Below are 60980 nucleotides of genomic sequence, written 5' to 3' on the forward strand. Positions count from 1 at the left end.
TGCATGAGGAGATACATGTACAAGGGAGTCATATGCTCCAAGTGTTAAGTGATGATAGCTTTGCCAAGCAGCCATATGAGCTGGCAGAGCAACGCCATTCAGCCAGTCCAGAACACAAAACATGGTGAGAAAAAATTGTTATTATTTTTTTGCTACTGTTTTACTGAATTATCAACTTTCCTCGTTTGCGGCTATCTTCGGACTTTAGATCACTGACAATAATACAACAGAAAATAGAAGGTTCATATGGTTAATATGAGAATGAAATATAAATGATTGTGTAACATCCCCATCTCTAGCCGGTTCAATTAACATGCATATGATATAAACAGAAACAACGAAAGACTTAACTTATGAAAATACGAGCTAACTTTTTCTTTTTCTAGTTATAATTCCCATTCGATAGAGAAGAAAATCAGACAGAGTAACCTCTGTAAATCGGACAACTGAGAATTTTCCAATCCCACTCTCACGAGTTCCCGAAAGTCAGTTTATACAGCATATACTTCCAGAAGTACCAGACATCCATATAAAATCATATACCCATCCATGGGCGTATACATAACTTGGCTCCGTGCCACTATATCTATCAGCATGCAATCCATCAAGTAAACATAATTGAATACTACATCGCCATATCAACATGCCTGAATACCCAAATGTACATGCATCAAACTGACAGACATGTACAAAACATATACAGGCCATATACAAAATAAAGGATCAAACATCATGATCCACAAAATATTGAAATGCTAAATAACATCACTATAATCCAAAATAGCAGTAGCCTACAGCTACTCAAAATCTAGTCCGTCGAAACGCCTCAACCACGGGTCACGTCCCTGCCTAGGCTCACCGGGGATCTGAGAACCTGAAATGACGTCCCCAAAGAGGGGTGAGATAACAAATCTCAATAAGCTCCAGGTTTATAGAGAATTCTCCATACCCCTGGGCTCACTCCTGCATGAAAGTCAGATACATAGTATACCAATGCAACATATAACAGATATCATAATAGAACAAAGCACATATACATATCTTATCAGAGGCGTACGCAGTCATTCTCAAGGGAGGACCCCAAGCGGAAGCAGAACATATCAGAGGCGTATACCGTCAGTCCCGAGGGAGGACCCCGAGCAGACATCAGTGTACCATATAATCATTGGCCAAAGATCAATACATAAACCAAATCAAAAAAAATCATATCATGTTATCAAATAGCTCTATATGAATGCATCTATACAAAGCATCAAAATAGTCATACAATTCAACCATAGTTCACTAACCATGGTGGAGCACTCAAGCAGGAAAAGACTCCTTAAACATAGAGCTTACCTCTTGAAGCTTTTCTAATTCGCTTACTTGTCGCACAAGTTACTTATATAGCTCCAATGGAATTTCAACCCTCTCAGTCCCTAGGAACACCTAGAGAAGGAATCACGACAAAAATCAATAAAATGTTACAATGCCATGAAATTTACACAAAGCATACATCTTATTGCTCACTTTCGTTCCCTCACATTATGCCAATCCTATGCCAATTTACAAGTCAAGACCATGCCTTTACAAATTTCCTTTCATTTACCATTTCATAATCATTAACGTTCCCTAAATTTATTAAGTATCCACTTGAGAATTTTCAACATAATTCATGTCATTTTTCTTCATAAGGTCGTGGGTACTCATAAAGGGGACCAAGGTTTCTTTCAACAATTTTCAAGTCATTTCCCTTCTCCAACCAAACAACTTTTTTTACATTTTCCTATCAAACTCACATTCCAACCATTTCCCCAGTAATCACATTTCTCTATTACTCATAAAATCTTCTCCTCAACCAAACGCCCCCTTAAGATTTTTAAGCACATATGGCTTTTTACTGGATGATTTTCTTTCACGTATTTTCACTTAAACTGACCCGGAACTAACTTCAAGCTACGAACATATTTTTATTTTTCTGAACTCATTTACATTAATTTTTATTTACTAAGGAACAATATTCATAATTCACAGTATGATTTCTGCACCGTTTTCGACGAAATGCATTGTGAATTACTAACTGTACGTCGTTTGCTTACGAATCTTAAAACTTATAAACTTATCATTCTTGGGCCTATTTTTACTTTCTTGGCATATATTGAACTTTCTTATTCTTATTTCATCAATTATTTGTTTCTGGACTCTACCGGTTGCTTTGACAACAGTACGAAATACCCGGTAAAAAACACTATTCACGAGATTTTCACGAAAAGTGCTAGACTATAAAAATTTTCGTTCTGAACTCATATTTGGCGTCAGAATTGTCAAATTATGTCTCTAAAATCATTTTGTTCATTTAAGCTCTACCGGTTAATTCATAAGAATGCAGATTATCCGGCAGAACGCACTGTTCATGACCTAGTCATGGTTACAGTCAATATACTCGAAATCACGCTCTGAATCTAATTATGGCATTTAAATCCTTAAATTAAACCTCTAATTGAGATTTACCAGTTAGGGTCATTATAAATTGTCTATAAATATCTTCTAGTTTGACGTAAGAGCCAAGAAGCTTTGCATTCTACACAAAAAATAAATCCATGTCTTGAGTTATTACATGATAATTAAGCTACCTTCTATCCTTTAGCTCTGTGAAGAACCAATTTAATCCAAAATCTTAAGTTGTTGGGTGAGGCTACATTAATGGTTTTATATTTCTCTATCATGACCCCTCACACGAGAGCCCATTGGGCTTGAAGGGTGGATGACGCATCAGACTCAGCCCACCTATGCTAAGAAACTCCATAATATTTTTTTTATTAATAGAATGGAGGGCGGTGACTCGTGACCACTTGGTCACTGAGGCTCTTATACCATGTAAAGAGTCAATTCAATCCAAAAGCTTAAGTTATTGGGTGAGGCTACATTAATGATTTTATATTTCTCTAACAAGCTCTACCTTTAAATGAACTCCGTTAATCATTTTTTCTTCTCAACTAAGTTCATTTTTTGCATTACATGCTTGTAGAAGTCTCACGAACCTTTCATTTAACTTTATTCACTCCATCGTTAGCTATGGACAACCTCTGGAAAGAAAATATTTTTAGTACTACGAATATATCACTTACTCGGTACATCTTTTACCAAATATAGAAATAAGTAACATATTTATACTACCCCTACCTTTATGATTATTTCTTTTCATATTCTTATTTTCCCTTTTTTGGTAAGAAAATATCTACTCCCGTTGTGCTAAAAATACACTCGGAAGGAAGGTAGAAAGTTTAAATTTGATTCACTATCACTACTAGAAAAAATCTTTATAGCGACGGAATTGTTATGAAAATTTTGTCGCTAATTTCATCCTCTATACTACTTTCCGTCGCAAATTTCCTCGCAAAATCGTTTGCGAGGGAATTTGTGACGGAAAGTAGTAGCGAGGATGAAATTAGCGACGGAATTTCCATAGCAATTTCGTCGCTATACAAGTTTTTTCTAGTAGTGTATTTTATAATCATTGAATAATATATGTTTAGCCCACTGGCTATTGGACACTAACACTCTTAAGCAATGTTATCATACCTGACCCGGTCGTTGACTCGGCTAGGGTATTGGATCACTGGTTCAACTGGTAGGTCACCGGTTGAACCGCATGACCTTGGTTAGTATATGAAAAATTATATTTTATACATAAAAATGCATAGAAATACTCAAATGCATGTAAAAATTATTATGTAGGCTGCAAACATATATGTTTTTGTAAGGATAGAAAAAGTCATATATGGTAACCACATATTGTAAAAGAAATAAAACAAAGAAAAAAAATTCTAGTATCAGGTAACCACATATAATTCCTCTATTAGATATCCTCAACTAACCATGTTTAATAATTATAAGGTATTTACGAACAAATCTTCCCATAATAATAGATTTGAAAGGAATCAATTGTCACCTTCTCTTAATCTACTTTTCTGCTAATTTCTTCAATTTTTTAGTTGAAATTTGAGGTCATTGTAGGAAAGTATACTACTAGCAAACAAAACTACAAAAATTTCTGAGAGGAGTTCCATATTTTTTTAAGACAAGACGAGACAACTTTGGTTTTTGGTTTTTTTTTTATATATAAAAATGCATGATCCATCAATTTTAATGACCAGACCGGGTCACCAATTTTGATAAAACTCGGCCGGTTCAAATCTGTTTTCACCGGGTCTGATACAATGACCGGTCCGATACTTGACTCGAACTGGTCAGATGACCGGTTCATCTGGTTTTGGGTCGACACAACTGGTTCGAACCGGGTCTGATAACACTACTCTCAAGTCAATCTATGTGAAAAGGTGTTTAAGAGTATTTAGACCAAAAGAAAAACATAACCTAAAAAAATTGCTAAGGTCACTCATATATGGGGATTCAAGGTGAAACAATCGTAAGGCCGGAACAGTGACTAATTTGCCACTTTTTTTAAAAAAAAAATTACTCAACTGTCACGCGAACAATAAAATTTCCCAATGTGTCACGTGTACAAGTTCGTTATAGCAGGTAGCGAACTTAGTTTCCTGACGTGGCCACCTAGTTCGCTACTATCAGTAGCGAACTAGATGGTCAAAATATGCTCTAAGCAAAAGCAAGACACGTGTCAGTCTCTCCCAAGTTTGCTATACATGCCAGCAAACTAGGTGTAATAAAATCTTTTATATTTTCCACGCACGTTCTTTTTTTTTCTTTGTGGTCTATTCTTTCATTGGTAACAGTAGTTTTTTTAATTTCAGTTGCAAGCACTGTTTCCTTACCCTTTCTCTCTCTTCCTTGTCAAAAGTCCAGTATTTACTCACTGTGATCTCCACTCACTCCTTCGTCTCTTCCATAACCTTCAAAACCCTCACCAGATAAAAGATGAATTTTTATTTTTTATTTTAATTATTTGTCTCTTTATATCGTGTAAAAGGGTCTATTATGATCAGGAAGTTTGAAAATTTATGCCTAGTCATAATTAGAGGTGGCAAACCGGGCTGCCCGCCCCGCCCCTACCCGCCAAAAGCCCGCCAAAAAGCGGGCTGGCCCGCCCCGCCCCGCCATTGAAGGTGGGCTAGATATCTCTGCCCGCCCCGCCCCGTTTGGGCGGGCGAGGCGGGCTGCCCGCCAAACCCGTCACATTTTACACTAAAAATTAAAATAAAAAAAATCAGCCCAGACGGGCTGGCGGGCTTAGCGGGGCGGGTTTAGAAAACTCAGCCCGCCCGCCCCGTTTGGCGGGAGGGGCAGGCCGGCCCGGCGGGCTCGGCCCATTTTGCCAGCTCTAGTCATAATAAGGATTTCTCATCACTGGAACTGTTGACTTGGTTTTTTAAAAATTGAATCTTTTGTCTCTCGTTTTTGCATTATAGCCTTATTTTTTTTGGTTTCATATATGTGAATGCGATTTTTATGTGGTGTGGTCAATTTTCATTTTCATTTTGAAACTGAATAATTCTATGCGTTTTTGTTGAGGTAAGAGTGGAACTTTGAAGCTGGGAATTTGTTTAAAGAAGCGGATGATAAGCTTCAAAGGAAGAGAGAGAAAATGTAAGGAAACAACACATGTAGCTAAAATTAAAAAAGTTATTGTTACCATTGAAAGAATAGACCACAAAGGAAAAATGTAAGGAAACAACACATGTAGCTAAAATTAAAAAAGTTATTGTTACCATTGAAAGAATAGACCACAAAGGAAAGAAGGGACGTGAATGGGAAATATAAAAGCTTTTATTACACCTAGTTCACTGGCATGTATAGCAAATTTGGGAGAGGTTGACACATGTCCTGCTTTTGCTCAAAGCATATTTTGACCACCTAGTTCGTTATTGGTAGTAGCAAATTAGGTGGCAATGTCAGCAAACTAAGTTCGCTATATGTTATAGCAAACTTATACGGGTAACACTTTGGAAAATTTTACTGTTCTTGTGACCTGTTGAGTAATTTTTTTTAAAAAATAGTGGCAAATGAGTTACTGTTCCCCGTAAGGCCACTTTATTTGAAGGTTTTACTAAAACAATAAGGGAGAACATTGCCAAAATAAAAAGAACTTTATTTGATTGTTCAAATTATATAAGTAAAGCGTTGCATTTTTATCCAATAAATAAGGAACTTCCGGAGCATAAAAGATTAATAACCCGTAGCACAAAAGATTAATAACCCGTAGCACTTCATTATCACATCTCATAACACAGAATATTAGTCATTAAATAACTAACAGCACAAAAATTCAGTGTGCGTCAACCAAATGAAACAGTGCATAGTGTATTGCCAACGATGAGATAGGATATCCTGCTATTGAATCAACTATCCCAACACAACAACTACAAAACATTCAGTTTAATTATTGATTTCGAGTTTGAATTCTAGTTACAAAATTGTATTAAAAATTTGATAAGAAAAGTTTTATCGTTTTTGTGGTCTTGCATTCCTCGATTGAATTAGTTGAATAATCAATCAATCATTGAAAAAAAAATACTATCCCAAAATAACATGTGTCTATTCCATTAAGGAGTAAATTTTCAGTACTTCTATAATACATACTTAAATTAAAAAACGGGATTTGACATTAAAAATAAAAAAGTAAAAAGTTGGTAGAATAAATGGAGTTATGTGAAGTTTTTGTTATAAATTTCAGTAAGGGTAACATGTGAATCATTCGTTTCTAATTTTAGCAAGTATAGCAATGGTACACTACTATGAAAATTTATTCTACGTCAGGAAGGCACATTTTAGGACTGGATATTGATGCCTGAATTCGGATATGAGTTAACCAATCGGGTATGGGCTGTAATTTGCCTTTATTTGTCAGGTCATGCTTTCCTTGGAATAAATTTTTGATACAATAGTTATACTAAGATTCAGTGCAACTGATTAATGATAGCATCACACATCAACCAAAATACATCAAAAGAGAATATTGGCTGATCCTTGATCACGCATGTTGGTTCCAGCTTGCTTCGTGGCATGGGTTAGATGATATTAAAAATATAATAAAATTATTCATATGTCATTTTTTTTTAATAATTGAAGTTTTTGAAATAATCAATTACGTGATATGGTATTAAAACTTCAAAAAATTTATGATCAAATAATTTACAGTTCGATCCTTATTGTTTGTAACTTAAATTTATGGGAGGATTGATTGATGATGCTTAACTAATCAATCAACATAAAACTTTAGAAAGTATTTTTCTAGGGAAACTGAATTGTCATTAGGCCATGTAAGTTAAATTGATCTTGGTAAACACTTGTGTATAAAAAAAAATTGATCTTCGCATCTTCAGGCGGGTCGGAAGTCATGGCTTAGGGATGGGCTACATGATATTCAAGGCACGATCCAATGGCCCATAGAATTATACCCACATGGCCAAGTACAGGTTTTAGACTTCGTTACAATTTTGCTCCTTTTAACTTCATGGAAGTTCGATGTTGGTCCCAAAAAATTTTGATTGCCAAATGTTGAAGGCAGCCTTTTTTTTTAATTTATTTCAGCTATCTTATTTGAGAGTTGTTATATTGACAAATTTTTTTTCTTACAAACTATACTAAGTCTGACTTGTCAGACTTCAATCAAGAGTGTATAACTAGTCAAACTTAGTGTAATTTGTAAATTTGTAAGAAAAAGAGTTTGTAATATAACCTTTCTCATCTTATTTATCCCTTTGGAGTGAGTTTAGCTTTTGGATATTTCATCACCAGGCAAAGAAAGGGGCTCGATAAGTGTAAGACTAGTTCCAAATCAAACGACATGATAATTATTATGATCTGACCATAAAAGTTCTCTATGGAATTTGAACTGGCAATTTGTTTGTCATGTGGTTTATATTGTTATTTGAGTCAACTCTAGAAAAAAAATATTTCTTCTTTAAAGAATGTAATCGTGTAAAAGATTAGAGACTAATCTTCAATCCCTATTACATAATCTGACTACAAAATATTGTTAATAAGTTTATTTAATGCTCTGCATTGCAAGATAATATTTTTTATTACATATATAAAGCATTATATCGCGTCATTTGTACATTAACAAAGTCTAAAAAAAAAAATCCATAGGTATGTGGATCAATTGACAGGGAATGTTCCAACTCTGAATATGCAATTGTGTTGAAAATTTTATAAGAAAGATCATATGACCTCATCAAAAGTGATGAAGTGCATCTAATTATAATAATATAAAATTTAAGAATAACGTTGAAATTTAATCGAATAGAACAATGTTATTAAGCCTTATAGTTGGAAATGGATCATGTCATATTAAATAAAACATAATATGATGATATGGAGAAATCATAACTATGAAAAGGTAAATCAACGGTGATAATTTTATAAGTGAATTATTGAATAATAGTAAGTGAATTTTTATATTGGTCCTACATGATGCTCAAGGTTAGAGTAGAGGCATATTCGGTTTTTATTATTTAGAATAAAAAGTTGAGTAGGTTTTTTTTTAACAAAACTTCTGACTATAAATTTTGAAATTATAAAATAAATCCATCCTAACATATATTAATAAAGGGTAGAGTGTAAGCTATTAGAGTTGATCTAGTGGTGATGGATTTGGATAGGTTATATTAAGTTATGTGTTCAATTTCCACTTGTATTAAAAAAAAAAAAAGTAGAGTGACTCCCTAGGATTTATATCTATTTTAAAAAATGACTTGTATATTATAAAGTTAAAAATTAATTTGAGGGTTTTTATTTTCATATATCGAATTAATGTTTAAAGATATGTTGGTTGACAAAAACTTAATAATAAGAGTTGTATTCACTCTCAGTTACTCATAAAAAAATGGTTAAAAAAATAAAATAAAAAATAAAAAACATACATCACTTATATAAGTAATTGAGATTTTTTTTAATATATCTATTGATTCATTAATTATCTGACTAGTCTGATTCAAATTTTATCAGATCTATTATAAGAGACAATTCTCTCAATTTTTTTTTTCCATTTTCAGGTTTCGAACTCTATTCTTCAATCAGTCCTTCGCGGGGTATCTTATTTAGCTTTACCAAGCAATTTCATAAGCCACTATCACACTTCATGCCTGATGAAAAAAAAAAAAGAATAGCAAAGAGAAAGGGCTAATCAAATGTGTAATGATAAATAAGATCAAACTCAAGGATACCCTAAATCAATCTTTGGTGATACCCCAAATGGGCAAATAATGATGAAGCTTTCATGTCCAGTTAGCAATACTGGAAAACCATGTGTTGGAAGACCCCATTATGATACACAGCTTAATAGAAATGTTTGATATGTGTAGTATCAAGGTATGGTTCCATAGTGGACCTGAATAATGATTCCTAGTGTTGTGAGGGGTTGAAGCAAAAACAGCAAAGACTTGTGCTATTCTCTCAATTATTTATTACCAAAATAGCTGCCTTTTCCAACTCTCAACCTTTTTTCATTATTGCCTTTTGGGTAAAGCAAAAAATAGATAGAAAATTTTATGTGAACAAACAAAACACTGCACACCACCCACTTGGATTTGCCCCACCGCATGCTCCTGGCCCCATAAATTGAGAGAGTATCTTTTTTCCCAAATAAATAAATGTGGACAAGTTGTTTTATAATCAAGGCATGGTTTATTATAATTAGTACATATAATTTTAAAAAGATTAAAGGTTGAAATATTTGTATGCAATTTACTTTAAAATCACTTATTCTTAGAAAAAATTTATCATTTAGCATCTTGTGGTTTTTATATCACCTATTTTTTGGGATGATACGACATAATATAAATAATTTATCAACATCAAAATATATTTTTTATTAAGTGGATTGACATAATAACATGACACAATGACAAACCTTTTAACTTTAAAGTGTGTCATTTATTATGAGATTGACATGGCACAAGATAACACGAATAACATAAGAGAAGATTGATGTGGATCAATTTCGTGGTTGCGAGTTGACACACAACATTATATGAAATTTTTTGTATTACTTTTATCAATATGAACATAATACGAATTTGAAAACGGATCAACTAGAATACAAATTTATCATGTTGTGTTTGTGTCGTGTCAGGTTTTCAGCGGATTGTATTAAAAATTGTCACTTCTAAAACCTTCAAATCATTGAAATTGGAAAAAAAATAGATTATATGATGCAATGATGCTTTTTAAGAGATTCTCATTTATGAATTAGAATTTAAATGCACTTGATAAAAAAAATGGCACAAGGAAAACAAATGATAAAAAATAAATAGAAGATAAATAAATGATATAAAATGTATTCCAACTTTATCCCCTCTAAAAACATCGCAAATACTAATCAAACTCGAGATTTATACGTGACGCAAATTGACCATACCTATTAAACTATCCCTGAATAATAAATTGATTTATCTCTAGGTCATGCTTTGGGGGATTTTCTTTTCAACGAGATTACAGGTTACACCTTCTTTGCCTTTTGTTATTGGTAGGATGGCAAAACACCCCAAATTAGAAAAAAGTTGAGTAGCTCACGTGAGCACTTTTTTTTAACTTAGTGCATCGCAACTATGCGTGTATGTATGGTTAATAAGTTACTTTCAGTCCATCTCTCAAAAATAATCATGCAGAAACAATTGTCATGGGCACAAATTTAGTTAAAGATAGCTAAGAGAATTTAAGGAATATATCACGCAACACCAAGTTATTAAATGATGTGTGTTTAATAATTTTATGGGAGAAACTATTTTCCAGCAACATAGACACATATTTTAATTGTGAAGCCTACCCTTTAATAAATAAAAAAGATGAATTTTTTTTAGTAGCAATAGGAGAAATGTTCCCCCTAATTTTATATAATATTTCTCTAATACATCATCTTATTTAAGAGTTCTTTGGACTTAAAATATGAATATTACATTAGGAGTGATAGGAATCAAACTCGTAACCGATGATCATGGAGGCTCTAATACCATATTAAACAAGACTTAAATGTTTCTACAGTGAATGTTGATAAGTTATCTATCTACATTTGCTCCCAAAATGACGTCGTTTTGGGTTGAAAAATTAAAAAATTATAATGAAAAAGATTATTATAATTCTGAAATACATTATAATTACAAAAATAACGTAATTTTCGTCTCAAAATGACGTCGTTTTGATCTCAATATAGATAAGTTATTTACATTGACAGTAGAAAAAATAAATTCATTAAACAATTATGTCACCTAACAATTCTAGCTATTAAATGATGAATCTTTAATGATTTTATATTATATCTTTAATGAAAATAAAAATTTTTAGAGGTACAAAATTAGGGGTTTGTTTGCTTTGTGCTCTTCCTTTTTTTCAATGCTTTATTAAGGTAAAAAAAAGGGGGCATACATTCGATTAAAATACCACCAAATACAGTAACTTGAAAGGTGAAAATTGAGTAAAAGATTCAATTATAGTAGAGGTAAGCTACTTGAAATTTGAGGCGTGCTAAATTGAAACCCTTTAGTTTGGAAAGAAAAGTATTTTATGTGTTTTTTTTTTTTGGGAAATTGAGAGAAAAGTATTAACTTCAGAAGAAATTGACTTTATTTTTTCTTAAAAAAATGAAAGAGCGCAAGAAAACGAAGTTTTAATAAAACAAACACAATGTCTATGGTTTACATCTTTCTTGGCATGCTCCAAGCTGTGCTAAAGAATTCACACAATTGTTTCCTTTCCAGAACGTGTGAAGAATATTCCACATGTAATTAGTGGCGATTGTCCTTGAGAACACAAGCATAATAATGAAGATATTGATATGAAATTATTTTTTTGGGCACCGCTCCTTTCTTACTTTTTTTATTTATTATTATTTTAAACTTTGGTCCTCTCTCAAAAAATGCAATTCGTTTTCCATTATATACTCATTACTCAATCTTTATTAAGTTTTGAGCCACTAGATTATTAAATACATAAAAGTAATAATAAAACTCTAAAAAAATTCATGATTTTACCGAAATAAATTCTATGTTGAATAAGACACATAGATTTGTGTATCCCCTAAATTACAAAGGACATATATCACTTCTTACAAAGGTGTGCTTTAAAAAATGTTCAATGCATAAAAGTTGTTAGATAACATCAATTACAGTGTCCATTAAATCTGTGCTTTAGAGGTGACTGGTCAATTGTTAAGATCATATGGATGTGATATCTTGTCACTAACAACTAAAAGAAAATCATAATTGAATATAAACCGCTTGTAATTGGAACGATTACTAGTTTGAATCGTTTAACTTCTTAGACAAAGTTAAAAAGTAATCTCTTTGCAACAAGTATTTGACATATAATAGTGGTTTGACACCTTGTTTTATCTCAAAATTTTAAGGCTACAAAATTTTCATCACTTAGGGAACTAGATCATACTTGAGTTCCTAATATATAAGATTACCAAAAATAAAAGACATATATATACAAAAGTCTCTGTCATATACTAATCAAAAGAGACTAATATATATAAATGTCCAAGAGATATATTAATCAAAAGAGGCATACATATACAAATGCTTTTGCGTTATTAATAAAAAATTTATTATTAAATCATTCAAAAAATTTAACTATCACAAACATTAGGGATATTATATTTACCACTTCTTACAACTAAATCTTAATGTTGATTTTCACAATCTTACATTATAATATATTGGATCAAACTTTTTAATTATTAATTCCCACAAAATAATAACCATCAGATTGGCGAAATTATAAGAGGTTGAGCAAATATATATATATATATATATATATATATATATATATATATAAATATAACCTTCCTCCATAACCATTATTTAAAACTGATTTCAGTCAAAAAATGCATAAATATAATTTCTTTTTAATTTATCTTTTATAAGGATTTTTGTCGAAAAATTTATAAATATAATTTACTTTTTGATTTATTTTTTTATAAGATTTTCGACGGAACTCATTTTTCGTTGAAAATTTTCGACGAAATACGATTTTCGTTAAAAAATTCATAAATATAATTTATTTTTTATTTTTTTATAATATTTTTGACGAAATTTGTTTTCGTCTAAAAGATTCGACGGAATACGCTTTTTGTCGAAAAATTCATAAATATAATTTACTTTTTGATATATTTTTTTATAAGGTTTTCAACAGAATTTGTTTTTTGTAAAAAACTTTTGACGGAATACGATTTTAGTCGAAAAATTCATAAATAGATTTCTTTATAAATTTATTTTTAATATTTTCGATGGAATTTATTTTCCTTCGAAAACTTTGGACAAAATTTGATTTTCGTCGAAAAATTTATAAATATAATTTATTTTTGATTTTTTTAATAATTTTTTCAACGGAATTCGTTTTGCGTTGAAAACTTTTGACGGAATACGATTTTCGTAGAAAAATTCAAAAAAATAATTTCTTTTTATTTTTGTTATAAGGTTTTTGTCGAAATTCATTTTGGATCAAAAACTTTCAACGTAATACGATTTTCGTCGAAAAATTCACAATTATAATTTACTTTTTGATTTTTTATAAGGTTTTCGATGAAATTCATTTTGTCAAAAACTTTCGACAGAATAAGATTTTCATTGAAAAGTTCATAAATATAATTTACTTTTTCATTTATATTTTTATTATATTTTCGATGAAATTCGTTTTTCGTCGAAAACTTTCGATAGAGTACGATTTTTGTCGAAAAATTCATAACTATAATTTATTTTTGGGCAAATTATTTGTCTTTTTAAATGACACAATTGAGTCATTTCAGTATTACAAAGAGGTGGGACCCACATCTTTATTTTTTTGGGTCCACTTTCTCTCCCACATTATTTATCTCTTTCTCTCACTTAAAATAACATAATTTTACATCATTTAAAATGACACACATTTTTCTCTTTATTTTTGATTTATTTTTTTATAATATTTTCGATGGAATTCATTTTCCGTCGAAAACTTTTGACGAAATACGATTTTCGTCGAAAATTTCATAAATATAATTTCTTTTTTATTTCTTTTTTTATAAGGTTTTTGACGGAAAACGTATTTCGTCGAAAACTTTCAAAGGAATCTGAAATTCGTCAAAAAATTCATAAAAATAATTTCTTTTACCATATAGTTTTTTTACATTTTTCGACGAAATTCATTTTGTGTCGAAAAATATCAACAAAAAATGATTTTGTTCGAAAAGTTTCAACAGAATAACATTTTCATCGAAAACTTCGATAGAATAAGTTTTCCTTCGAAATTTTTGTCTCTAATGTGGACGGAATATTTTCCGTCGAAAAATTTCGTCAAAAATTTCGACTTTGTTAGTAGTCTCTCCCTACATCCTTGGCTTCCCTGAAGCTTTACATTAACTCCTCTAACCCCTTCATACCATTGCCCCTTCAGTTATATCAATATACTTTCATCCGCTTGGGATACATATCAGCAGTTTCATGTTGTGACAATTTCATTATCTAATATGCAAATGCCATCTGTACGGTTGTTTATAATTTTGAAATCACGTTGAGGAGATAATACCCCCAATATTCATCGCAAAAGCATCGTCTACAATACAACCAGCCATTTGGAATTTCTTGAGAAAACTGTGTTTGTTGTTACAATGATGCGTTTACCTCTTTAATAAAAATTTTCTAAACAAATATAACTTCTCGCTAATAATAATTTCAGCAACTTTAGTATTAATTTTTTTTATATTTAAGCTATAATATAAAGAGTTGCAACAGAACAAAAAAGTATATATTACTATAATAATAATATAAATAAGATATTTATTTCTCCATAAATCATCTTTCAAATTCAAAGTGATTGATAATTACATAAATTGTAAAATAACTTATTTAATTTTAATCAGTCTAATACCAAATAGGCTGGGCCCAATCACATACAGTTGAATACAGAGGATGTTGATGAAGAGATGGAAAAGATTAGGTTATCCGCAAGATGCTTGGAGCCTGGAAGTTAGGCGAGATGTGTTGCGAGATGCTTGGGCATCACTTGGGTTCCACTGGGTTGTATAAGAGCGACTGAGGGGGTACCTGCAAAGACAAGCTGGAGAAGAGTGGCCTCTCTTAGGCTATTCTTTAATGTGTAAGTCTATGTCTAAAGTAGACTCTGTGGTTCATGGCGGCAAGCTGGAGCTGCCAACCTTTCACTGGTTTCTGATATGGCCAACTTGTCTAAGCTACTAATTTTGACAATAATGATTTCTTTCAGGTTAAGTTATGTATGCTTGGTGGCCAAGTATGCAGCGAGATTCATGCTCCTACTACGAGATGATTTTGTCTGCCACACAATGTTGTGTAGGCATGATGGGCCTTTTGGCCTATGTTTAGAACGAGCCTCTACAATAGGTTTGGATCAAATTTATTTTTTATTAAAATCATATTTTGAAAATCATTAAAGAACTTAAATTATTTCATCATTCAACTTTATAAAGTTTGACATATACGTGCAAGCTTAAAATATAATATCAATATAAAAAAACTTAAACTAATTCATCATTCAACTTTAAAGAGTCGTGTTAATAAATTTAGAACATTAAAAAAAAAATTCTTTACATGATGTGTTGTTGGAAGGGTTCATCGCATTTTGTCCAAATAATTTTATACTAATAAAAGATTGTAAATATTTTTTGTTGATAGGTGTCATACTAATAATCATATTTAACCTGTGCCAATTAAAAAAATACAAGTCTTAATATGACAGTTATTAATAAACTTAATTATTTTTCAATTAATTACATGATAAATAGAAGTTTCCATTTAAGAAAAAAAAGCATATCATCATAAAATAAACATAAAACTCGCATTAAAAAGTGCAAGTATTAAGTCCTGAAATATATATATATATATATATATATATATATATATATATATATATATATATATATCATGATAGGAAAAAAGTGACAAAAGTTTAACAACATAATTAAATATTTTTGAAAAACTTTAATAAGAAGAAGCTCAAATACTAAAATTAGCATCCACTTGTGCATAATTTAGTGAGAAGTATCAATCAACCATATCATTAGATATTAAAAAACAACACTTTATAGTTGAGATTATAACAACTTTAATAAATGTAACTAAACAAAGAGGATGCAAAAAGCTTGTGTTTGAACTTGGAAGTAAAAATTCGAAATGTCTTTAACGGGTAACAAAGGGTCCCACCTCAAACGTTAGGAACTTCAAACTTAGTACATAATTTAATAATTTGAATTTTTCATTTTCTCTTTCACTCTCGTAGAACAACTTTGAACTCTGACAGCTATGAACTGTCCCATAGTGTTGGAAACCTTTCTTCCAACTCTCTCTCTCTCACTTCACACCACACTTTGAAGCTTTTTGAAAACTAAAAGAGAGAGAAATATAGAGAGAGAAAACAACTGTTAGATAGATCACATACATAGTTACAAACTCATTTTCCCACATTGTTTCATTTTGTAGCTGAACAAAACATGTCTAGTCACTGGGGGATTCTTGTTTCAGATCCATGGCTTCAGAACCAGTTCACCCAAGTGGAGCTTAGAAGCTTAAAAACCCATGTAAGTTCTCATCTTTGTTACAATCCAAATATTGGGTTTGCAAGGAAATGTTGAGCAACAACCTGTTGAATCTTATATTTAGATTTCCTTGCTATTTTTTTTTTCTTGGAAAGATTGTGTTTTTGATGATGTTCTTGCAATTGGGATTCTGGGTCATGATCATTATCTATGGTTGGTGTAGTTCATGAGCATGAGGAGGGAAAGTGGGAGGCTTGTGATTGGTGATTTGGCTTCTAAGATGTCAAGGTTGAAGGTTGTGGGAGAAAATCTGAATGAGGAAGAGAGATCTTCTTATATCCAGGAATCGAATCAGAACACAGATGAAGAGGTTGATTTTGAATTGTTTCTTAAGGTGAGTTTTTTCATCTTGATTTTGATTTCATTCATCTGTTCAAGAATCAACTTTTTGAGAGTAGTGAATCTTTTTGCTTTTTGGAAATTCTATATCCACTACGTATCATCTTTTTCCATTTTTGTTTTTTTTTCCCCGATCCCCTTACTGTTTTCTTTTCTGCCAATCTTAAATCTATTAAATCTATTCAATATCTTTGAAACGGGTAGCAGAATATGTAAGAAAGAAATAAAAATAGTATTTTGAAACTGGTTGATTTAGGAATAAAAATATATAAAAAAGAGGAACACATGAAAAGTATATATTTTTTTCATTTTTCTTGTTTGAATACTTGACTTAATATATATATATATATATATATATATATATATATATATATGGTTTTAATGTTTCCACAGGAAATGTATATAAATTATCTATATTTTTTCCTAAAACGACGTTGTTTTGGGTTGGAAGATTAAAAAATATAATGATAAAGACTATTATAACTTTAGAATAAATTATAATTACAAGAACACCTTGATTTTAATCCCAAAACGACGTCGTTTTAAGCTCAATATAGATAACTTATCTACATTAATTGCATAATATATATATATAGAGATATGTTATATTTATCACCTCTTACAACCAATATTATTTTCGTTGGATCAAAATCAAATCAAGACTTTTAGTTGATGCCATTTTGTAATAGTTGATTTGATTTTAATCTAATGATAACAAAACTGGTTCTAAGAGGTGGTAAGAAAAATAAAAGTAGTAAATATAACTTTCTCCATATATATATATATATATATTATATGTGTGTGTGAATTTTTTTTTTTCTTCCAATTTCCTTATTTTTCCCTCAACTCATAAGCATATTTTAACCCCTCATTTTGCAGAAATTAGCATTGAAGTATGTTATTTTACTAGCTACATCATACGTTGATGTGTAACCATATTGGAGTATTTCAATTGTTTGTCTTAGTAACAAACTGCATAAGAGAACTGGTTCATGTTGAATAATATCAGTTGCTGTGGACAAGTCAAATTCTGATCTAAGAAATAACTAGTAATTGTGCTATAATGATGATGACAGGTTTACTTGAAACTACAAACATTTGCAAGTTCTAGAACCGGAAGTAGTAGTCCAAAGAACTCCTCAGCATTTCTCAAGACAGCTACAACCACTTTGCTTCACACAATAAGTGAATCTGAGAAAGCATCATATGTTGCACATATAAATAATTATCTTGCACAAGATGAGTTCCTCAATAAATACCTTCCTATTGATCCTTCAACCAATGAGCTCTTTGAAATTGCAAAAGATGGTGTTCTTCTTTGGTACTGTACATTTTCACTTGGTTTACTATTTTTAACTAATCATGACAATTTTATTTTAAAAAGAGTTGCATGTTGTTGCAGCAAGCTTATCAATGTGGCAGTTCCGGGGAACATTGATGAACGGGCAATCAATACAAAAAGATTACTCAACCCATGGGAAAGGAATGAAAATCACACACTTTGCCTCAACTCTGCTAAAGCAATTGGATGTACAGTAGTCAACATTGGCACTCAAGACTTCATTGAAGGAAGGGTATGTTTTTACTTTGTAGTAGGCCTTTTAGTTTTCATACATAAAAGCAGCGTTATTATTGTTGGGATATTCTAGTGTGATGGAATCCCACGTTAGTTGGTAATGGGTTAAGTAAAATCCATATAGGTGGAAGGATCCATAAATCCAATGCCTTAAGGTTTTAGGTTAAGATATGATGTTGAATCCACTTTCTACAGTTGGTGTAACTTAATTCATTAATGGTGCGATGATGCGATGCGATGATCCTAACCTGTATAGAACTGGTAGATAGTGACCAATTGTGTGTGATGTTTGCCAACTAAAACACATAATGCATATAAAACAAAGGGGGTCAAAATTTATCTATTTGGTAAGTGATTTAACCAAATATCTTTTGAGATTTTTCTTTCCCTTTTCCATTTTTTGTGCTTTTAGTATCTAAATTTTTTCGTTCTCATTTCAGCGTCATCTGGTGCTTGGGTTGATTTCACAGATTATTAAGGTAAACAATCATTGATTAATCAGAAGTTTATAATCTTTTGGTTTAGATTTGTAAAAACATTTGTCATGTCCTACAATAAATCTGGAATGTTGTTACTTAATTATGCATTCTAATTTTGGGATTAATGAGAACTGCACACTGCATATTAAATTTTGTGGGGCATACTTTTGACATTCCTAATGGTGGTGATAAATTAGATACAATTATTGGCGGACCTCAATCTAAAGAAAACTCCTCAGTTGCTTGAGTTGCTTGATGATAGTAAGGTACATACTTTCTTTCATTATCTTTTCATATTTTCATCATTTTTTTTGTATATGTTGCCTTCATATTTCTTAAACTGGCAGGATATGGAAGAGTTTATGAATCTTCCACCAGAAAAGATCTTGTTAAGGTGGATGAATTTCCATTTGAAGAAAGCAGGCTACAAGAAAATTGTCACTAACTTCTCCTCTGATGTGAAGGTAACTAAGTTTTTCTTTTCTTTTGGTGAGAAATAAATAAATGAGGACGAGCCTTCAAGTAGGGTAAGGTTACTACTTGTGATTTTACAAGGTCACAGGTTTGAGTCTGGGAAATAACTTCTTTATAAAATTTCAAGGGTAAGGCTGCGTATATCGACCCTCACCCCTTGCAAATCGGGGAGCCATATGCACAGGGGTGTGAGAAATAAATGTACTGGTATTTTATCTTTTGCTTTGGACAATTAGAACCGCTGTGTTTTTTTCATTCAGTAGTATTTCATTGTAAAAATTGTTTTTTGTCCTCTTCCTCTGGAATAATAATTTGATCATTTGATTGACAGTTTTTAAAGCTCACTTTACAGCATGCTTGGAAATTCTAATGTTAGTGTAGTGAAGTGGTTTGATACCTTATTCATATGTTGGTAAGCAGTCAGTAACAATTTGAAGTGTTGTACATCAATGGAAATGAAAAATGTTAGGTGAAAGTTTTTCAAGGATTAAGCACATTTCTTGTAGGAATATTTATTTAGTTATCTATTTTTTCTAATTGAAAAATAGATATAAGTTGAGTCAGTATTATGAGGTATAAATTATAACAGAAGCTTCTTAATGCATTTTCATGTAAATAGTTGCTGATTGAACTTGTATGGTTCTGACCCTGCAGGATGCTGAGGCTTATGCACACCTTCTTAATGTTCTTGCACCTGAATACACTAATCCCTCCACACTGGCAGTTAAAAACCCCTTTGAAAGAGCAAAGTTAGTTCTTGAACATTCTGATAAGATGGGTTGCAAACGATACTTAACTGCAAGAGACATAGTGGAAGGATCCCCAAATCTTAATCTTGCATTTGTTGCTCATATTTTCCAGCACAGGTGAGAATAATCTTCCTCTTGAGAAATATTATAATGTATTTAGAGCCATTTGGATGAGCTTTTTTTTCTTCAAAAGCTACTTTTTTTAAGAAAAAAAAGCTCTTCTCGAAAAAAGTCTGTTTGGATGCCTGCTCTTAAAAAAAGCAGAAGTCATAAAAAAAGCCAAAAACTTACTTTTTCCGGAAGCTAAAAATTTTAGCTTTTAAAAAAAGCAGAAGTCAAAAGCCAAATATTTTTTCAAAAATCAAATATTTTTTTAAAAATCTAAATAGTTGTAACTTTTATAAAAAGTACTTTTTAAATAAGGAAGATAAAAAGGACTTTCTTAAAAAGCCAATACAAACGAGCTCTTAAAACATCTCGTTAAAGCAGTAAAGAAAGGAACTTAATTTTAGGCTTTCATAAACTATTGATTTATTTTAATCAGTGATCATTTGTTATTGACTTCTGTGTATTAGGCCCTTACTGTAAAGTTATTACTCTTATTCACATCTTGGAGGGAATGAAAAGATAATAAATAAAGGTCATTTGAAGATTAAGTTAATACACTAAATGTTAACATATTTGTTAATCACATTTTGACATTGAATGTTGTTACTAAAGATTCCTCAGCTCATATGTGTAAAGCGCCAATTCAACTAAAAGCTTAATCTGTCTAGTGATAACAATATTGTCCCCACTATACATCTGGTTCTTTTATTTTCTTTTCCGATTTTGGATATGAATTGAGATTACCTATTTATGTTATCCTTTCTCCACATTATAGGTTTGTCAAAAAGTTGGACTATTATCATTTTTTTTTCTTTTTGGTTTTTGAGAAATATATGGTATCTAACTCAATTTAACTCTTGTAGGAATGGACTTTCAACCGAGACAAAGCAGATTTCTCTCCTTGAAACATTGCCAGATGACACTCAAGACTCAAGAGAAGAGAGAGCATTTCGCCTTTGGATTAATAGTCTTGGAAATTCAACATATATCAACAATGTCTTTGAGGATCTTAGAAATGGGTGGAATATCTCTCTTATATATATTATGCTTGAACTGGTTTTGTTACAAGCTTTTGGTTTGGAATTGAAACTACTTTTAGATTTCAATTAATTGAAATTTTTTATTTAAGAGGACAAGGGCAAGTCTGGAGCAGTGGTAAAGCTGCTCCTTTGTGACTGAAAGGTCACGATCTCGAATCCGAGTAACAACCTCTTTGTAAATATGTTAGGGTATGGCTGTGTACAAAAGTTGTCTTCACCCTTACCCTCGCTAGTCGGGGTTTAATGTGGGGGTTCCGGGTGGTTTTTTTTATTCTCTTAAGAGTTCATATTTTAGTTGAACAATGTAATTTCTTTTAGTTCCATTTTCTATGTTGAAATTATTCTGGCATTTAGAAAAGACAGTGACACACTTCTTGTTTTCAAGATAATCAGCTTTATTTTCTTATCCATTGAGTTGTGATAATGTTGCTTCTTCACAGGTGGGTTCTTTTAGAGACTCTTGACAAGGTGTCACCTGGGATTGTCAATTGGAAGATTGCTAACAAGCCTCCAATTAAGATGCCATTTAAAAAAGTAGAGAACTGCAACCAAGTTGTGAAAATAGGGAAACAGATTAAATTTTCCCTGGTAAATGTTGCTGGAAATGACATTGTGCAGGGAAATAAGAAATTAATACTAGGTAAGTTTACCTCCAAATTATATGCCCGTAGTAGTATATCAATTAATAGAGGGTGAGTCTTGGAGCAGCAATAAGATTGCTCCTTGTGACCAGAAGGTCATGGGTTCAAGTATGCAAGGGTAAGGCTGCGTGTAATCGACCCTCAGTCCTACCCTCGTGAGTTAGGGCCTTATGCATCGAGGTTGGCCCTTTTTTTTTTAGTAGTCAATCAATTAGTCCATTGAGCATACTCCAATTCTATCACACTTCTATTTAGATGTTAATGGGTGTAGACAGAGTCTAAGTCAAATACTATTGATTTTTTTTTTTAGCTTATTTGTGGCAATTGATGCGATACAACATCCTACAACTTCTAAAGAACTTGAGGTTTCACTCTCATGGGAAGGAAATAACTGATGCTGATATTTTAGAATGGGCCAGTAGCAAAGTTAGCAGCTCAGGAAGTCAAAGCCGCATGGATAGTTTCAAGGTATTGAATATTTCTAGTCCTTTCATTTAAGCATCTGCTGCAAAGGACTGATTTTTTCTTGTTCGTTAGTTTAACTTTTTGGCCTTATTTTCTTTATTAATAATAATAAATTTAATTGGTAAGTATCATAAAAAAGTTATTTAGTGGCACATTTTGTTTGTAATATTTGTGGCTTTTTTCTTGTTTTATGTCTAATGCTGGCTGATTAAAGTAATATAAGGAACCGGATACCAAAAATAAAAAGTAATATAAGGAACCAATGATTTGTACTTTTTGTATGACAAACTATTTCTTGTTCTGCTCTTCTTGTTTGCATGAACTAAATATATCTTCTTGTTTACGTTATCACATGTCACGCATGTTGGAAATCGACAATCACACAGAATCGAGAAAACAAAAAAGGAGATAAGAGTAGAGAGATTGACACAATGATTTACCCTGGTTCACCCAATATAGGCTACGTCCAGCTTGTCTGTACTATATTCACCTTACCGCCACTCGTTACAAGTCTCTCGGTTTACAAGGCAAATATAAATAGGATTACAAGAAACCCTAACAGCAGCTATTCATGGGCCCAAGCCCAAACTGCTAAGAAAATTACAATTGAAACAGAGGCCTAAACATTACCTAGCCTCTACGGGCCTGGGGGCGCTGCCCCCCCGGACCCCCGCCCGCTCACCTGGGAGCGGGACCCCAGTTGCCTTTCTGCTGACCCCGACAATTAGGGCCAACATCATCATGTGAAGTATGAGCCATACCCAACAACGCATTCCCCCTTGCAGTTTATCTTTCAAGCGTGTCAATTGGTAAAGTTCAAGTTAATCCCAATAGGTCATGAGTTTTGGGCTGGAAAAAGCTTATATATTTGCAAAAGGAAATATGGATTGAAAAGATGCTTTGAGATTATTCTCTTCCAATGTTTTATTTATTTATCTTTTTTTGCTCTTATAAGGAGAATTGTAAATTAATTTAGGAAGCCAACCATGGATAGGATTTTGGATATTCATATTCCTGTTATATAAGGGGCTTACATATTGACTAATTATGATATGGCATTTCAAAAATAGCTTGACTGTCAAGGCAAGATACTTTTTCTGGTGATAATGGGTCTAAGGGGCAGCAAAACGACCAATATCTAGCCATAATCATGGCATTTTGTTGATGCTCAATGTGAAAGTTCTATGTTTGCTTTGTGAGGGAGCACTCCGTATGCAAATTATGTTGGAAATTCAAGTGCGAGTGATGTAGCCCCATATTGGTTAAGAATAGACTAAGTGAGGACCACATAAGTAGAAAAATCCATGAACTCAATGTTTTAAGGTTTTGAGTTGAGACTTGGCATTGAGTCCACTATTGTGATGAATTGTCGCTTAGCCCATTGATAGTGATCTCCCTACCATGTGCTCTCTCTGGCCACGTAACAAATATGGCATGTTGTTCGGCACAAAAGAAGCCTTGAGAATGGTAGGGTTGATAATGCCAGCCAGCCAGCCAAAAAGGAAAATGTTTAAGCATGTGACTTTATTTGTGATATTTTTAGCAAACATTGAAATACTGCCTTCAATTTTTTTTTTTTCTTGTGCTGAATCTGAATTTTCCAAGACATAGTGCTTTAGGATTGCAATCAATTTGATGGTAGAACAAAATCCATTAATACTTAACATATTTAATCTCTCGGATTAACTGTCTTGCTTATTATTGAAATCACATGATAACCTTGCAGTGTGTTTAGAATTGTTTTGTTTAACTAGTAAATTTCTTTTCTGGTAAATAGTTTATGTATCTATGTTGCAATTTTCATTTTTGAACAGTAGGATGTGTTCAGGGATTAAATAAATTACAGAATAATTTCATTAATTATTACAATTTGAAATTTCAGGATAAAAGTTTATCAGATGGAATTTTTTTCCTTGAGCTTCTTAGTTCTGTGCAGCCCAGAGCTGTAAATTGGGGTCTTATAACAAAAGGAGTAACCGGTATGTTTTCTTTCTACTAAATAGATTTGTGTAAATCATGAAATTGCTTAAGCTGAAGTTATATCATGTCTGCTATGTGGAATGAACTGCAAAATTATGTCTTCCAGTAATGCAATTGTTGCATGGAAATACATTAATATAACATTTTGAAAATGCGTACTTTTGCCTTAATCTTGGTATATATTCCTAAAACACTTGTTTCATGCAGACCAAGAGAAAAAGATGAATGCCACCTACATTATCAGCATTGCAAGAAAGCTTGGATGTTCTATATTCTTGCTTCCTGAAGACATCACTGAGGTATTTTGGAATCTCCCCCTCTCTTTTTCACCATCCAATCTTGCACGTTTCTTCGGGGAATGATTTTTCTCATGTGACATGAGATCATGTGAAACGATATCAGTTGTCCATACAATATATAGAAGGTGCATAAGAATAAAGAGCGAGGAAATGATGACCGTTGATTCGTCTATGGATTACTAAGTGGACACATTCCTGTTTCTTTGATATTGACCACAATCAATTATTTTTTGTTTATACTATAACTGAAAGGTCATGGGTTCGAATCCAGGAAATAGCCTCTTTGCAATTATGCAAGGGTAAGGCTGTGTACAAGGATTTTCTCCACTCCACACTCGCTAGTTGGGTTTAACGGGGAGTGATTTTTTACTATAACTGTAGAAACATTCAGTTTCAGTCTGAATTTTGAGCAATGTGCATTTGCTCACTTTTTAGACAATTTCTTCTTTATAAATACTCAATTAAGCATTGATTAAACTCATGTCATTTCCAACTAGGTTTGGCTTTGAAGTTTATGCTGCTCACTGTGTAACAATGCTTTTACACAATTTCAGGTGAATCAAAAGATGATCCTTACACTAACAGCTAGTGTAATGTCTTGGTTCCTAAAACACCCTCATGAAGAAAGTTCAGTGAGAACTTCAGATAGTGAGAGTGGGAGTCAATTGGAGACTACATCAAATTCAACACTAGATGACTCTGCTTCTGATTCATCTGTTGATGAAAATGGTAACATGTAAATATGGCTGGAGTGAATCCTTTTTAATGTGATTTCTATTTGAACCCCTCATTATAGTTGATCAAAAAGATCAATGTATGACTCTAGGTAATTTAATTGTTTCAAAGCAAATTTTGTTCAAGCAACTACTATGTAAATAGTGTTTTTTTTCTTTCTTTTTTTCTTCCCAAGTTTTATGTGGAGTGCCTTAGATCATATCTCCTACAATCATATGTTCCAATTCCAGTTTATTTATATGAAAGAAAAAATAATAATTGTTGGACATTTTCAAAAACATTTTTTTTTCTCTTTTTGATGTGGGGAACAGAAATAATTTAAAACTGCATTTGATTGTTAAATTTTAAGAATTAAAAAATTAATCTCCTTTTTATTATTAAAAATTAAAGTGATGTCAATTTCTTTATAAACTTGAATTTACATCACTTTCCATTTTTAAAAATTAAATTAATGTCACTTAAATTTTTAAACATTAAATTAATATTAATCTAATGTTTCAACTTTCAGGGACTAAAATGGAAATTTATTCTTTAAAAAATTACTCTTATGTTTCTATTACAAAAAATATGTGTATATAATAATTCAGTTTAAGTATTTCTAAGGCATAAAAAAAAAATTGGTGCTGTAAAAGTTTTAAAAAGATCGGTGGCATGTTTATTGATAGTGTAAAACTCTTTTTTGAATTAAATTCTTGAGTTAATTTGTAAATTAAGTAAAATGTAAAAATAACAAATTTTGGGTCATGTGTGATTTACTCCCGAGACTCTTTTTTTTCTTAAATGGGTAAAATTTACTATATGTACAAAAGCTCCATTATGAAGTAGAAAAAGTTAGAAAGCATTTAAACCCTTTTGGAAGTAAAGTACTATAACCGTGTGGGTTTGCCACAATTGATAAATACTATTTCCTTCCCCATCCTTTAAAGAATCCACATTTCGAATTTTATCTATTTCAATTAAACCACAACCTCACATGATAGTATAAATAGTAATAATGATTTAACAAATATTCTCTCTTGCAAGATATAGTGAGAGAAGAGCATATAGAAACGACAATTCAACAATATGTTATCCATATAATCTCACAAAAGATTAAAGACGCCAAACACATAAATCGATTGGCAAATAGTTGTTCCAATTAAACTAAGAGTTTTGAGTTTGAATTCTGCATACTTAATTATGTTAAAAAATTTGGTAGGAGAAATTTTATCGTTCTTATCATCCTATTCAATTAGAATCGGATTAGTCAAATAATCAATTAATAAAATTTGTAAAACTTTACTCTAGCTCCCTTTCAATAAATTCATAAAAAGAATTGACATTACATTATCAAGGCCAATTTCTTCATTGTATTTATCCCTCCTATTTTAACAATTTTAAATATTTTCATCCACAATTTATTAAGTCTTTCTTCTACTTTTTAAATTCAAACTCACACTCCTGTGCATTCTTTATTTCCATCGAGAGCAATTACTTTTTGTTAAAAATGTCATTTTGTCTTCCTCTTACTTTATAAGTTTTTTTGTTATGGGCCGAACCACAAGCCGAAGCACGCACAACTTTATCACTGAAATGATGGCATCCCACCTAAAGCTCTATTTCTCTATTCAAAGTATTTGTGGGCAACGAGGATGACTTGGTCCGTTTTGCCCTGTGTCATACAATGTCCATCACACTCCAGTCAAACACATTCCCAATGGATTTATGTGTTAAACTTAAAGGGGGATGATGTTGTACTAGGAATTCAATGGCTATCTACATTGGGATATATTTTAAGTCATTATGCACATCTAACCATGAGTGTTGATTATCAGGATTCCAAAGTCATTCTTCATGGAGAATCTTCGGTAGGCCTTTTGTAGCAGGCCCAGATAATGAGAGGCCCAAACGCATGACAAAGCCACCAACCCATCTCCAAGATTATGTTTAAAGCTTTATTAGCTAGGAGTCTTTACTTTTCTTATTTAATAATTATGCAATTATCAATTGTTAGTTAGTTGCAGATAGGAATAATCCTTAAGTTATCCTTATATTCAATTTGTTATTTTTATTTCCAGTAGTTAGTTAGTAGCTGGCATTCCTTAGCCATTAGGTTGTTATTTGTTTTACTATAAAAATCCTGGAAAAGATCAATAAAAGTCATTGGATGTTTGATCGCAATTCTTTCTTCCTAAATTTCTCTCCTCTCTTATTCTTTTCTCTTAATTCTAAGAAATTCCCCTTCATTGGTGCTTTCATCTGATCTCCCTCCCACATGGCGGAGAACACACGCATGCGTGAAATGACTCAGCGCATAGAAACGCTGGAAAAACAACTCGAGGCAGCAGAACTCGTAGGTGAACAACAACAATTAGCATTACAGGACTCGCAAGCACAATTACTGCAATCGCAAACACAGCAGAATCAACATTTTGCGATACTCCGGCAGGACATCAATCGAATTCTCGAAAATCAGTCCAACGGATCCGGAGTTCTCGGCTCAGGTCCCTACAAATCTCAGCCGAATAACACAGGCATTAATCGCACACAACCAACGAAAATCACTTTTCCGAGGTTTGCAGACGGCGATCCCATTGATTGGATTTTTCATGCCAATAGATATTTTGAATTCTATCAGATACCAGAGGCAGAACGTGTGTTAATTGCATCTTTCAACCTTGACAAACCAGCGAATTCTTGGTTCCAAGGACTTTTTAATGATGGGCTTATTCCCAATTGGCCAGCGTTCGTGGTGGCGGCGCAAAGGCGTTTTGGACCGTCGGAGTTTGAAGATCCGGCAGTATGCCTTGCCAACCTTCGACAACAAACCACGGTTAGTGAGTTCCAAGCTAGTTTTGAAGTCATAGCTAGCAGAGTACCAGGCCTTTCTCCTACACTCAAAAGAGCACTATTTGTAGCCGGTCTCAAACCGAACATTAGGAGCCAAGTACTAATTCAACGCCCTCAAGATATCCATGCTGCATTCTCACTGGCAAAATTATATGAGGACCAGCACACAGACTCAAATACAGGGTACAAAGCCCAACGACAGTGGACACCACGTCCACCGTTCACACCAAATACATCAGCCAATCAATCAAACACCACCAAATATCCATCCACAACATCCCAACTTCCTATTAAACGACTTTCACCAGAAGAAATGCAACGTAAAAGGGAAAAGGGGCTTTGCTACAGTTGTGATGAAAAATACGTGTTTGGCCACAAATGCAAAGGGAAAGCCACCTTGCTCTATTTTGATGGCATAGAAGATGATCCACCCCCGTCTGACTCTGAAGAACAAACAGAATCTCCAATTACAGATAAGATTCCTAATTCCTTTTCTGAGATCAGTTTGAACGCCTTATTTGGCCATTATTCTCCACGATCCTTTCGTTTAACAGGAACGATATTTGGCAAACAAGTTCAGGTTTTAATCGACGGAGGCAGCACTCATAATTTTATCACGCATAAAATGGCTACTTATTTGGGATTGGTTTTGCAGACTTTAGAGCCATTTATTGTGCAGGTAGGCAATGGTGAGGGACTTCAATGTCGGGCATATTGCAAGGAGGTACCTCTAGTGATGCAGTCTCATTCATTTTCGGTGGAGTTATACGCTTTGGAGCTAAAGGGTGCAGATATTGTCCTAGGAGTTCAATGGCTCAGCACCTTAGGACCAATTCTTACTGATTATAGCCAATTACTCATGACCTTTGACCACCAGGGCAACAACATTCAACTTCAGGGACACCGTCCTGACAACCCAATCCTTATATCATCTGCAAAATTGAATAAACTTATGGTCACGGATGCATACACTTCATGCCTCATGTGTTTCAACCGTCCTCACTCTGCCCCACCCAATACCCCACAAACACATGACACGGAACCCCACCATATTGTAGACATCCAAAAATTACTCTCCACCTACAATGATGTGTTTACCATTCCCAACACCTTACCACCACACCGTCCATATAACCACCACATCAATTTACTCCCTAACACAAAACCTATCCAAGTTAGACCCTACCGCTACCCACATTTCCAAAAGAGCGAAATTGAAAAATTATGTCATGAAATGCTATCAGCAGGAATCATTCGCCCTAGCCAATCCCCATTCAGTTCTCTTGTCCTACTGGTGAAGAAGAAAGACGGTACTTGGCGATTTTGTGTGGATTACAGGGCCTTAAATGCAATCACTGTCAAAGATCAATTTCCTATACCAACCGTAGATGAATTGTTGGACGAACTTCACGGGGTAACAATTTTCTCCAAACTTGATCTCCGATCTGGTTACCACCAAATTCGCATGCACTCCGAGATTATGTTTAAAGCTTTATTAGCTAGGAGTCTTTACTTTTCTTATTTAATAATTATGCAATTATCAGTTTGTTAGTTACTTGCAGATAGGAATAATCCTTAAGTTATCCTTATCTTCAATTTGTTATTTTTATTTCTAGTAGTTAGTTAGTAGCTGGCATTCCTTAGCCATTAGGTTTTTATTTGTTTTACTATAAAAATCCTGGAAAAGATCAATAAAAGTCATTGGATGTTTGATCGCAATTCTTTCTTCCTAAATTTCTCTCCTCTCTTATTCTTTTCTCTTAATTCTAAGAAATTCCCCTTCACCTTTCCTTCACTCTCTAGCTAAGTTCCACAAGCGAGTAGCCCAAGATGTTGTTTCGTTGTGTCTGATGTGTTTCTCAGTTTCAGACAATCAGACTGGGCTACAATTGCCTACGGGTCCATCCCCTATAACAACAAATATTGTTGTCAAAAATTAGTGTAAAAACGTAAAAACTTACGTTTTTACAGAGTGGCGCATGTTCAAACGCAAGTAAAAATAGTCCTTGGTAAAAACTGATAAAAACACTGCATAAAAACGGTAAAAACTTACTTTTTTTACCGTTTTGACCACTTTTACTTAAAACAAAAAATTAATTTTTTTTTTACAAAAAACAATTAAAAAAACCCAATTTTTGTTTTTCCCAAATCATATGCACAGTATCTTGATATCTTTTTCTAGCTGAAAGAAAAAACCCTCGCAGCTTTTGAGAAACAAGAAAATCATTCTAGGCAATGCTGCGAAGGAGCTGGAAGATGCAATTGTTGGGTTAGATTTAGTGGAACACGGTTGTGATTTGTGGGTATATTTGTAAAGAACCTTAGGATACACCACCCCAAAAGCTAGCTCAAAGGGTAGGAGTGCCCAAGACCTTATAAAGGCCACATTAGTTGCCCACACAATCAATGTGGGACTATAAGGGCTCTTGCGTGAGGGGGCGTGTTGAGATATATAGTCTCACATTGATTGTGTGGGCAACTAATGTGGCCTTTATAAGGCCTTGGGCACTCCCACCCTTTGAGCTAGCTTTTGGGATGGTGTATCCCAAGGTTTTTTACATGGTATCAGAGCCTCGTCGTCCCCCACTTTCTCTTGTGGAGTTTCTTAGCACAGGTAGGCTGAGCCTGTTGCATTGTCCACGCTTCAAGCCCAAAGGGCTCTCATGTAAGGGGGCGTGTTGAGATATATAGTCCCACATTGGTTGTATGTGCAACTAATGTGGAGTTTATAAGGCCTTGGGCACTCCGCTCTCGTGTAAGGGGGCGTGTTGAGATATATAGTCCCACATTGGTTGTATGTGCAACTAATGTGGAGTTTATAAGGCCTTGGGCACTCCCACCTCTTGAGCTAGCTTTTGAGGTGGTGTATCTTTACAATGTTTCTTGTCACTTTTATTGTGTAGATGAAAATATAGTGCTCTATCTCTCTCATTCACCTTTTGTTGCTCACTATGTTCCAAATGAGCATTCTTTGAAGCTTAAATTTGTATACAAGAGCAGATACCTGATAGCTAAATGTAGGATATGTTTTTACCCCCATTAAGAAAAAAAAAATTGTGAGACCGTGAGAGCATTCATTCCTTATTATGTTGACCACCTTTTTTGATAAAGTTGTGGAAATACAAAAAAATTGTCGTATGTAAGCTAGATCAGTCAATCCTTATATTATATCCTTGTTTGCTTCACATGTTCAAGTAGTCTAATGTAAATGAGTGGACCCACTGCCCATGTATATATCCTTGCTTGTTTAACTTTTGATTTGACTATATTTTTTTTTTTGTAATAAAGAGGGGCAAAAGCCCCAAACAAAACAAAAATTACACGACGCGAGGACTTAAAAGATCTACAGAAGCATCCTGAAGAAGGAGCTCTAACAAAGGAGAAGGAGGAGAATGATAAACAATAAGATTATTATCATCCTCAAAATGCCTAGAAGCAAACCAGTGAGCACATCTGTTATTTTCTCAAAAAGTGTGGACCCAACGAACATCCCAATCTTCAGCAAGCCATTTGTGAATACGGGAAACAACCTGAGAGTTTCTGTGATTATTGCTCCCTTCTTGGATAGTGCTAAGAGCAATTTCTGAGTCACATTCCAACTCCACTCTCCTAGCACCAGTACCCCAGGCCAGCTCTAAGCCTTTGAGGATACCCCAGAGTTCTGCATCAAGAGGATTACAGAAACCTAATCTGAAAGAGAAGCCACCCAGAAAAGCACCATTGTGATCTCTAGCAAGGCCTCCACAGCTAGCATGCTGCCTAGATAAGGAAGAAGCACCATCTGTGTTAATCTTCAACCGACCAGGTTCAGGACGATACCATTTAGTAGGCTGATGGGCATTAGGGAAGATGCCAAGAATGCTTCTATTCTTACCTCTAGCTTCAATTAAATGCGCAATAAAATCAGAAATGACACGCTTATCATTGCTTGGCCTTCGGAAACTATCATCATGAATATGATGATTACGCCAATTCCAAAGATTCCAGCAAGTAGTATAGAAAACATCTCTCCAATCAACATGAATTTGATAATTCCAACCCTTACTCACATTTTTGATGAGCCAAGGCTGTAGGTCAAATGTGAAGAAATCGTTGGGGACCCTTCTACCAAACCAATCTATCCACAATCTTTTGGCTTGAGAACAATCTCTAAGGACATGAATACGAGTTTCTTCACTGTTTGGACAGTTAATGCAAAAATTAGGACCCCCATTCCATTTGCATGTACGACTCCTAACTGGAAGCTTATTAAGAAAAGCCAGCCACATCATAGTCTTGATTCTTTCTGGACCCTTCCAGTCCCAAATCTTCTTCCAGGGAACATTCCTTTGAGCATGGTTAAAATTCATCAAGTTCAAGTAGGCAACCTTAACTAAGGAAGAGGACACATGATTCTGACACCAAACTAACTTATCCTCAGTATTATCTTCCAAAGCAACAGGAACGCAAAACACCTTAGAGATTAGCTCATCATTTAAGAATTGCTTCAAATATCGAACATCCCAGGTACCATGCTGAAAGATCTCAGCAATGGTTCTATGCAATTCCAGATCAGGAATGTGATTAGGAGCTAAATTACAAAGATTATCATCCAGATTCAACCAATTATCCGCCCAGAATTTAATAGTCTCTCCATCACCCACCTCCCATCGAAGACCGGCTAAAAAATTGTTCCAACATTTAGAAAGGTCCCGCCAAAGTTTAGAATCATAAGGCTTAGAGCTTATCTCACGCCTCAAATCTTTACCTCTGCCATACTTGGCTCTCAAAATCTTAACCCAAAGTTCCTCCTTGTCAGTTAAGATTTTCCAAGCCAACTTATGAATATAAGCCTCATTTTGAGTACGCAATCTGATAATACCAAGACCAACCATTTCCTTCGGCTTATACATTGTGTCCCAAGCCACTAAATGAGCTTTATTAATACCCCAAATGAAGTTCCGTTGAAGCTGTTCAATCTCATCACACACAGAAGTGAGAAGAAGACCATTCTGCATATGAAAAGAGGGAATAACACCAATCACTGATTTAGCCAGAGTGACTCTCCCCGCAAAAGATAAACTTTGATGCTTCCATCCATCAAGTTTCTTACGAACTCGATCCATTAGATCAGCATAATTTGATTTCAAATTTCGCCCTTGCCTGATAAAAGAGCCCAGATATTTACCAATGCTACTGACTCTTTTGAACCCAGAGAGCGCAGAAATTGCATTTGCAGTTGCATCAGATGTATTGGAAGAGAAATAAATGGTAGACTTATGAACACTTATACTTTGACCAGACATTCTGCAACTAGCTAGATATGGTCTTTTCTTGGTGCGTACTTGGGTGCAACAACATGAATTGATTTTTATATATATATATATATATATATATATATATATATATATATATATTTCATTTTACTCTTTTATAAACCAATATTTTGGTTGATTTAAAAACATTATTGAATTCACAGTTAGAAGAACATAGGCTGAACTGTCAAACTTAGCTAGAAGTAATAGTTAAGTAGTAAGTTGGGTCCATTGAACAGAGTTATATTTTTTGTTAAATGGGAAATTTGTTTCACATATTTCAGCTTTATGAATTCATATTGATCACATATACTAAACATCACAGTTCAAAAACAATTTTAGCATGATGGAATTTACAGGATGCACCAAATTTACATATTCCGATTTTTAAATAATATTGCTCATAGGAAGAGATACATAATCAGTATAACTAGAAGAAATTATTTCAATCATAATGTAATGTTCCCAATAAAAACAATATCTGACAGGGAGGTTCTCCAACTCGTTCTGGGTTTGTTTATTTGAACTACTCTGGCACTTTGCATAATTGTCCATGTGCACAACATTTTATTTGTTTGGGTAGCAATCGAACATAGTCTACCATCAATTGATTCTTATGTATATAATTTGTTATTAACCTTTATATTGTTTTTTTTCTTCTGATATTTCCTATTTAGTATGGCTTCAAGTGGTGGCAGTTGTCCTTCTCCTGGGGCTGGTGCTGTTGAGATATATAGTCCCACATTGATTGGATGAGCAATTAATATGGCCTTTATAAGGCCTTGGGCACTCCCACCCCTTGAGCTAGCTTTTGGGGCGGTGTATCCCAAGGTTCTTTATATGGTATCAGAGCATCACCGTCCCCTACTTTAAAAAGTGAAATTAAAATAAAAAAAAAGCACAAAAAGGTAAACCAAAAATGGGCCTGTGCAATTTCTACGCTTCTAGCCTAAAGAGGCTCTTGTGTGAGGGGGCGTGTTGAGATATATAGTCCCACATTGATTGGATGGGCAACTAATATGGTCTTTATAAGGTCTTGGGCACTCCCGCCCCTTGAGCTAGTTTTAGGGTGGTGTATCCCAAGGTTCTTTATATTAGAACCTTTTATTAGAAGAAAAATATTACCTAGGAATGCTCCAGGAAATAGATCAGATATCGGATGAAAACATGGCTCTCAGAGTGAAAAGAATCCAAACAAAATTATATGCAATTATTGTAAAAGTGAAATGTTTGGGGTTTATCGGCTGAAGCATCACTTGGCATGTACACAAAAGGAGTGTGCACCATGTGTATCCGTTCCTGATGAAGTGAGAAAGGAAATGTTGTTAATTGTATATAGTTTGCAAGAAAAATCATTAAAGAAGTCTAGATTTTCTTTACAAGAAGAAGAAGAAGATTCTAGTGGAGTGGAAAAAAGAAAAAGGGTTGAAGTTGATAATAGTCCCCGAGATATTTTCAAGAAAAGTTGGTCAATAACTCAAACAACCATCAATGCCATATTCAATAAGAATGTTAGAGAAGCAGCAAGCCTTGACATATGTACATTTTTATACAACAATGCCATATCGTTCAATGTTTTAAAGGGTGAGGAATTCCTTAAGATGTGTGAATTTATTTCAAGGCATGGTCCAGGCTTTAAGCCACCATCATATCATGAGGCTAGAGTCAAATTTTTGAAGATAAAATATGATATGACAATGGATTTAATTGAAGAATACAAGGTTGAATGGAAGAGAGTAGGATGCACAATAATGACCGACGGGTGGACGGATAAAAGAAGGAGGACCATTATAAATTTTTGCGTAAATAGCCCTATGGGTATTGTTTTTCTCAAGTCCATTGATGCATCTCACATTACCAAAACAGCTGATAAAATATTTAAGATGATTGATGAAGTTGTTGAGGAGGTTGTGAAGAAAATGTTGTACAGGTTGTGACGGATAATGCAACAAATTACAAAGCTGCCGGAGAGATCTTGATGGCAAAAAGAAAAAAAGTTGTATTGGACACCTTGTGCAGCCCACTGCATTGACTTGATGGAGGATTTTAGGAAGAAAATATCAGTTCATCAAGACACTAATCAGAAAGGAAGAAAAATTACAACATTTATTTATTCTAGAACTTCTCTCATTTCCATTCTGCAAAAGGAGATCAAAGGTAAAGATTTAATTAGACCCGCTATGACTCCTTTTGCAACATCTTACTTGACTTTGACATGCCTCAGTGAGAACGAACAAGCTTACATTGAGAAGAATGTTTAATTTCGAAGAATGGAAGGCTAGTAAGTATGCAAGGTCAAGGGATGGGAAGTTAATTGAAGATGTTGTCATGGACAAGGAATTTTGGAAAAATATTGTGAAGGCTAGTAAGAGTGTGTTTTCTCTCTTTGATCCTATGTTGTTGAAGTCTTCATCCTCCACTTTGCATGTGATTGGTCCAGCGACCACTCTTGGCTCAATTCTCAAGGACAAGAATCTTCTAGAAGGGAGGGGCAATGTTATGGGCCAAACCAGCCCAAATCACCTTGATGAACGAGCTGCACCTCGGTCTAAGAATAAGATCAAATAACCTAAAAAGATGAGTTGATTTTGTGATGCAGTAACTAAAGATAAGAAGCCTAGAATTCAAAGATCATATTGCAGTTTTATTTTCATAATTACCTTATGGGAAATACATAAGTTATGTAACATGATAGAGAACAAATTTTCTACTCACTCATCGATAAGGGTGTGCATGACAACCATTCTATTTTCGATCACTGTTTCTGAAAAGAAACAATTCTTTTTTATTTCTGTGCCTTAGAACAGTTTATGATAAAAAAAAATATGTTTGATAACATGTTCTATTTTTATTCCGAGAATGAGAATTGTGTTTGATAACACAATAAATAATATAATAAAAAATAATTCCTATTAAATATAAAAAAAATTTGGATCATCACTTTTCTTTCCATATCGTGTGGTTGTGGTGGCGGCGGCCGCGGTACAGTAGTGGTGGTGGCAGTGACGTGGAGAAGATAGTGATGGTGGTTGTGACAGCAGTGGCTGCGACGATGGCGGTAGTAATGGTGGCAGCGGCGGTGGTAGTGGAGGTGACGGCAGTGGCTGCGACAATGGTGGTGAGTATGGTGGTTGTGGCGGCAACAATGGTAGCAGTGGCATGGTGGTGGTGGTGGGTATGAAGGCATCATGGTGGTGGTGGTGGCAGTGGTTGCTGTGGTGGTGGTAGGTGACAGTGGTGGTGGTGGTGGTGGTGGTGGTGGTGGTGGCGGTGGTGGCGATGACGTGGTGATGGTAGTGGTGGCGTTGGTGTAATGGTGGCGATGATAGTGGTGGTGACAGTAATGGCTGTGATGATGGTGGTGGTTGGTGGCGGCGACGACGACGACGGTGGTGGTGACGGTAGTGGTTGCGACAATGGTAGTGGTGGTTGGTGACAATGGTGGTGATGGTAGTGGTGGTTGGTGACAGTGGTGGTGGTGGTGGTGGTAGTAATGGCGATGGGGGTGGTGGCAGTGGCGTGTGATGGCGATGGTGGCAGTGACGGCAGTGGTTGTGATGTTGGTGGTGGTGGTTGATGGCGGTAGTGGTGATGGTGGCAGTGGCGGTGGCGGTGGCAGTTATAGTGGTGGTGGTGGTGACAACAGTGGTAGTTGTGGTGGTGGTGACAGTGGCATGGTGATAGTGATGGGTGGAGGTGGTGGTGGCATCGTGGTGGTGACGACGACACTAGTGGTACAATGGCGGCGGCGACGATGGTGGCGACAGTCGTGTCGGGATGATGGTGGTGATGGTAGAGGTGGAGAGTGATTGAGAGAGATAAGTGTTTCTCATTTTGTGCCCGGGAACAAAAAAAAATTGATTCTTTTTTCTGTTCTTCAACACACAAATTAAACCGGTTCATCCCGGGAACAAAAAAATAAACCGATTTTACCAAACGAGTTTCCTATTCATTTCTGTTCTCGGGAACAGAAATTAAAAAAGAATTGATCCCGGAAAGATTGTCATGCACACCCTAAGTGTGTAAACATTTTTTTTTATGGTAGGGCCCACTAAAATCTGTTTGTGCAGGAAAGTCATTTATTTTCCTGTTACATAACATATATATTCCCCTTACTTTATTAATTGATTTTCATTAGGTTAACTTTTGTATTTATTTTTTATTGCTTGTTTCTAATTTTGAGCTTCATCGTGTCTCATATAAACCTTAATTGCTAAATGAAAGAGGCAGGTTATTTTCCATATTCTTCGTCCTTTCTTCCTACTATTCTTCCTCTCCTCTCTCTCTCTCTCCCTTAATGTTACATTTTCTCTCGATTTCACTTCATCTATGGCGAGAATTTTGATCTCACAACATTTATTCTATAACCTTCTACTTCGTAAACTCTCTTTTCTTTTCTTTTCTTTTCTTTTTTGGTAAATTGTAAACTTTCTTTTCTTTTCTCTATAAGTTTACCTTTTTGCTGTTACTGTAATTAGGCCTATAATTTACGAGTTTGGTGATAGGGTGAAAATAAAAATCAAATTCAACCTATACTTCTTCAATTAGAGGTATGTTGGATGCATCACTTTATTTGTCATTTTCGTTTTTGGGAATGAGCTAAAGGGGACTTTTCCTTCCCCCGACTAACGGTGTTCATATTTATGTGAATCTGTCATAGTTATTTTCATGATAACAGATTAATATTCTTTTATATTTTCTTTGTTCTATCACACCATTTTTCCGGTTTACGTCTCCATTTTTCTTTGCTTCTCTCTGTTCATTTGTCTTTTTTTAAAATAAAAAAAAAATTGTTTGTTCAAAATAATCTTTACAGTTGGAAAACCTCAAGTTAGGATATGCTATAAGAATTTTTACAATAATCAGGATGTTTGGAATAATTTATTCTAAAATTTTAAAAATAACATTTTAAAAAAATTAATTTATTTTATTTTAAAAAAAGAACTGTTTCTTAACATACAAATATATGAAACAAAAATAACATTACAGATGACACGTTTTCCTTCGCTAACAGCCTAACAATGCCACAAATACAATAGCATACTACCATCGCTTCTCAGCAATATGCTTGGTACGGCCAACTAAAAACTCCTCCCTAAAAAGTTGTGTTTCTCTGTATCCCACTACAAAGGACACTTGTCGCAACTGCAATTTGAACCCTTCTCAATGCTGAAACTTCAATACATATTCAAAAACAAAAGAAAAAACATACCCACATTGAATTACTTATAAAGTATAGTTGTTTGTAACTTACTCACTCGTTTGGTGGATATGATAGGATAAAAGTAAGATATGATATAGAGTTGATAAGAGTAGGATATGATATGAGACTGATAAGCCTATATCATGTGATGTGTTTGATTAACACCTGATTAGCAATCTGATAAGATTATGTAAAAAGAGAAAGGAAAAAAAAAAGAAAATATAATGCAATAAATACAAATATATTGGGTAGCGTTGAGATATATTGGGTAGCGTGGAGATATATTGAGTATCCAATATTGGTATCCTATTCTATTGAATACTAACTCAGCTCCCCTTATAGGATAAGAAATCATGTATTGGATAGGATAAGATGAGACAATAGGATAAGTTAATCATATCTTATTGACTCACCAAAAATAAGATATGATAAGTTATCCTATCTTATCTTCTTTATCAGAGCTCCAAACAAGCCCATAAAGTATAGTTGATTACGGAAGCATATATTTATAATTTTTTATAGGTTTAAAGTTTTTAAAATTATTTTACATAATTTTATCTAATATTTATCAAAATATGCAAAAAAAAATTTGTGTTCTATTTTTTTTCTCTCTCCTCTTCACATGAGTCTACATGGATCCCACACACTTTTTTTCGTATATTTTAATGAATATTAAATAAAATTAACTAAAATAACTTTAAAAACTTTAAATCCATTTTTTACAAATTTATCTATGTATTTCATAGAGTACATTTTTTTATTTTTTACTCTCCAGAGTTAATTAGAAAAAATTTGTAAATATTACGTACACTTAAAAGTTTAGGTGATTTATTTACCAAAAAAATAAAAAAGTTTAGGTGATTTAATATAGTAAAAAGTAATTGAAAATAAAATTTTAGACCTCTGTTGAAAATAAATGATTAAAAAGTTATTGAAAATAGTTCATAATAAATGTTTGGAAAAGGAATAAAAATCCTTATAATTTATTCGAATTCAAATTTTAGCACCGGTATATTTAAATAATAACCTTTAATTTTCATTTTTTAAGTTATTAGTGACGAGTCACAACCATCAAAATATTAATTACTATATTTTACATTTGATTAAATTTAACCTCATTTAATTCATAATTTCATGTAAATTAAATGCTTACAGTTTAAAACTATTAAACTCTTGGGGACTCCTTAAAATATTAATAACCTTTTAAATTTTCATTTTTTAAGCTATTAATCACAACAACTAAAATATTAATTAGTATATTTTATATTTATTTATGTTTAAACTTAAACTTAATTCACAATTTAATATGAATTAAACCATTTAAGTCTTGGTCACTCCTTGTTTAAGAAAGCAATATAAATATTACCACCAAAAAAAAATAAAAAAAAGCAAAGGAATATAAAAGATTTAGGGCCATATCAAGAACAATATTGAAATAACAGCAGATATTACTTAGTAGTCCATAGACACCATACATACCAGTCATAAAAGTCATAAAACTTGAGTTAACCTAACCCTTCCACAATTATCTAATTAAACCTAACAACTAAGATCTTCCATTTTCTTGATAAGCAGGACCCACATTAACTGAAAATGGGAACCAGTTAGAAACAACAACAGCAATCAGATTTCAAGATCGGACGGTCAACATCATGCAGCTCCTTCTGCAACATCACCACACTTCTTGGCAGGGGAGCATATGAGCCAAACAAAGCCATATGGGTCCTTGACCTTGCCCACGCGCTCACCACAGCACGCACCCTCACCTTCCATAATCTCACCTTCTTCAACGGCTCCAGCACTCACAGCCTTGGCAATTGCATCACTCACATTCTCTGTCTCCAGACAAATGCTAATAGTGTTTCCTCCATTCTTCAGGCTGATAAAAAACAAAAAACACAAAATTTGAAATAAATAGAGAAAATATAGAAATAAAAATAATTAATTTTTTATTATTAAAACAAAGTATATACACAGATTTCGAAATAATCAAATAAAAAATAAGTAATTATATTTTGTTTTTAATTATTAAAATTAGAAATATGTTCTCAAGAACGGTACAACCTTATAACACAACAAAAACAACGAAAATAAAAATATTAAAAAAATACATAATAAAATAAAATAATAGCTAACAGTAAACGCATAAAAACAAAACACACAGTTGAGAGAACAAAAATCATGAATCACAAGAGAAAAACAACTCTCGCTAAAACAGTTATCAAATGCACATTAGATGCTAAGAGCAGAGTATTTACGCATAGCATTATTTTCAAATAACAAATAAGAGAAAATCAGTCACAAAAATAAAATAAAAAAATAAAAACACAAAAATATTAACAGATCTATCAAAAGATTGGGTAAAAAGAAACTCACGCTTCTTCAACGGAGTCACCGATGAAGTCAGAGACAAGAATGGAGAAGCCTCCGAGCTTCAGTTCAGCTGAGAGAATAAGAGGAAGCTCTTGCTCAGCCTTGCGCTTTGGGTGCAAGGTACGGTTAACCTCCTCCGCACCAAACGCAGCTTTGTAGAAAGAAATGGCATCGTTTGCCTTGGGAGCTTCCACCAACAGACGCAGCTTCAAAGCAGAAAACGACGCAGCAGAGGATCCGTCGTTTGATGCCACGTTCTCAGCTCCACCGTTCTGAACCTCTTGTTGAGCCATTGACGAACACACAGCAAAACGCACAACGAAGCTTCTAGAGAAAGACAAAACGACAGAACCTAACCCTAAGAGAGAGAAAAAAGAAAACAGAGAAACAGAAATAACGTGAAAAGAAAAATGCCAGACAGTGTGTGTATATATAGAAGCGGGGAAGCGGAATCGTCTGTGCCAGTTGAGGGCAAAATGGGAATTATAAAAGTTGGGTCTCAGATTTAAGAAGATAGTTTATTGATTAAAATAATAAAAAGGTTTAATTGTTTTTTAGTACACTTTATTTTTATTTTTACTTTGAGTAAAATTTGAAAATAAACTCAAACATGGAAAGCATTTACTGATACCAATTTTTTGTAACGCTTTGAAATAAATGTTTTAAATTTGGGACCTGCATTTTGTGTGTGTTGTTTAATTGAATGAGACAAACGAAACATCATCACCAAAATGTTGTTTTTTTATTTATGTTAATATTGAATATTTTAAAAAAAATATACAAATGAGACAGTGTATATATAGAAATTGAAAGTTAAAGTTATGGCATGGTTTGATTAGTTATAAAAAAAATATTTTAATAATAAATTATGTGCATGATCAGTTTTATTATAATTAATTGTGGTAAAATCAGTTTAATATTTGCATATATTAATTGAAAGGTATGCTTAAAATACCATATTTTATTTGAAGGGTTTAATATCTCTTATGTTTTATGAAATAAAATTATCTGCTACACACATAAAAAAATGTGAAACTTAGTGGTGTCAAAATAGGCTGAAGCCCGCAGGCCAGTATGCAAAGCCCTATATTTGGCCTTATCCCAGTAGGTTTTTTTTGTGATGGAGCTTTTTTAGCTCTAACACTCAAAGCCCTATAATTTAGCAGGCTGAATTAGGGCTAGCTCGCGGGCCAAATTTTTTTCCTCGTCAAAATTTTCATTTTTTAAAAAATTAAAATTATATGATTTAAATATTTATAAATATAAATAAATTATAAACAATGATAAAAGTTATACTTACAACCTATTTTTGTTTACAGCATTTTACAACCATATCATAACCGTTGATTTTCGTCAATCAACAGTTATCATTTATTGCAAATTAATAATTAATTAATGTGTTTAATTTGCGAAAATAATAATCGTTGATTGACTGAAATCAACGGTTAAGATATGATTATAAAAGGTTGTAAACAAAAATAGGTTATAAGTATAACCTTCCTCATAAACATAATATAAGTAAAAATTGTTATAAATAAAATATGAAAGAAAGGAATATGAAGTGTAGAAAGAAAATCAAGGAAGGATAAGATTAAGAACAAGTATAAGCTCTTGAAGGTAAAGAAATATTATTATATTGGGTGAGAAGTATGGGTGGATATCTTGGTGCCTGGATGCAACATGGTCGGGTCACAAGACAGTCATATGTCAAGGTGGTGGATAGAGTCAGAGAGGTTAGAATCTTGGAAAGCTACCTCCCTATCCCAAGCTGGTAGGGTGACATTATCGTAGTCAGTTCTTTCCATTATTCCATATTTTCACATGCAGCATGGTAAAATTTCCATTACAATTTGTAATGAGGTAGAGAGATTACAGCGAGATTTTATATGAGGTAGTCTAGATCAAAGGCGTCACCACCCAATCAACTAGGATACCATGAAAAAGCCAAAAGATTTAGGGGGCCTTGGTTTAAAGAGCCTTACCATGATGAATGATGCATTCCTTGCCAAACTTGTCTGGACAAATTTTTCTAATACTCAAGCTTTGTGGGTCCAAGTAATTAGATCCAAATACAATAGTGGTAGAAGAAAGGAGGAATTATTCACCCAAAGGGTGGGTGATTCCCGGCTATAGGTAAACCTTTGTTGTGTTTGGAAGTTGATAAAAATGGAAAATTGGTGACGGAACCATTATAAAATTTTGGAAAGACGCCTGGAATCCTTTTGGTAAACCACTTATTGGGATAGAAGATATCAACAATAGATTGTTGGATAGTGAGGTGGAAAAACATATTGTTGATTATATCAACCCTGCTGGCCATTGGAATGTGGATTTGTTGCAGACTTGATTACCTAAAGACCATTTGCATGTGCTCTTGAGCTGCTGCCTCCAGACCCATCGGATGGTCAAGAACGTGTCCAATGGTGTCTCTCTGGGTACCCTAATACCTCAGTTAAAGGAGTATACTAATTGTTGTCAGATATTGGTAGAATCCAGGATGCAAACACAAAAATATGGAATAAATTGGATAGGCCCCCAGAAGATACAATTTTTTGGATGAAAATTATTTCATAAAATACTTCCTACAACCACAAATGCGCTGCTTAGGGAGTAGTTGATTCAACCTGTCCAATTTGTGGTTGGCATACTGAGAATACCCTTCATGCTATAAGGATTGCCCAAAAGTCAAAGATATTTGGAAAAAAATTGTCTCTATTAATCACCAGGGTAGTTTTTTCTAGGCAGAAGAGGACAACTGGCTAACCCTTAATTTTTTAAATGATTTTTGTGTTACTTTACAGGTTCCTTGGCATATGGTTTTCTTGATTTCTTACTGGACTTTCTGAAAATGGAGAAATGAAATAATGCATAATCATCCTGCATCCTCCCATCATTACAAAGTCCAAAGTATCCACCATCAAATTAAAGAGGTTGGAGAAGTTTATCATCGTGGAGATATTAGCTCCCTGACAAGGACTATGCATCATATTTTTATTGCTTGGCAATCCCCTCCTGAGGGATGGATCAAATTTAATTCAAATGGAGCTTCAAGGGGTAATCCTGGTTTTCCAGCTTGTGGTGGGATTGCTACAGATAATTTTGGTAATTGGTGTGGTGGCTTCTCATTTGGCAATGGTGTCTGTTTGGCCATCATAGTAGAGTTCAAGGGGATTCTTAAAAGTCTGGAGCAAGCTTGAGAAAAAGGATATAGACAAATAATCATAGAAAGTGATTTTTTATATGCAATCACGGTGCTCACTAAACCTAGTTATGCGGCCCGAGAGTCTCATCTTCTAACTCGCATTCGGGCATGGCTGAATAATGTGTATGCAGACTAGTTATCCAACTATCCCTTTGATCACCCTCAAGATGTTGGCTTCTGTTTCTACCATTTTCCTCCGTCTGGAGTTAGGCACTTATTTTTAGCTGATGTAGCTTCTATTTTTTTTTTCTCGTTTAGTTTCTTTGTAATTTTTGTTTTTACTGGGGCTCTACCCTTTAGCTTACCAACAAAAAAAGAAATATTATTATATTCTGAATTCACCGAGTACCATTTTTTTTATTTAAGATAAGTCCTTATATAAGACACTAAACATAATTAGGAGAATAATTGCAATTCAACACACCATTAGTATGATAGTTGTATAATACATCAAAGGTCATGAAAAATAAAAAATCACATGTTATGAACCATGTAAAAGGTCATCTATAATATTTTACAACACTCCTCATTAGATGTATTCTATAATTCAACACACAATTAGTGTGATGGTTATAAAATACATTAAGGACCTGTTTGGAGCACCTGATAAAGAAGATAAGATAGGATAACTTATCATATCCTACTTTTATCTCTTGTTTGTTGGGTCAATAGGATATGATTAGCTTATCATATTGTCTCATTTTATCCTATCCAATACATGATTTCTTATCATATGGGGGGAGCTGGGTTATGATTCAACAGGATAGGATACCAATATTAGATACCCAATATATCCCCACGCTACCCAATATATTTGTATTTATTGCATTATATTTTGTTTATTCTTTCTCCTTCTACGTCCCAAGTTATAAGTTGTATTCATTGTTGTTAAAATCGCGTCGAAGATCGAAGGGTCGTACGCTCTTACGTTTTTTTTCTTTCAAACGATTTGAAACGTACTTGAGATCGTTTTTTTTCTCTCAAACTGGTTGGGATCGACATGTAAAAGCAAGATTAGTGGAAACAAACATTTCCACCATTGAAGCGATTCAGGTGGAAAAAAACCAAGATTTATGGCGGCTTAGATTTGGGAGAGAAAAAAACACAGAAGAGGAAAAGTCTTCGAGCGGTGGTCGGCGGAGACCGAATCCTCAACAACCTCTTGTGATTCAATTTGGCCAATGGAACTTAAAAAAGAAACAAAAGAAAGAAACTTAAGAAAGGAACAGACTTGAAGGAAGAAGAAAGGAAAATAGTCACTTGAAAAGAGAGAAAAAGTCTTAAGAGTGAAAACGTTTTTCTCATAATAGCACATTCACCGCCTAAATCACTTCTTCGAGTTTTATTATCTTGTATATTTTTTTTACTTATTTCAATTTACAAATTTTGACTTTTTTTCATTATTTTTCTTTTATTTGAATGAGCAGAAAACACATGGAATGAAAAATTAATCGATATACCTTTTTGAATTTACAAATTTCTACTTAGCGATTGAATGTTGAAACATGGAACATGTTTTTCGAATAATGGTACATATGATATGCAGATAAAAAATTAATTAAAAAAATTTTGTTTAAAATTATAATTGTTAAATTTGTATAAATAAATGTAAAAAATTTAAAAATTAATTTTTGATAAATTATATGATATTATGTTAAAAAGGGTATTTTAGTCTGTTTGTATCATATCTTGAAATATCTGGTTCGCCTCAAACACATGATAGGATAACATAATCTTATCAGATTGTTAATCAGATGCTCATCAAACACAGGACATAATATAGGCTTATCAGCCTCATATCATATCATACCCTTATCCAACTCTCTTATCCTATCCGTTCTTATCCTATTCTGTCCACCAAACAAGCCCTTAAAGGTCATGAAAAATAAAGAGTCACATGTTATGAACCATGTGAAAGGTCATCTATAATCCATCATAATATTTTACAACACTTCTCCTTGAATGTATTCTACACTTCAACACACAATTAGTATGATGGTTATAAAATATATCAAAGCTCATGAAAAACAAAGAGTCACATGTTATGAATCATGTGAAACGTTATTTATAATATTTTACAACGAAAATGAATTTTTTCACCAGTGATATGTTTCATCAGAAAATTTCATTTGTGCAATAATAAAAATGAAATTTTCTATTGACATCTAAGCATGTTATATATCCAAATTTATATTGAAATATATTGTGTACAATGCACCTTATTAACTTTATGGATAATAATAACTATTTTTTTTTGTAACGTTAGTAGTTGAAGAAAATCAAAGGTCTTACATTCAAGTATATAGCATATTAAGAGCAGTTATTCGATATTGGTATTAAAATCATTTTTTCATCGTTACTTTTTGTTTTTTACTAGAGTTGTTGTATTCTGTTATAACTCAGAAAATATTTATTTGATGACCTCTTTCAATAATGAATTTAGTAAAGGTAGTAACTAAATTTTCACTCATGTTAAAAATTTGTTTACATTTTCACTTGTATATTTGTGCATTATTTTATTAAAAAATTAAATTATAAAAAATTTATAATTAAAATATGTTAAGAAAATGTTAAATATTTATTTGTTAAAATATTTGTTAAAAATTTATATTTAGGATGGCCAGCAGGGTGGCCTAACCCATAAGGCTTTTGGCCTGTGCCGATCTTTATTATTGAGATTCATTTGATCTGCAGGCTTTTAGACCCTAACCCATACGAACTAGGGTCTAATGAGACGGACCGACCTATTTTGACAACTCTACTAAAATCTATCTTTTTTATTGGCCCACATGAACGTCACAGATTTTTATATATAAATAAAAAATAATTTTATCTCTTACAATACAAAAAACATCCAACCTTTATTCGAATTGCATAAAATAATTTACGTTGACCAAACAGTCAAATTTTTATTGCACACTGCCTTCCCATTGCTACGTAATAAAATATTCAAAAATAAATTGTAAAACGAGTGCTGATTATTAATTATGTAATAAATGCTTAAAAAGTTATTGGACATAGTTAAATAATAAATGTTTTAGAAAAAGGGTTACGGATCATCAGTAGTTTCCGGCTTCTTGATTATATTTTTTTTTTTTCTGGACTTGTTGCCCTCTACATATTTAAAAAAATATTTTCCATTATATTTTTAAATTTTTAAGGTTTAATCTCTTAAAGTTGAAATAGTAATTCTTATATTTTACGTTTACTTAATAAAATATTGACTCTTTTTTTCTTGAAAATTTAGTGCTTACAGTTGTTAATATTTGAAGTCTTGGCCTCTCATTATCCAAATTAAGTAAAATTATGCGATCTAATTGTTCAGTTTAAGATGAAATGCCGAAAGTGATAAAAAAATAAGGGCATACCAAGAATAATGCCAAAATAACAACATAGACCAATTATCCAATTATACTTGCCCTTTTAACACATTTTTTTTTTTTTTTTTGGTAAAAGCCCTTTAACACATTTTAATAAAGGCAATATGTCTCTCGTATAATAGAAGAGATCTTTTGTCTTATGCAAATACATTATTATATCGATCCACTATTTTAAAAAAAAGGAAAAAGATAACACGTTTTTTGATGTAAAAAGTATTTCTTTAGAGTCACTAGAAATAAAATTATTTGCAGTGAAATAAAAATGACATCGTTTTGAGTTATAAAATTAAAAATTTATAAAAACTAATATAACTTGCAATATATTAAAATTATAAAAATATTCTAATTTTTGTTTCAAAAACAATATCATTTTGAGCTTATCGAAAATAATTTATTTCCATTAATTAAAAAAATCCTTTATCTTTTTTGATATATTTATAGAAGATAAAATATATCTTATATTAAAAGGAAAGATATATTCCCTTTTTAATAATCTTAACAATTAGAGCGGTTTTCCTTTTTTGTGATACACAGGACCACACTAACTGAAAAATGGGAATAATAATTTACGCCAAATTTCAAATTGAAAGATCAGACTCGACACAATTTATTCTTTGCAGATTAGATGAGCCAAAGAAAGCTGTACAGGTTCTTGACCTTGACCACGCGTCCTGGCCTTCCAGAATCTCGGGGATTTCACCATTTATATATGAGATATATTTTTCTTATGTTGTTGGAAAAAATTATCTCATGTTGTAGAAATAAAAGTATAAGTGGGACCCACAGGTAAGAGAATAGAGAAAAAAAAGTGGTGGGACTCAACCCCTTTTTGTGTGTGTAGGAAAGTTATTTATCTTATGTAAAATGAGATAAACATAACCCTATATATATATATATATATATATATATATGAAGATCATCTTACACCAGTATAAGATTTTTAAATTTACAGTCAATCTTAACCACTCATCTACCTTAAATCCAATGGCTGTAATCTATTAAACTTTAGTGAGCACGTGACATCCTTTTTTATTTTTTATTTTAACACACTCTCTCAACTACACAACGACCACCGTAACTCTTCCCCTTCTTCTCTATCGGCGTCTTCATCAGCCTCTTCCACCTCGCCCATAGCTTAGACAACTCTCTCTATATCCTACGCTGAATACTCCTCTCCACTCAAGGATTTGTCGATCTCCCATGTTATAAGTATGCGAACCCTAACAATGATCTTCCTTCGATTATTCTTCTCTTTATATTCCTGGATTTTTTGTTTGGGTTTTGGGTATAAAGGCAATGGACAATGGAAACTAATAACGTGTAATTTTTTTAAAACAATTCTTTTGAAAATTTACATTGAAAGAGGAGGCTGGTTTACATCCAGTTTTGTCCCCCCTTGTTTCCATTTTTTTATCCCAGTGCATATGTTGTGGAAATTGAGAAATTATCTCAACTGGACTATCATGTTGGTTATGCCCATAAATCACAATGCCTTAATAAACTTATTTTATTTTTTGTTTTTGTTTGTTTAAATTTACAATTATCACTTCTTGTCTTCAAGTCAATAATTATAATAGTCTCTATATCCTTGCAAATTGAACGTTTGATGATTTTTTTTATCTGATTTCTCAGGCTAGTAGCTTTTCTTGCACATTGGTCATTCTCAAATTTTGTATCGTGGACTTGGCGCAAACATGGCTTGTTGACAATGCCTTCACAACTAGAGGGCTGCAGCTAAGAATGTTGTTGGTGGTTCTAGAGATGAAGAGGATAAAGATTAAATTAGGAAGAGGAAAAACTTTGTCTTGGATATTATTTTTGAACAGTTTTTTTTTTTTAAAAAGTATTATGTTTTTCTGGATGCTCACGACCATCTTTTTTTTTTTATGGTTATAGATGCAGTTATAATCCTCTCATAAATTTTGGCCTGCCAAACCTTTATATGAGAAAAATACAGGAGGCAGGACCAGTTAGTAATTGCATCCCATTTCTATGTAATGATTTTTGCAGACTTAGGCCAATTGGAATTGTAGTTTTAGATCAATTAGAAGTCTCTTTCTGGAACATGGAGTATCAAGGCAAGCTTTTGACAAATTAGTAGTAGATGGAGAGCCTTCTTTCAACCAATACAAAAAAATTAAAGGCTATAATAGTGATGAAGAGCCATTGTAGAAACATTTTTATCTTCTTTTTGGGAGTTCATACAAAACAACTGCAGTTGTTTTCCTCCAACTGTGCAAAACATAAAAACATAATATATCATATTTGATTGGAGGATATAGAACTAAGCGTACATTTTTCTATGGGAATATATACATGTTCCCTTATAAAAGTGGCACAAGTAAATGGATAAATGGCATTGCTATCATAAAAGTGGAACAATCATACATGAGTTAGGCACAAGTAAGACTATTTGCCATGTCTCGGACTTGACTTCGTACTCTTTCATGCTAAATGGTTTCAAAAAAAAAAAATTCAAAATTAAAGAAATATTATGACATAAACTCATGAAACAGGAAAATAGCAAATAACTGTCAAATAACAGACAACAAATATTTCAAGAAAAAGAATCATGATACCATGCTTCAAGAGAACTCAACTAGCACAAAGGTAAAACCAAGAGTAAACCATCCTTTAGGCAGTTCTGTATCCTAATCCTCTTGCTAAGAATCTAGAGAAACAGATGCAGATGCTGCAATTACCATCAAAACGAGATTATATAAACTACAACATATTAAAATTAGCACATATTAATATTAGCACTAGCTATCCGGTACCTGAACTGCATGCTTTAGCCATATCCAAAACAAAAATAGATACAATATCTGCTGATACAAAAACAGATATAATATCTGCTGATACAATAGACAAAACAAAATCCCACTGATACAATATCTGCTGTTACAAATCTTAATACATTTCTAAAAACATTCAAAAATACATACAGCTCCAAAATAAAATCCTACTTATACAATGTCTGCTGGCACAAAATTACAAACTTTCATGTTGAACCATATACAACTTCTGCTCTTTGTATTTAATCTTCATATTAGTCTAGTAAAAAATGAAAAAAAGGATATTAATAAAGCAAATTAATAACAGCATAAATATATAGATATAAAAACCAATTAAACAACCAACTACACTTTACAGTCTAGGTAACATAGGTCTTTAAAGTATATATATATAAAAAAAAATTAAAGCCAATATTACTTACACTGACTTGTCTTTTGTTTGCAAGTTGTTGGTAGTGACCATATTCTCCACGGGACTTACATGCTCTCCTTTTAACGAATGCCTTGTTTATCGATAATTCAAGACCACTCTTAAACCTCCCTGTTAGAGGGACTTTGTCAGAATCCTTTCTTCTTCCTTTTGTATGTGAAACATATGGGTCTTTGATATTAAAATCTGAAGCAGTTGTTGTGTCACATGTCAAATTCTGTTGATTTGACTCTATAGGATCTTCATTGACATCTACAATTTCCATTTCCATTGTACTGGCCATATTATAAATGCGATCAAGTTCTGATATAATAAAATTGTATGCATCTTCGGATCTTTTAGCCAAATTAGAAAATTTGTCAAATTGATGTTGCACATGCATACTTCTCAAAACATTTGATTCATGATTCCAAATTTCAATGTCACCCACATCTATACATTTGTTGGCCTCTTTTGTCCAACGCTCCAATATGTATTGACAAGGAATTCGAATAATATTTTTTGCTTGAAAAATCACCAAAATATGCGTGCATAGTATTCCCATAAATTCAAAAAGATGACAGCCACATGTAGCATTCTTTGACTCTAAATTTATATCAACAATAAAACAATCTCAAGTATCAAAACAATTAGATACCTGATACTTACAATGTGAACCATTTTTCTCAATCTTCTCCTTTGTAAAATGGCTAACAATTGCAAGCTCCTTATGAAACTTAACAAACACATTTCTTGTATAATGCCACCCTTCTCCCTTGGCCTTCTTTGCATGGAAAACTCTCCAAGTTACCTCTTTTCCTTTGATTTCTTCACCTCTAACTAGTTGATACTTGAGAACAACCTTGGGGTGGGAGAAAAATAGGTTCTTGTGAGTATATGTTCTGATTTGTGGTGCTTCCTCCTTGGGTTAGTGGTGTGAGGGCTATTCTCTTGGTGGTTTGAGTTTCAAGGTGTGACCTTTGAAGAGAAAGAACCACTCTTGATCGCCATTTTCGTGGGATGTGCTTAGCCTGACTTTGGGAGCTTCAAGTGAGCTCCAAGAGCATCATCCATTTCTGTTTTGAGCTTGAGTAAGCTTTATCACCTTTGATCATGAGTTTTAATGGTTAAAAGTGGAGTCTTGGCATGTTTAAGGGGTTAGTTAAGTAACCAACACGTGTATGAACCTGTATGTGCCTAAAAATGGAGTCTTGAACGTATGTTAATGGTAAAAGTTGAACTTTTGAGTGATATCTTCGCGAATATGCAGAACTACATTCTGTCACGAAATATCCAGATATGATATCCGGATATTGATATCCGGATATGGGGTTTTCAGATATCCGAATATGGATATCCGAATATCATATCCGGATTTGGCCTCGACATATATCTGGATATTCTGGGTTTTCGAGAACAGTAACGGTATTGTTCAACAGAATGCTATTTTGGGGTTTGTGGACCCTAGATTGATGGAGTTGAACTTCTGTAATGAAAATCTAAGTCAGAATCTATGTGATTTAGGGCTTGTGGCTTTGTGAGAAGCCTAAAGACTTGAAACGTAAAGGAAAGGCGTTGTCTTGTGTCTTATGCTTGTAAAGTATACATATTGATATGACTGTTGGTCTAAAACAGATTGTGATTGTGCTGTGTGTGGACTTTGAGCTGGGTTGGACTCTTGGCTTGGATAGTTAGCTTGCAAGGTAAGCTTTCGTGTCCTCAGTTTAGCCATTGTTGGTTCCACCATATCCCATGAGGGGATGGTTTATACGCATGATGTGTTTTCATGTATTGTTTTATTGAAATGCTATTGAGCTGTTAAGTGCAAATGCCTGTGATATGTATGTGATGTTCGCCTAGACGGGATTAAGTTCCTGTAGGCAGGTACGGTATGGGCGCGTACTGTGTGGGTAATAGACGTATTCCTGCATTTCTCTGATCAGTAGAATAATTATAACACACATGACATGATTATCTGCTGCATTGCACTGTTTTGGAACTTATACTGTTAAACTGCTTTTGGAACTTATATTGCATATGTAAGTGAGCTTGGGGTGGAAGATCCTTGAGGACCCCTTGTCTTACTGAGATTTCTGTTTAGAGATCTCACCCACGTTTGGGGCACCATTTTCAGGTTCAGGTAACTCGGGGGTTAAGACCTCGGGCGGCAGGAAACCAGAGCTTAGTTGATTGATGTTTATCTGCTTATGCTGATTATGCTTGGATGCTGGATTATGTTTGTTGCTATTATGTGTTTAGCTTCATCTTATGGATTATTGTGTGGAGACTCTGTTGGCTATGTTGCCTTATTTGATGAGCATGAGGATTGTCCATGCCACATTGATTGATTATGTCTTATTTAGATTCGACTCGTATTAATGTATCAGGATTATGTCTGGAATACGTGTTGCAGATCCGTGACTTAGATACTCACCTTTATTTATGTTTTGAGGTTATTCAGTGTAGCTAGTTGTCTAATTGCAATTTACAGACATGCAATATTTTGAAAGAGATTAAGTAATCAACTTGGTAATTGATAATGACGTCATAATTGAAAAGAAAAAGATATTCCACATTTTTAATTAAGCGTGGCTTAATACGATGACATGATAACAAACCGGGTATACACGGGGCGTTACAATTCGATTTTGAGGACAAAATCTTTTTAAAAGGTATGGCGAATATAATAACCCTAATTATATGACTTTTAAATTAGAGGGTTATAATAAGGACCTTATGGTCATAAATATTATGAGGATGAAATTCTAAGAATTTTGATACTCATATTGATGGTATTTTGCACAGATGAATTTTTATATGTTAATTTTGACTGCTGATGCAGTAACAGTTAATAGAATAGCTCCAAGTTAGCAAATTATAGTTAGAGAGCTAATCTAATGATATAAACATCATGAATGAGGTTAGGATATGATTTGATGAAGATTGATACCCATATTGGGGTATTTTTAAAAAGTCACTTCTGCCGGGTATTTTATACTGCTGTAGCAGCAGCCGGTAGAATCCCGAAACGGGAAAAATATGAGAAAATGGAAATAAAGACCAATATATTCCTAACAAGTCATAATTAGACAAAAATGTTAAAGTTAAGAAGATTATGAAATCCGGGTTCAGTTAAGAACACCGGTAAAGACTACAGTGCAATTAAACAATTGTTAGTGGATCTGTGATCGACTAACCAAATTTTTAAGTTATGAACATGATAATTAGACAAAATTAATGTTAAGTACTTAAAGTTAGAGTCTTGGGAGTTTTCGGATAAAAAATTTGACGACGGATCAGTTAAAAATTACACCGGGTCTCACTAAAGGACGAATGATCACTTAGTGACATGGCACCCCTCATTAGGGCACCCTCCTCTCCTTCCCCTCAATTTCTGATCAGCCTCCTTCCCCTCTCTCTCTCTCTAAGTTTCAAATTTTGAAAATTGTCTCTCTTCTCTCTAAAATTTCTTCACTTAAATCTCTCCAAACCACCAAACTTCCTTCACAAAGATTGCTCCCCTCACTCTCCTCTTCACAACCATACCATTTTCATGGTGTGAATAAAAAATTTTGTGTCCCTTATCATCCCAAACAACCATGGTTTTGTGAAGAGAAAAGGCTATGGAGTTGTGTTCTTGAGCTCTCTTGAAGAACCACACTTGCTTGCTTGTTTCCTTTGATTTTTGGGTAAATGTTTTTGATTTTTTCATGAGAAATCTCATCTTTTCTTCTTGTGTTCTTGAGCCTAACTCATGAGCATGTTCATGAAGGTGTGTGCTTGCCTAAAGGTGTGTTCTTGGTGGAAAAAGGTGGAGCCCTGAGATAAAGGAGGAAGCTTGAAGATGTAAGCCTCCATTTGAGAAATATGAACCAAAAAGTCTTTCTTTTTATTGTGTGTGTGCCACAATTTTGTTATGTATTGGAGAAATATTGTTTAAAATTTTGTAAAGTAATAGTTTGATGAATATCTTTAAGGGTGTGTGTGTTTTGAACCATGGAATCATGGATTTGATAAGTGAAGGTGCCACCTTTGGACCTTTGTGTGTTGTTCATGTAAAAAGATGAACATGAACCCTATATGGACCCTTGATGATTTCAGCCATGCCATGTAATAATAAGGTTTGATGACAAAAAAATGTGATTAACTTGTTAAGTGTGGAAAAATGATTAGAAAGATTAACTAGGTGGGTTAACTCTAAGTAAAACTCACTAATCATGATTAATAATGGCTAAAAACCCTAATTAAAATAGCTCATCAAATCTTCCCCATAAAGTATATAAGGGTTTAGTTGTGTTAAAACTAAGGAGATGATGAATTAGGTGATTAATTAAAGGTAGGGATTAATTAACAAAAGTAATTAAGGACTTAACTCTAAAATTGGATTAAAGTAGGATTTAGGTACACTAATTAAATAATTAGTAAAATTTAAGTATCATGACATAATGGGACTAAGGATATTTCCTAATGTGACTTAATAATAGAAAAATCCAAGAATTAAAGTGAATTAGGATTTATAATCAAAAGTAATTAAGGTTTGTTAAGTAAACACATTTAAGGCTAAGTAACCAGTTTTTAGGCGAAATTGGGGAGAGCATATCCCCCTCCACAGAGGTCATATAGGGCTATGCCTTATATTAAATTTAAGCTTGAGATGTTAACTATGTGGTGTCAAAATTTGGTATCAATTGAAGATGTATTCCGTTCTGTATTTTAGTTTGAGTGAGGACTGCACAGGGAGGCCATGTGCAGGGGCTGTACATGGCTGCAACTTCCATGAATTGTTTCTCCATCTGTGCTTACTCAAATTAGGCTAATAATATGTCGAATTAAAGATAAATATGTTTAGTTGTTTGCATAAAAATTTGAGAGCAATTGGTCTAGTAGATTTTCCAGAATCGCAAAAATGGTCAAGGATGTTTAGGGCTCTGTTCGGAGTTGGCAAACAGCTTTGCTTGTCCAACTTCAAATGATGATAACCGGAGCTAGAAAACTCCAAATGAGGCATGTGATACCTTGTTGGAAATTTAATTGAGTCTAGATTAACATACTAAAAGATGATAATTTTATAACAAGTGAGTTGCGATCAGTGACTGGAAAACAAAAGCATGTACAGTTATGGGAAAACCGTAAAAGTGATATTTAAGCTAAGTGGGTTTATGGGAACCCTTAGTAACTTATAATAATTAATTATATGGCTTGGATGAGTTGAAAATAATCTAAGTTACCTAAGTGAGCATAGAAGAGGGTTCTAAATTATGTAAGTAATTAAAGAATGTGGTGGCTTATAATAATGCACAAAAATAAATAATAAGTAGTAATTGGTCTAGACTTGTGATGGGCATATTATTAGCATGTAAGAATGTAATGTGGAATCATTAAGTGATTGAGTATTAATAATATAAATGATTCCTGCTCTAGGTTTTCCTAGAGAGCTTGGCACTTGAGAGTGTACGGGAGCATACATATTGACTGTTGGAGTTGGGCTGTTGATAAGCTCAGTGAGGTAAGCTCCTAGTTCTAGTTGACTCCTCTCTCTTGTGGCCCCACCATGATGGCGGGCATTATGGTTGTATTGTATGAGAGTATATGGTATGATGTATATGTGCATTCATTCACACTCATATAGATGTTATATGATCTTGATGTTATGATGATACACTGATGATATATGTTATGAGGATCCTGGCCAGTGATTATGGTATGTAGGCTGCCTATGACTTGACTCTGGGGGCCGTATCATACAGAGGTTGTGTTGACTGTCTATGGCTTGACCCTGGAAGTCACACAGGTGTAACTGTCTATGGCTTGACCCTAGAAGTTACACAGGTGTAACCGTCCATGACTTTGACCCTGGGGTTACACAAGGATGATATGATGATGCTATGTTTATGCTATATGTCTGTATTATATGCTTTATATCTGACTTGTCATGCAGGAAGTGGGCTCACAGGTTATAGGATCCTCTATGAACCTTGAGCTTACTGAGATGTGGTTATCTCACCCCGTTTGGGGACATCATTTCAGGTACCCAGAGTAGTGGTGATGCTTCTAGGGGCAAGGCCCCCGCATCGGAGTAGTTGATGACGCAGCTGATGATTTTATATTATGTTTAGACTTGATGTTGGCATGTAGACTTGTTAACATGCTTAATTATTTTATGGAGATTATTGTATGTATTTATTTAGGCTCATGATTGTATTCTTAGAGTCATGGATTATTTACTGATGCTTTTATACTTTGAATTAATATAGACTTGATGCATGTATTCAGTTAATTTGGGCATGGAGCCTTTTATTTGTATTGACCCATTGAGGGGATTGCAGTCTGTGTGGGACTTGCAAGCTACCTGTTTAAATTATTGTATTAATTAGGTGATCTGTATGTGTGAGACCATGTTCCCAGTTATCCGAAATACAGCCGTTATGCTATCCGTGAGACTCCACCAGGAATGACACTTGATGTCATATCTTGATGGTCAATGGCCACTAATACTGGCTCATGGGATTAATTAGTAGATGTATGTTTAGATTTACGCTTTTGCAGTATCTCACGTGAACATTTTTTGAAATGTTTTAATAAAATATTTTGGAAAAAGTTTACTCGTATTTTTATAAGACGCTCTATTTCTTTTTCAAATAAAGTCTTCCGCTGTGTATGCTAAATATCATGTATGTTAACAACCGGAGTACTACGGGGTGTTACAGTAGGCATATGACTAGCATGACTTTGATAATAGCAAGCATAAGATTCGTAGACTTGTATTAAGCAAGTGGCTTTAATAGCATAAATCATTCGACATATCTACACAAATTTTTATAGCAATATCATGTCATATGCAAGCAAAGAGAGAGATTAGGAGACTTGGCTAATTTATGGAGTATTTTGCAAATTAAACCTTTTTGAAGTATCTCCAATATTGTTATTCTCCATTCCTTTGTAAGCTCTTAGCTTTGTTCTTGTTGTTGAGGTGAATTTTCAATTATGACTTCTTTCTTTTGTTCTCCTCTTTTTCACTTTTCTTATCACCAAAAGGATGTAGGTCAACTTTCCTACAATATAATCATCACAAACATCCTTTCTAGGCATAATGGAGTTAGTCTCTTTAAAAGCAAAAATTATTGACTCTTCCATTGTCATAATTATTTTATAAGTCAAGTGATAGATATAACAAATAAATGTTAGGCTCCCCTTCAAATCATGCATACTAGTAAAATATAAGTCATATGATTACACATGCATGTATTAAAAGAAATATATTCATTATTATGCATATAATAAATATTAAATAAATATTGGATATGTAAGATATTTTAAAAATTAAATAATTGATGATGGCAAGTCATTAGAATTTCAAAACGAAAAGGTTGAACTAGCCATTATTAAAACATAAGATGGATCAAATAAAACATGTTTTGCCTAACCAAGTAAGCATGTGAGAAAGATGAAAATCTTTTGCATCAAAAGCAGTTAGTCATTGAGTGTAAACTAAGAACATTTGAAGTATCTTTCATTAATTTCTCATATGTAAATCTTTTCAAAGATTGAAATTTGGAACTTTCTAAAATTTTCTCTTAAGATTAGATAACATTTTTTAAAGCAGTTGGAGAGAGTATTACATTTATATCATGTATCCAAACATTTTTCCAATTTTTTAGATAACAAAAAGGTGAAAGATACTTTCAACATCTTGAAATAGTTCTCAAGGGTATAAGGTTTTGAAAAGCTTCTCTCAAATGACATAAGATGTTTTTCTTCAAAATCAAGTTAAAAACTCATTTCATAATAAAAAGATTTTCACATTGTATCACTTAGAAGCAAGATGGTTATTGATTAAAGTTCTATCTTAATGAAATATGCTATTGGAATCAAAATACATATATATTGAAACAAGGTTTACTCTATATGCACTGACAAAATTCAAGATATAAGATCTAATTATACATTTTTGTCATGCTAACCATATTTCTCATGTAAGGAAGAAACAAGTATCATATCATCCATACTATAGAATTCCATAAGAGTTAGGGTTAGTGATACTTATCGAGATCAAATTTGATGTGAGGCTCCTTATTCATGGTGATCCTAGGCACTTGAGCTTTCTTCCTTTGAGTTTTCTATTTGTGAGCAAGTGAAGAAAGTCTCTTTTGGTGCTCTTCATTCATCTCTTTCTTTGTCCACATATGCTTGGCACTTCAATATTTGGTTGCCATATTTGATTACCAATTGTAGAATTAACTCTTAAAGCTTTTCAAATCAAAGGTTAGCAACAAATATCATTTAAGCACATCTCCAAGCATAAATTAGATTGATGTACAATATAAGCCATTTATCATATTATCAAATATATATTCAAACATAAATGAAGCACATATGCTCTTGAATCTTAAAATATATATTTAAGCATAGTCAAAACAAGATTCAAGATTAACAAGAAATATATGACCATCATCAAAACATATTGGGACATTTTGAAGCAAGTAATGATCATATAAGTCATGTTATTATAGATGAGAAATTTTAAACATAATCACATGTCAATCCAAAAGATACAATTTCTTTTCAAAAACCAATACTTTAAAGATCATGAAATTAGCATTTTACACATATCTTTCTTGTTTTAAGAGTATGACATATGTCAAGCAATTAATACAAGAAGATATTTAATTTCCTGATCTTCAAGTAAGCATGTGATACATTTAAGCACATAACAAAGAAGTGAAATCATTTTTGTGCATGTATAACTCCAAGTAAAAACAAGGATATACTTTAAAGCTCAAGCTCAAAAAGATTATCATGTTATTGTAACAAATATATGTGCCTACTAGCATATATAATACCATTTAGGGCATATTGCTAGAATAACACAATCAATAGAATATGTAAGCATAGAAACTAAATCTCAAAGAATTCCCTAATTATCATGTATATGGCATTTAGAGCACAAAGAGGGATAGAAGTAACCAAATTTGAATTCTTTCAATTTAGAATATGGCTCCTTGAGATTATCATGAATATCCTTGTACATCATTATGTTTGCATCCCTCTTCTATGTTGGATACTTTCATGCTTTCCAAGTCTCAAGTTGAATAAACTTATTTCATTTGAATACATTTTTGAGGTAGTTGTAATCCTATAATTCAAAGCACTTTTGGTATCCACTTTGGATCCATAGGGGTTAGCCATTGATCATCAATTCATTATGCTCTCATAAAGATCAATAATATCATACACAAATTGAGTATAATAAGTTAAATAATCAATTTAGCATTAAGTACAAAGTCAATAACATTTCCATTGTTCCTTTTTCATAAACCCGTAATCTTGTAATTTAAAAATGGGAATTCATCAGTACTTCAAATAATCTAAATTTTGACATATTATAGTACACATCTCAAGCTTTCTAACAAGATATAGATCATGTCAATCAGAGTTCTATAGCTCAAGATATGATCAGTTAAATTTACTGCATTAGAAATAAAGTATTTGACAAAATAGTCATAATCACGAATTTACTAGAGCAATGTACACATACAAAAATTCTAAAGATTTCCAGTATTAAACTTGATTGAGCTATCTTTGTAATGCCACTGGTTTCATGCTCAAAGGATTTGTATAGCTCAAGTTATGCTCATTTTAATTAAACTAGCCAAGAACAAAGTTTATGACAAAACAACCATATTCACGAGATTTCTGGGAGCATTATACTTGACTTAAAATTATGAAACTTTCCATAATTAAATTTTATCAAGATAGATTTCAATGACGACTGGTTTCACTTAAAAATGATTTCTGTAACTCAAGATATGCGTAAAATAATTCAGTTGTGTCAGAAATCAACATATAAGTGAACAACTATAGATATAATCATGTGCTATTCATAATTTTCAGCATTCAAACCAAGCACATATGATTTTATCCATTACCTACGGCCTAAAGGATATATACCTTAAATTCATTGGATTCACATGTGAATAAGTATAAGAGGTAAAGATATTTGATACCTTGGCCTTAGTAATCAAGTGAAGACTTTTTCTTACCCATTGCTTTTCTCTTTGGATTTTGAACCTTCTAGGTTCCACCTTGTTCATGTGATAAGCTTTGGT

General features: G+C 33.2%; 3 protein-coding genes across 3 annotated transcripts; 2 read left to right on the forward strand and 1 right to left on the reverse strand.

Annotated features, from left to right (window-relative positions):
- The first annotated feature begins 16399 nt into the window (after positions 1-16399).
- Positions 16400-25537, forward strand: LOC133296149 (fimbrin-2). Its single transcript, XM_061495097.1, has 14 exons — positions 16400-16486; positions 16668-16838; positions 17920-18164; positions 18246-18417; positions 18860-18898; positions 19096-19164; positions 19246-19362; positions 20027-20238; positions 21093-21248; positions 21710-21909; positions 22221-22378; positions 24258-24354; positions 24563-24654; positions 25209-25537. The coding sequence occupies exons 1-14, from the start codon at positions 16400-16402 to the stop codon at positions 25392-25394; spliced, it is 2001 nt and encodes a 666-aa protein (XP_061351081.1). The 3' UTR covers positions 25395-25537.
- A 2106-nt stretch (positions 25538-27643) lies between these two features.
- On the forward strand, positions 27644-29770 carry LOC133296155 (uncharacterized). The gene has a single exon (XM_061495104.1). It carries the CDS (start codon positions 27644-27646, stop codon positions 29768-29770), a length of 2127 nt encoding a protein of 708 aa, XP_061351088.1.
- Positions 29771-40134: 10364 nt separating this feature from the next.
- On the reverse strand, positions 40135-41458 carry LOC133296158 (uncharacterized protein At5g48480). The gene is made up of 2 exons (XM_061495106.1): positions 41092-41458; positions 40135-40594 (listed from the first exon to the last, which is right to left on the reverse strand). The coding sequence occupies exons 1-2, from the start codon at positions 41379-41381 to the stop codon at positions 40366-40368; spliced, it is 519 nt and encodes a 172-aa protein (XP_061351090.1). The 5' UTR covers positions 41382-41458; the 3' UTR covers positions 40135-40365.
- Between the last annotated feature and the right edge of the window lie 19522 nt (positions 41459-60980).

The sequence above is a fragment of the Gastrolobium bilobum genome, unplaced genomic scaffold, assembly GCF_033153095.1.
Source record: "Gastrolobium bilobum isolate Gb01-03AN ecotype WA unplaced genomic scaffold, APGP_CSIRO_Gbil_v1 utg8217, whole genome shotgun sequence".
Classification (NCBI taxonomy): Eukaryota; Viridiplantae; Streptophyta; class Magnoliopsida; order Fabales; family Fabaceae; genus Gastrolobium; species Gastrolobium bilobum.

What these genes read in the sequence shown, in the direction of transcription:
- LOC133296149 (XM_061495097.1), top strand. Translation starts at nt 16,400, where the DNA reads ATGTCTAGTCACTGGGGGATTCTTGTTTCAGATCCATGGCTTCAGAAC. An exon ending in GCCGCATGGATAGTTTCAAG is followed by an intron (nt 22,379 to 24,257) that starts GTATTGAATATT and finishes TTGAAATTTCAG; the next exon opens with GATAAAAGTTTATCAGATGG. An exon ending in TATAACAAAAGGAGTAACCG is followed by an intron (nt 24,355 to 24,562) that starts GTATGTTTTCTT and finishes TGTTTCATGCAG; the next exon opens with ACCAAGAGAAAAAGATGAAT.
- LOC133296158 (XM_061495106.1), bottom strand. Translation starts at nt 41,381, where the DNA reads ATGGCTCAACAAGAGGTTCAGAACGGTGGAGCTGAGAACGTGGCATCA. An exon ending in GGTGACTCCGTTGAAGAAGC is followed by an intron (nt 40,595 to 41,091) that starts GTGAGTTTCTTT and finishes GTTTTTTATCAG; the next exon opens with CCTGAAGAATGGAGGAAACA.
- LOC133296155 (XM_061495104.1), top strand. Translation starts at nt 27,644, where the DNA reads ATGGCGGAGAACACACGCATGCGTGAAATGACTCAGCGCATAGAAACG.